A 72,089-nucleotide genomic window follows, 5' to 3' on the forward strand; every position below is an offset into this window, starting at 1 on the left:
ACACAGTTTTTTTTGTTTTGTTTTTTTGTTTTGTTTTTTTTATTTTTATTTTAACTGTATAATACACACAGTTTGAATCCAAACATTGAATCAAATTATGGCTTATTTTAGGAAGATAGTTAAAAATTATATTTTTAATTTTTTTTAAAAAATGTATAAAAAATATAAGAAATGATGTTACCTAAAATAAGTTAAAAATTATTTTTTTTTTCTTTTAACTGACTTTTCAAAAGAGGCCATATATTTGCCCTATTTGGTAGGGCTTATTTCTAGCTTATTTTAGCTTTTAGCTTAATTTAAGCTATTTTGATATGTTTGGTTCAACTTAACAATACAATTTATAATTTTTTGTAAGTCAAAAATCAACTTATTCTTTGAGTGGGGCAGGAGAAGTTTAATTTATAAATAAAAAATCAGCTTATATTCACAACTATAAGTTATAAACTGTTAAGTTATAAGTTATAATTACTTTCCCACGACTCTATCAAACAGGACCACGACTCTATCAAACAGGACCATTATTACGTCAACTAATTTTTGAAAAATGTTAAGTTATTGAACATTTTGATGCGTGCCAATACTGATGTGCATGTAGATAATTTTTATATTTGTTTGGAATTTCGTTATTTCATTTGAAAACTTATTCGTATTAGTTATATGCTACGTTTAATTTTTATTATAATTATAATTTAATAGGTTTTTTTATAATATGATGCATTGTTTATTAATAATAATAATAAAAAAATCAGACATTTTCTAGGTAAGACAAAACTTATTCATAATAGTAACAATCATTTTGAGATTTTGTATCAATCTGATCCAATTGATAATGTTGGTAGTGTTTTTGACGAAAAATTATTACTGAATTGGTTAAGATTAACATACTAAGTTGAGTAATTTAATATTTTGGGTGGGGAGAGGAAGTAATTAAATATACAACTCATAAATTTATATTTAATTTTTTTTACTTATGAGTAGTAAAATGAAAAAAATATTAACTATAAATAATATGTATTTTATTAAAAAAATAATATATTATTTTATCTCGCGCGCGTGCGTTGTACGAGTTAGACCTATGTCAATACAATCGCAAGTAGGAAGGTATTAATTTAGTTGTTTTGGTAACATGAAAAACAAAAATAACAAAAACACAACAAAATGCAACGTTTTATTATTATTATTATTTATTTATTTTATAGCAAAGATAAGAACATTTATAGAGAAAGAATCAAACCTAAAAAACTTGGTGTTGTGTACTAATCATAAAGCTAACTACCAGTGACCCTTGAGATAATCAAACTCAAGACCTTAAATCATATTTAAAAATCTTACATAATTGGTTAAATTACCCGTTTAATTTCTCTGCAATGTTATTTCTATTTTTCAATTTTTTTGCCTAATTTCATATTGTCATGGAAGTTGGGTTTTATAATTTATAAGTTTAATTTTTTTTTTTGAAATATCTTTGGGTCAGATATAAATCTGATGAAAAAATTTGAATTAGAGTCAAACTCTCTGATAGAGAAATTTAAATTAGAATCAAACTCATCTTTTATCTTTAAATATTTTGAAAATCTCTTATTCATATGATAACATATATATATATATATATATATATCCATATCTTAAGTAATTAAAAAGTGAAATAAAAAATATAAAAGAGAAAAAAAAATAGAAAAATAGAATCAGAGAAGAATGGATGTGCCACCAGGTAAAAAAAAGAGTTTCATCAGATGTTAGAATTGAGAGTTTAGAGTTTTTTAATAATGTGTTTGGTTGAAAGATTTGGGGAGAAATTTAGAAATAGAAAAGAAAAAAATGTGTGAAACTAAGTGAAATGTTGGTATATTTTATTCATATTTCATCTAACTTTTCTCTTTCCCTTTCCAAATCATTCCTTAAATCTCCCAACCAAAAGACCACTACATTTACTTATATATATATATATATATATATAGTATAGATTCATTTTACATGACCAAATATAGATTCATTTTACATGACCAAACAATCTAAAACGGTTCTGTTTTTAACTTCAAAAAAAATATACATATATATATATATATATAATGGAATGAAATATGGTATGATGTTGTGCGTTGGAAACAAGTTAAATGAATGAAAGACAGAGATAGATATGGATGTTTTTGATGGGTAGGTATGTCGTTGCTTCAAAGGTTTGCTAAACATGATTGCAACATAGAACTTAAATTGCACTCAAAGTTGTCTTCTATCCTACTTGACTCAGAGTGCAGTGGTGCATTTCTTTCTTCACCTTCCGTTCCCTCCTTATATGTGAGTGTGCCCGTGTGTGTGTAGAGAGAGAGAGAGATGGCAGGAGGAATGGCTTGCTTTGAGAGGGCATCCCCAGCACTGAAGCAGATTCTGCTCAAATTGTATAGGTGAGAATTACTACTCTCCTATTAATATGTTTTTGGATTAATTACACTTTGAATCCTATACTTTTAACTTAAATTTCACTTTAATCTCTATAATTTTAATTTAATAATTTAATCCACACTTTAAATCTAGTTTCAATTCCTACGTGTACACCTTAAGATATTGACAAATACCCCAACAATCGTTGATTTTAATCTCCAACTTGAATGGAAGGTGGACCAAACTGAAACTAAATTTGAAGTGTAAGAATCAAATTGTTCAATTTAAAACTATAGGGATCAAAGTTAAATTTAAACTATAATGGTGAACAATGTAATTTATCCTTCTCTCTCTCTCTCTCTCTCTTTCTATTATCATTGGAGTATATTGAAGTGCTTGGGCTACTTTTGGTTGCTGGATAAAACCTAAATAAGGATAGGACTATTCCAGAATAAAACGTTTTCACTATGTGACTTAGAGGATAGTATGTTTCGACGATTAGATGACAATAAAATGCAACTGGTATTCACATTCACAATGGAAACAATCATCAAGAAGCGCAAAAGAAAAATTATTCCAATGTCCTATATGCAAATTTGCGCATAGTAGGGCTATATTCTGTAACAAAACCACTTCAAACATAATGCAGAACTAGGTTTCAAGTGGAGAACCCTTTGATGGTAATATGTTGTTCAATTCATGTGTGAAAAGGGTGGAGGTAATTTCTCTGTAGAGGGAGCTCTCGCACGTTGGCTGTTTGGCAGACAGGAAAATGTGTTTTCCAGGTAGATTTCCAATGATGGGTCTTGCAATGATCTAGCGGTGTAGTGAAATGCAAACCTCAAGTATCTTTGTGGCAATTTTTATTTTTATTTTTTTATATCAAATATGGGTTGAGCTGTCCACTCACCAAACACGGCATGTTACGTTAGAAATGGAGAGTAATGTAGACATTTCCTTGACGAAAATAAAAGGTTAATGAATAGAATATCCCTGCATGTGCAATGAAATAAGTCATTAAAAATGGTAACGAGACAAACCGATATCTTTGTGATAGTTTTTGAGAGGATAATTTGTATAGCTAGATTGGGCCAAGCTAGGAAGCATTGTTTCTGAATATTGTGTCGCGTTGTGGGCCAAGTTATGAGCTGAGGATAGCTCGGTGTGGGAACAATGGTTGACAGGTTGATCGGTGAGCTCCAGATGCGGTCAATGGGCGAGCCGAAACCGAGCTAGAGGTAGCCCGGCGAGAGGATTCAAAGCAATTGGTGATCGTGGCCCAGTCAAAGTATTTGCACCAGATAGCTCGGTTAGGCATAGTGAGCTGAGCAAGGTGATAACTATCTCACTTAGTTGGTAGTGAGTAGGGTGTTATCAGGATAGGCACTATCCTTGGGAATGTGATTCCTAGGAGGATTTTGTTAAGAAGAGTTAAAGTCCTATTAAGATTGTGCTAGGCGGAATTTATAAAAACTCATAGCAAGACTTATGCACAAGTATTACAATTCTTACTCTCAAATACGCAGAGCTTATTGTCTATTGTCTACTTACTTACTTAGGCATCAGAGGGGTTTCTTCTGGCACACATCCGCCGGCTAGCTCTCGTGTGTTTTGAGGTAGAAAAGCGACAATGTTTGGATGAGTGCAAACTTAATCAACAGGATTATACGAGAAGATTATTTCGTGCTCGTACAATTAGCGTCGTCTGTGGAAACTATCACAGAGAACAAACCTTTCGATTGAGATTTATTTCAACTAAGTTCAATGACGTACAACGAAGACTTGCCTAATTCTGCTATTGATGGACAAACTCCAGAGGGGAACATGAGGCGCAAAGATTTTCCTTTAGTCTTGCCCATTACAGATGTGGATCCCTAACGGCAAAACCCACGGAGAGGCGCGTGAGAAAAATAGGGTTCAAGTCCTCGTCGCTCTCAAAGCCCAGATAGACAGAGACGGAGAATGGATTCTTAGGTTCTAGAGGATCGCGTAAAGGAGCAAGACAGATTGATAAGGAGAATGGCGACTGACATGGAGATCATGAAGTGCCAGTTGAAACGCAAAAGAATAGAAGGGAAAGAGATCTACGATGGCAGAACGTGTTCTCGCCACTCAGGGGATGGCGACAGGCGAGTCACACCATCGCAATCTAAAAGCATAAGCCTTAGGACATGCGATACATAATCAAGAACCTCTAGGACTCATTACTCCAGATCTGAAAGAACGAGGATTGAAAGGTCTGACACGGAGGGAAGCAATTATCGACCCTTACACACACATTAAACCACTTCTTAGCACATCGAGTTGCCTAGGTTGGCGGAATTGCGGACCGTGCTAGAAGAAAGGGCTCGAAGGAGAGAAGACGCCCAGGCACGCGACCCCTAAAGGGTCTCTACTCTACAGCAACTGGCTCCTTGGACACATGCAAGTGTCGAGGTTGGAATGCCAATATTGCGCCTTGCTTACCAACTAGCAGACAAAGAGTTAGCAAGCTTGCAAAGCTCGCCGTTCGTTCCGGCGATAAAGAACACAACATTACCCTTAGGCTTTCACCAGCCTAAGTTCACAACTTATGAGGGGAAGTCAGACCCCTACATGCACTTTTGCCACTTTCACCAGGTTATGGCCATGCATCGACGGATCAAGGCTCTAATGTGTATCTTATTTCCATCAAGCTTAGGCGACTTGGGCTTGACTTGGTTTGAGAGGTTACCAGAAGGTAGCATCGCTTCATGAGCGCAACTAGCGGAGGCATTTGTTACCAGGTTTAAGACAAACACCAAAACTCTAGTCGATATAGACCAGCTGCTCGACATTGACACGAGCCAGAAAGAAACGTTGAAATCTTACAATAACAAGTATTCGGAGATCTTCAACCAGATAAACGATTGTCTTACCGACCTAGCTATTGCACAATACAAGCAGGGTTTACTAGTGGGTCATAAGATAAGGGATTCAATGACAATGACGTTGCCTTTTACTATGGAAGCCCTGATGGAGATAGTGCACCAACACATTCGAGTAGAGAAAGATGGGGCGCGCGCCAAGGTAGAGTCCGGCACAACAGCGATGCCGAACAAAAAGCCTTCAGTTAGAGTTAACATGGTCAACAATCGACGGCGCAAAAATCTTTGCCCAACAGGGGGCAAAGGGAGTTGGCAGGTTTGACCAACTCTTTCTAACAAATCTTTACCTAGCAAAAGGCAAAAGGGGTTGGCAAGTTTAACCAACAATTTTTTGCACTCTTTGATCGGGATAACAGTTACCTTAGCCAAAGCAAGTTGGCAGGTTTGACCAACAAATTTTTGCACTCTTTGACCAGAATGATAGTTATATCGGCCAAAGCAGGTTGGCAGATTTAACCAAGAAATTTTTGCACTCTTTGACTGGGATGACAGTTATCTCGGCCAAAGCAGATTGACAAATTTGGCCAATAAATTTTTGCCCTTTTTGACTGAGATGACAGTTATCTCGGCCAAAGTAGGTTGGCAGGTTTGACCAACAAAATTTTTGCACTCTTTGACTAGGATGATAGTTATCTCGGCCAAAGCAGGTTGGCAGGTTTGATTAACAATTTTTGCACTCTTTGACCGATATGACAGTTATCTCGGCCAAAACAGGTTGGTACGTTTGACTAACAATTTTTTTTTTTTTTTCACTCTTTGACTGAGATGATAGTGCCAAAGCAAATTGACAGGTTTGACTAACAAATTTTTGCACTCTTTGACTAGGATGACAATTATCTCGGCCAAAGCAGGTTGGTAGGTTTGACCAACAATTTTTGCACTCTTTGACCGAGATGACAATTATTTTGGCCAAAGCAAGTTGGCAGGTTTGGCCAATAAAATTTTTGCACTCTTTGACTGAGATGACAATTATCTCGACTAAAGCAAGTTCGCAAGTTTGACCAACAATTTTTGCACTCTTTGACCGAGATGACAGTTATCTTGGCCAAAGCAGGTTGGCAGGTTTGACCAATAAAATTTTTGCACTCTTTCATTGAGATAACAATTATCTCGGCTAAAGCAAGTTCGCAAGTTTGACCAACAAATTTTTGCACTCTTTGACGGAATGACAGTTATCTCGGCCAAAGCAAGTTGGCAGCTTTGACCAACAAATTTTTACACTCTTTGACCGGGATAACAGTTATCTCGGCCAAAGTAAGTTGACAGATTTGACCAACAAATTTTGGTACTCTTTGATCGGGATGACATTTATCTCGGCCAAAACAGGTGGGCAGGTTCAACCAACAAGTTTTTGAACTCTTTAAGTAGGATTGTAGTTATCTCAACCAAAGCAGATTGGTAGGGTTAGTGTAAACTGAGTTATTCTGCTCGGCGAAACACAGAAAGAACGACTCGTCGTATGATTGCAAACTCGAAGGATTTATACGTTGAAGGAAAAAAGGCAGGTTGTTCCAATTTTTGGAAGGTACATGACAGTTGTAACAGGAGAACAGGGCTAATAGGGGCACGCCACGTGTCCTAGGAATGACATCGTGTCAGATATGCCGGCGTAGTGGAAGGACATGTTGAGTAACATAAGACATGTTGGGACTGAACGAGTTGTGAAATCGAACAACTTCTCTAGCTTGGTAGAGTTGAGCGTTTTTAGCTCGACTGGAGGAAAGTAATTCTAATCATGCTTCGCATATAGAATTAAGGGGCAATTGAGAGGGTAATTTGTATAGCCAAATTGGGCCATGCTAGGAAGCATTGTTTCTAAATATTGGGCCGCATTGTGGGCCAAGTTACGAGCTCAGGATAGCTCGGTGTGGGAACAATGGTTGACAGGCTAGTCGGTGAGCTCCAGATGCGGTCAGTGGGCGAACTGAAGTGCTATGTCGGCCACATAAAGGAAGCCAAGCTAGAGGTAGCCCGATGAGAGGATTCAAAACAATTGGTGATCGTGCGGCCCGATCAAAGTATTTGCACCAGATAGCTCGGTTAGGCGTAGTGAGCCAAGCAAGGTGATAAGCATCTCACTTGGTTGGCAGTGAGTAGGGTGTTATCAGGATATGCATTATCCTTGGGAATGTGATTCCTAGGAGGACTTTGCTAAGAAGAGTTAGAGTTCTCCTAGTTTTTAGTACTAAGATAGGCATTATCTTTGAGAATGTGATTTCTCGGAGAACTCTACTAAGGAGAGTTAGAGTGCTACTAGGATTGTGCTAGGCGAAATCTATAAAAGCTCATGGCAGAACCTATGCACAGGTATTACAATTCTTACTCTCAAATGTAGGACAATCTTCACTGTATTTAAAAAGATTTAATTCTGTTGTGTACAAAACAACAACCAGAATATAAAGAAATAAAGAAAAGGAGAGAATATGTTTGATTACAAAAATCAAACTCGAAATAAAAAATAAATAAATAAAAACAGATTTTATTTTGTTACAAAAACAAAATTAAAATCTGAATAAATAAACAAATAAAAACAACACTGAAAGTAATTAAATAACTTACTTGATTTAATTTCTTCGAATTATATTTCTGATCAAGTCCAGTGTTTAACACTGTGTCCTTAAGACAGATTCGTCCTCTCCACGGTGCTTTCAGAATTCGGACGTCTATCTCCCAGGATGAAATGATCTACCACAAACAATAGCAGCACTACTAATTGTTTGCCTTACGAACACACTAAGTGTTTACACTCTTTCTTTTGAAAATAAAATGCAGCAAGATGAAGAATAGAAAACAGAAGTGAAATACGAAATTTCTGAATGCAAACATCAAATGAGGGTGGTCCTATTTATAGATGTGAAGGTGGCTCTTCATTTTGAATTAAACAGGTATGTAGCTCTTGGTTTTGAATTGAACAGGTATCATACCTGTTGGGTTTTGAATTCAAACAGATTTGAATTAATTCAAACAGATAGTAAAACGGGAAGGGCCCTGTTTGGGTGTGCATTAATTCCAAAACAGTTTATTTCTGTTTGAAACCGGGAAGGGCCCTGTTTGGATGAACAAAAAATCCAAACTAATTTAATTTGAATTCTGGATTTTATTTTAATAAAAAATAAAATTAAATTCAAATGTTTTTTGCCCAAAAAAGATTAGAAGCCCAACCCAACCACGCACCCGCGCCCAGCCCGTCCGACCGGACGGCGGCGGCGCGCGCGTGTGTGGTGATTTTTGGGTCCAATGGGTCTAGCCCATTTTGCCCATAACCTCTCCCTCTAAAACACTTGGGTACCCCTTGGGGCACACCCCAAGTATCTCACCCTAAGCCTTATAAACCCTTTCAAAACCTCCCACCAAATCAATGTGGGACAAGCCAATTTACAACCTTAAGGAATTTCCACCAAAACTCCATTTCCATGGAGCACACTTTGGCTTCAATTTCCCATTCACTCGGTAATGGTTTTGAGCAACCAAATATACCACGTGAATCACAACGCGGCATAGAACGCGTTACCACTTTGACCCGAGTAAATTGACACTCGGGGCCCACCTAAAAAATAGACCAAACTTTGAGGAAAAAATAACCATAATCCCCCACATGAATGGAATTTGATGACAACGGAAATGCAACAATATGCAGACTTAACGAAAGAGTATAAGTCGAAAATATCTTGCATCAGGATAGGTAGTTTTCGGCTTTGAACCTGCCCTAGTGATAACCTATCGGACTTACTGGCTAACCAATGGACGCGATGCCTTGAATTGTTCAGCTGTTTGTGTAAGCCAAGACAATAGATTTCACACAAAATATCTTCTAACACATCGTGGTTCTCACTGTTGTGTTCATTTTGGCCTTGAACGCGCCTGGTTTTCATAAGTGTTTCTAGAGAATTTAGCCTTTGCATTCTCATAGAACCGGCCCCAGTTCAACACTCATATACCACGTGAATCACAACGCGGCATAGAACGCGTTACCACTTTGACCCGAGTAAATTGACACTCGGGGCCCACCTAAAAAATAGACCAAACTTTGAGGAAAAAATAACCATTTCCAACATCAAATACGCTGAGCTTACTGTCTATTGTTTACTTGTTGATTTAGGCATCGGAGGGATTTCTGGCATACACCCGCTGACTATCTCTCGTGTGTTTTCAAGTAGCAAAACGACGACGTTTGGAGGAGTGCAAACTTGATCAACAGGATTATATGAGAAGATTATTTCGTGCTCGTATAGTTTTTTTTAATCAAATATGGGTTCAGCTCTTCAACAACCAATCATGGCATGGTACATTAGATATGGAGAGTGTAGCCATTTTCCTAAAAAGAATAAAAACACAGACACAAAAATTAGGCTAATGAATAGAATATACTTGCATTGCATGTGCAATGAAATTAAGTCATTAACATAGTAATGAAACAAACAGAAAACCTAAAAAAAATTTGCACATCTGACTTGATTCACTCATTAACAATCCGTTTTGAATGGATGATTTAGAGAAACAAGAAGTGAAACCCCCCAATTAACTGTTTCAATTACTAATGTTGTGCGAAATTGGATAGAAGGACAAAAAAAACGAAGAGAAAAACACCTATCTTAAAACCCACTTTTTAAATCTCCTCTAAAGGTGGAGAGATTTGGAGAAAAAATAAACCAGCTGAATGCTAACATTTTAGAATACCAATAAGTGTATTTGATTTAAATTTTTTGGATTAAGTTTTTTAAAAATTGAGTTTTTTGATTTTCGTGCTTTTTTGTTTTTAATGAATATTTTTAAAATTTTAAACATTTTTTTTTTACTTTTTTAGATACACCTTACTTAGATGTATCTAAAAAGTAAAAAAAAATGTGAAAAAATATTTTAAAAAATTAAGAAATACATAAAAATACAAAAGATGTACTAAATTCTTGTAATTTTTTTTATATTTTTGGTATTTAGTGAATTTTTAAAAGATTTTTTTTACAATTTTTTTTACATTTTAGGTGTATTTATGTTAGGTGTGTCTAAAAGGTAAAAAAATTGCGTAAAATATTAAAAAAATTCAGTAAAAACAAAAAAACACAAAAAATAAGAAGGTAGAATTTTCTGAAAACTGTTTTTAAAAATATGAAACCAAACATTGTGAATATTCTTCATCTAAATACAAAAAATAAAAAGAAATGACATTGACAAAGTTTATTTTGGTAAAGCAACATAACGAACTCTATTTCTTTTCTCTTATGTGGTCTAATCAAACAAAATAGGAAAACACCAATTTTCTTTTTTCCATCTCCAAACTTAAGTAATCCTTTATTTTCTTGTCCCCCCTAGATTCCCAAACAAGAGTAAGTTTGATCTCTCATAGTAGGACTTTATCCATCACTTTCATCAATGTGTTAGATACAATTTATAAATACCATTACCAATGCTTCACATTGGATTAAATTGCTTTCACTATTTTACCATATATCTTGTATTTTAATCACAAAAACTTTGGTTTCTCATAAAAAATATAAATTTAAAAAAGAAAAAAGAAAAGAAAAAAAAAAAAAAGGAAATCTGGAACCATACTGACTAGAGAAATTACACAAAATATATCTATCTATCCTATTTGTCACCATCACTTTTGGATCAACCACATCGGATCTACAGAAAACTTCACAAATCTTCAACAAAGTTAAAACCAATTTCATGATCAGCATTCTTTCTTTTGTGCAGTGCTGAAAAGCCTATGGAGCTTGATCATCACTTGCATGAATTTGGGTCCGTGGAATATCACATTCAGGTAAAAGTTTGGGAAATCCTAGCCTAGTGAAACTCACCAGTATTTTGATCAATCTTTGCATTCTAAATTCTATCCTTTTGCTGTTTGATTTGAACGGAACAAATGATCTCTTACCATATCCTTGTATCACATGAATCACAGTGACTATCCTATTATGCATCATATAATCAGATAATAGAAATATGAAAAGTTTTAGAAATGTTCATTCTGAGTGTTATTCCCATATTGTTTAACAGTCTTCAGCATCAGATCCATATAATACTTACTTGTCGATATCAACACCACTGCTCTCCCACGGAATCCTGCTTTCAAATGGGCTTCCACATTCTACTATAGAGATGGTAAAGGGAATTTCTTCTGATGTTGTAGAGATTGTTGAACCTGCAAGAGAAGGATATCAGCTTACTCTGAAACTTGACTTTGCTAGAATTCCAAATGGCAAAGGTTCATTATTTTTCATACGATTTCATTTTTTATTTTTTCACTTGTACTAGATTATTGCTTGAATTATCTCTTACCATTTATAGTTACTACTGTTCATTATTATGGGTATAATTGAAACTTTGCTTATAACTGTAATCAGAAATATATATAGCGGTGTCACTTTTGGAGGTTTATTTAAAAATAAAATAATTATTCATTTTATTGCTGAGAAACAGAGAAGAAGAAAGATGGTAATTTCCCACTGTTGGGAATTAGAATGACAGTTAAAGGTTCAAACAAATATTTCTTTTCGAGCACATGCTAGTGGTGCAGTGGAAAAGCACCAGATCTCTTGGGGTCAACCAACTCACGGGGTCCAGCCCTGGGATCCCCTTCCCCCATCCCTTGACCAAAAAAAACAAAACTTGTACTTCTTCTACACAAGTCTATCCAGCAACCACAAGAAGCATATATAAGCATTACATAAGCTGATTTTAAACATGCTAACCACCCACAAATATCAAAATTAATGCAAGTTAACTTTAAGTAAAAATATTTTAAATTCTTCATATACACGGTTTTATATGTATATACATATATACAATTTAGTTATGTATTGATATTTATTTCTCTTTTAAACACTATGTATGTAGTTTTATTTGTATAAACATATATAAAACTATACATTATGCCAAATAAAGTGAATCTTATGATTCATGATTCACTATTTTGGCAAAAGGATTCATGATTTGATGATAATACTCCCAACCATTAGATCATTCCTCAAGATTCCTACATGATCTAATGGTTGGAACTTGGAAGTACTTTGAGACAGATGACAGGACCTGGGCCATTTTGAAACCGACCACCAAAATAGAAAACTAACATGAAATTAGTGTGGAAGAAAATGATGTTTCTACAAGTACTTATGCAAAATAAGGAAACTATTACGAAATGCTTACTTCATTGTGTCAGTATGTGTTTTCTTCCAGAATCCATGAAGATAATCACAGAAATCTCCACAGTGCAATCAGTAATACTGAGCTCTCAGCTGAAAGAAATTTTGAGGAATATTAGTTCTCAGGATGCACCTCAATGGATCTACAGACCAATCAAGCTCGTGTATCACCCAAGAGAGCCTTTCTTTGTAATCAAACAGGTACGTCTATGCTTTGGGAATAAATGAAATGTCAACAGAAGCAAACGAGACGGTTAAAGACACAATGAATAAACAAGCTAGCAATTGTTCGTTAAGACAAACACAGAGATATGAAATCTTCAACTTGATAAAAACTTTAAGTCGGAATCAAATTTAAGAACTTAAATTTGCAAACATAATTACTTCTTGAAAATTTGACTATTCTTGAGAGCTAAATCATGTTTTTGAGAGCTAAATCAATATATATATATATATATATTTAAAAAAATAGAGAATGCAAGGAAATAGAAAACACATAATTATGGACCTCAACAATTCTCCTATGAAGTAAAAATATTAGTCTTAATTTTTTTTTTTTTTTGATGGAAGAATAGCATATTTTTCTAGTTCAAGTAGCCTTTTAATGCTTCAAGGTATGTAAAATAGGTCCCGAAGTTGAATTCCAAGCTCTTTGAAATTTTCAATCCCATGATTTTTTTTTCCCAGCTGCTGTTTTTTATTTTTTATTTTTTAATATAAACTCTTTAACCACTCAATATAAATCTGATAGTTTATTACACCAAAACTATATAAATAGACAGATTGTTCTATTATCTTCTTCGATTTTTCAAAGTTGGAATTTATGGCCCTAATAACATATCTAACTGGATAAACATCCAAACTGTTAACGATTGGCAACCAAAGCTGTTCCACTTTCAATATGTACAAATAATTCTACGCATGGTTTAGTGTTGTTTTAACTGCCATAATGAAAATCAGCCTGTTTGTTTGACAGCCAGCAAAAATTACTGTAGTATTCCCAATGCGCTTCAAAGAAAATACGGATGTGATAATTGCGACAGCCTTCTTTCAGGTTTGTAGCAAATAATCATGAGATGAAAAGATTTCTTATGTGCCAAACATTGAAACAAAAAGGTCTTAATATTCATGAAATAATAGAATAATTTTGGCAGGAACTGATGGATGTGGGAAGTTCAAAACAATGGGCTAAAGCACCTCCTTGCACCTGGTCCCCCATTCCACCCCCTGAGTTAAGAGGAGAGCACTTGGAAGACTTAAGCACCAATGGAGGGTTTGCCACTTTTGGTATTGACTAAAGTTGCCATATCAATGTTTACATAGACTCCTCTAAACATATGAAGTACCCATATTGGACATGCAACACTTGAAGAGTATGGGATATTGTCTGCATGTGCACTAGTGGCATTCACCTAGCAAGAAGATTTAATAATTTGAGTTTACCATAAAACAATGCATACAACCCCATATTACGCATGCAGTGCTCCATGGTCCCTTCTAAATACTATTTTACATTAAAAAACAAAATAAGTATATTAGGAACTATGAATATTTTTCCGAGTCCCTGTGACCATGAACATAGAAATTAGATGAATTGGACACATACCAACACTATATCAAAACATTGTGTCATGCAGCTATGAACCATATTCAAATTATTTCAGGAAAAAAAGAATATACATAAAATATCATAAGAAAGGACCCAAATACTCAAAACATGAACTACTAATGCAAAACATGTAAGCAAGAGATCCATCTTCAGTCGTGTTTAGTAACATTGCGTAAAATTTTAAAAACAGACTTGTCTTAAGATACATTCACAGGGCAGAAGTTGAATTGGCTACATCTAATGCACTTTTTTTATGACATATTAACAGATATTTCTTCACGTCATGTTGAAGGCAAAAAGCTAGACAAGACCGTGTGGAGCCTACTGAACTTCTATGCCTTTGTAAAAAATCATGTAAAGGTAAAATATTTAACTATTTGTAAATCATTAAGCATTGATTTTCTTATCTTAAAGCTGATGAGATTCTTAAACAGTGCACCAGAAGTTTTATACAGAGAAGGATGAGAAACCGTTTGGAAAGTCTAGTTGAGGTAATAGGACTTATGCCTTAAAATTAGCATCATGGTTTGTAGAAATTTAATGTATAAAGAGAAATAGAGAATTGTATTATTGATTGATGTTTATATTGATATCTATTACAATGATTCATGATTCCTATATATAGAAGAGGGTGAGTGTGTAGTAGGTAAGGAGTAGGTGAAGTGGAGGTGGTAGTGGTGTAGTGGGTTAGGTTTAGTGGAGTAGGTGAGGTGGTAGTGGTGTAGTGGGTTAGGTTTAGTGGAGTAGGTGAGGTGGTAGTGGTGTAGTGGGTTAGGTTTAGTGGAGTAGGTTTAAGTGGGTGAAGTAGGTGGAGAGTAGGTGGATTTTAACAGCCCCCCGCAAACTCAAGGGGGATAGGAACTAACCAACTTGAGTTTGGAGAGAGTAACAAAACAAGAAAATACATAAAAATAAAAGAGGATAAGAGACACTGAATGGTCGTGTCAGACCATTGGTGAAGACACTGGATGGTGGTGTCATAACGTTGTAGAGGACACTGTATGGGGGTGTCATAACCATGTAGAAGACAGTTTATGGGATCATGTCGGACCGTTGTAGCAGACAATGTGGTGACAGTTGTTGTGACAGTTTACGGAGTCTTGCTGGACCCTTGTAGAAACTAACCGGAATCAATGTCGGGACAGTTTACAGAGTCTTGTCGGACCCTTGGAAAAGCTAACCGGAATCAAATGTCGGGACAGTTTACAGAGTCTTGTCGGACCCATATAGAAACTAACCGGAATCAATGTCGGGACAGTTTACAGAGTCTTGTCGGACCCATGTAGAAACTAACCGGAATCAATGTCGGGACAGTTTACAGAGTCTTGTCGGACCCTTAAAAAGTCGCACCCTCAAAAGGTGTGCCCAATCTTTCAAAAGGCGTGCCCAATCCATAAAAAGGCGTGCCATCAAAAGGCGTGCTATCAAAAGGCGCGCCCACTTCATCAAAAGACGTGCCCGACAGAAAGCGTCGAGCCATCAAAAGGGGCGCCTGACACGCGGCGATGCACGTGATTGACAGAGCGCGTGTCGGCCTCGTCGTCTCTGTCTTTATAAACCAAAGCGAAGTCTGAGGCTTGGAAGCATAACAAACCAGTTGAAACCTCTTCGTTCTCTGTAACATTCTGTAACCAACCCTTCTCTGAAACACTCAGCAACCCAAAAACATGGCTTCTTCTTCCCGTTTAGTTACCCAGAACATAGCCTCTTCTTCCCGTGGTCTGCTCACTCTCTTTCCCGACCTCAACGAGTCAACAAGAGAGATAACTGGTGCGGTGGCTTGTGAACCTCAACCAAACACCTCTGGTTTTGCTCCGTTGAACTTTCCGATGCGGTCGGTGGAGCAAAAAATGGCAGTGCAAACGGATATTGAAGCTAATCAGTATACATTGAAGTCCTGTGTTGAAACTATGACTGCGGTCACAAACTTGTCGCACCGGCTGCAGAGTAGGACAAATGAGGTGCAGCAGTTAAACGCCCAACTGGCTCTGCTCCAACGCATGTATAAGGATGCGCGAGCAGAGATAAGTGTGCTAAAGGCGGAAAATAAGGAGCTGAAGCGGAAGGCCACCGTTATGTTCCGATTTGGAGGTCCGCCATATGCTGTAGTGGAGGAGCAGGGTGGAGTGATCGTGCCCAGTGGAGTGGGAAACACGGAGGCAACACCGTCAAGGGCCGCCCAGGACGGAGGCAAGAAGAAAAGACCGGCGGAATAGGCGAAAAAGTGAGGTCGGTGGGTGGCCGTCTGCAGAAAAGAAAACAAATCTTGTGGTGTTGTGGTTTGTGTTGTTGTGGTTGCTTTTTTTTTTTTCTTTTTTTCTTTTTTTTTTTTTTTTTTTTTTGTTAAAATTGTGATCGGGGTTGATCTCTGAGATGAATAAAAGATGGTTTGGTGTGCAAAGCTATATGGTATGAATGGAATTTGAAAAAGATTAAAAAATAATGTGAAAGAAAAATAAAGAAAGAAATAATAAAAATATATTTGAAATCAAAATGAAAGATGGGGGAAATAAGGAAAGTGGTTTGGAGAAAATAAATAAAAATAATGGATTTTGAAATCAAACGAAGGAGAGAGAGGGGACAAGCCCATGTGAGAGAAAGAGGGGAAAAATGATAGCCGATGCACCCAAAAATAATCTAGCTGATATCCACAGGCGCTTAGGGGAAGGAAATGGTAGCAAGAGACGGCCAACACCATATATGGCTATAGCAAAGAAATGGAGTATCAAGCTCAATGGGCTAGGATTTAGACCAGAGAGTAAAGCCACTGGTCCTGTTGAACACACACCTCCAAGGCTCAAATAATCAAAACATGCTTCACGCATTTCCTTCCTTGCTTGATCAGGAGATGCACAAAACACCTTATACAGGGCTCCAGTCATTCCTCCACCAGTTAAAGGATGACGCATGTTGAAAGCATCACCTATTAATAGTGCTCCAAGAGTAGGGTAAGGAGCAGCTGGCATACTTCTATTGGGCATTGTTCTAATACTTCCCTTATCAATTGCAGCTATAAATGAATCATGCAGCTCAGGTGGAACCTGGGGAGCCACCAGAGGGAAGCAAAGCCGAAGGCTGCTGCAAAGCCGAAGGCTGTAAAAGCGAAAAAGGAAAAGAAGGCTCCGGCTAAGACAAAAGCTGCTGCGCCAAAAGCTAAAGCCGAAGGCGAAGGATCCTAACAAGAGGCAAATGAGCATGGAGGAGAAGCATAGATTGAGTGTTGGGTTGCAGAGTTTGCCCCAGGAAAAGATGCCACAGTTAGTGCAGATTATGAAGAAGAGGAATTCACATTGGCCTCAAGAGAGAGGATTTAGGCAGTGATGGGAAGGTATGTGTAGAAAATAAGCGGAATAGGTTGAGGTCCGGCGGGCGGCCAAGGCGAGGTTGCCGCCCGCCGGTAAAACGAAAAATACTAAGTGCTTAACCTTGCTCTGATACCATGTAGAAATTTAATGTATAAAGAGAAATAGAGAATTGTATTATTGATTGATGTTTATATTGATATCTATTACAATGATTCATGATTCCTATATATAGAAGAGGGTGAGTGTGTAGTAGGTAAGGAGTAGGTGAAGTGGAGGTGGTAGTGGTGTAGTGGGTTAGGTTTAGTGGAGTAGGTGAGATGGTAGTGGTGTAGTGGGTTAGGTTTAGTGGAGTAGGTGAGGTGGTAGTGGTGTAGTGGGTTAGGTTTAGTGGAGTAGGTTTAAGTGGGTGAAGTAGGTGGAGAGTAGGTGGATTTTAACATGGTTGATTCAAGTCCGATATCATGTGGGTGAACAAAACTCTTTACTCTTATTGTTTAAAAGAGTGGATTCCATTTCCTTAAGTGGACTTCGCCTCACTAATTTAACCAATGAGGATTTAGTCGATTCTTTTTTTTTTTTTTGAAGAATAAATTTAGTCGATTCTTTTGCTTTCACACAAGCACAATTAAATTGAGTTGCTGCTAGATCCTATCAAGGGAAAGTTCAAATTGGTACTTTATTTATATTTTTGCAACTTCCAGGTCCTGCGTAAGGGAACCAGAGAGGAAGATCAACATATAAAGAAGGTTCAAGGTATGCCTTCAGCATATAGGATGACAAATAGAAAGTATAATATTTAAAAATAAAAATTACACTTTTCACCCTCCAACTTTCATTTGAATTTTATTTTGGTTCCTTATCTTCTCATTGAAACAATTAAATCCTAAAACTTCAACAATTAAGTCCTCTTGTTAGTAACCTCTAAAATTTTTCAAGCGAAGTGTTCACATGAGGGCCACATGAACAAGTTTTATAGCCATTAGAAGAAAAAATGATTAGGCAAATTATACTTCGATCTTCCAACTTTCACTTAAATTCCACGGTGGGGTGATGGGAGGGCCAAGCTGAAACACAAATTGAAGTTGAGGACTTATTGTTTGCAATTAGGAAAGTGATAGACTAAAGTGAAATTCAGGTGAAAGTTGGAGGGTAAAAAGTGTAATTTATTGTCTTTAAAAAGAAAAACAGACGGGAGCAGGTTTTCAAAGTAATTTAGCCAAACCCACCACCCAAACCATACAATCAAAGGAAATTGTGGTATTTGACAGGGGTATTTGCAGTATACTTCAATTGACATACTCTTTTCTTCATCCTTTCCAGCAGAAACAAAGTACAGATAAAACTAATGAATGTCATAATGGTGCTTAAGCTGTTGGTTTCAAAATCTCTAAACTAGACTACTTTTCATTAATGTTTTAATCACAGAAAAATGGTTTGATGCAGGATGTAGGTGTATAAGAAAACTAGTAAGTTTCTCCAAATCCAAAACAATAAGGCGAAGATGTGCTTTCACCAACAAGATCAAGAGAATCCGCTCCAGAATTAAAATTCATGCGTTCAGTCGTTTTCGTCGACGATGGCTCTCAATTCCCAAGTTTTCTTCTGTAAAAAAATACAAAAAACTAGACTAAAAAAGGGTGACTCAGTGCACAAGACTCCCACTAAAGCAAGGTCCAAGGAGGGCAATACATACACAACCATATCCGCATTTCTGGTTACATAAAACTAGACTAGTTTATTTTATCCCTAATGAACATATGACACAAGTTTATTGCAGTAATAACTTCGCTAACAACATAGCATGGAGTATGGACATCTATTATTCATTTGGCTGTAACAGTACAATATCAAAATAGTTGAATATTTGAAATTGAAAAATCTAGTTCAAGTAATTTCACCTTAATTTTTTTTTATCAAAATTGAAAAGACTAATTTTGCTTACAGGCTCTTTCACATCACAACTAGGCAAAAGACTAAAAGCATGTAGTATCAAACTCAATGTCTATTCTGTCAAAGTTGAAGCATAATATTATTAGACGTTACAATGCCAATAAACCAATATTTTGATATATTCATTCATCTATTGTGTGAACCAAATTAATTATAGGTGTGGCCTACAACAACATATACCTCATTTTCGGGATGCATAACATTTCCGATTTCTTAAAAATGCAAGAAACTACATATTCGGTACTTACCCCTCCCACTAAAATTTCAAAAAAGAAAATATGCAACGGGCTGCGCAGTGCAACTTTTGTTGAGCAAAAATTCATAATCTCTAGCTAAAAGCATATCATTTTCCAGTTTTTATATAAGCTTTTTTTAGCTTATTGAAGTTATTTCTCTTAACTAAATGCATAAGAGCATCTCCAACGGTTACTCAGATTTTTCACCAAATTTGAGTCAAAAATGACTCATTTTACCAATTTGATACCACTCGCTCCAACGGTGCATTTCATCAAATTTGTGCCAGGGACAACCGGTTGGTCAACCGGCCGGTCGACCGGTCGGTCGACCGGTTAAGCGAAAAATTTTTTTTTTTTTTTTTTTTGATTTTTTTTTTTTTTTTTTTTTGAACTTTTTGAACCTTTTAGTGGTCGACCGGCTGGTCGACCGGTTAGGCAAAAAAATTTTTTTTTTTTTTTTTTTTTTACTGTTTGAACCTTTTTTTCGAACCGTTTGAACCTTTAGGCGGTCAACCGGTTGGTCAACCGGCCGGGCAACCGGCTGGTTGACCGGTTGGTCTCTCCCAACGGTTAGGAACAGTAATTTGGTAAAATGCTTCGCCTGTTTTCATTTTGGTACAAGATTTGCTGAATTGTGGATTTGATATCAATTTGGTGAAACGGTTGGAGCTCAAAAAAGTGACTTTTTCATCAAATTTTGAATTTGATATCACGTTTGCTGAAGCGTTGGAGATGGTCTAAGTTGTACCAAACAATCTTTTTTTTTAAAAAAAAAAAAAAAGAGTAATAAGAAGCTACAGTAAGTTACACCATATTGCATTAAGTCACACCATTTCAAAGTAGCAGTTTAATCCAAGTCCATGAACTAAAAGGGAATGAGAAATAAGAATAAAGAGTTGTTTTGGGTACACTACAAAATGCACTTATTTATCTTTTTATTTTTTTAGGCACATTATTTTTCTATTTTTTTACGCATCATATTTTTAAAAGATCAAAAAATAATTATTTAGATTATTTCAAACACCCCTAAGTCGATAGGTCAATTTTCATGTACACAATAGGAGTTTTCTTTGATTCTAGTCACAATCATAACAAGTTTTGAAAAAAATAAAAAACTCAAATAAAAGAGAATCAAAGTGATCTGAAAAAGAATTACCTCAAAGATCCTTCAGCTTCCGGTAGAGCATTTGGAAACTCTCATATATCTGAGTCCCTCAACGATTTCTTCAAACCCTAGAATTGGAATGTAAGTAGCGTCAACGCCGTCGAAGAATTGATGATAATGAAACTCAATGAATTTTTGATAAATCTCATATTATTTTACATCAAAAATGTTAGAGATCAAAAGTTTAATCAAAATTTTTATTGGAAGGGACCTATATGATGTGTGCCTCAATTTTATATGAGATATTTTGATAAAAATTTTAGTAAAATTTTTGGATTTGTAGCATTATTTCGCACAGAAAATATTATAGATCCTAAATTTTTAATCAAATAAATGATTAAATGTTTCACAAGAATATACCTCACATTTGATCATTTATTTGATAGAAAATTTGAAACTATTTTTCGTCTGAGATTATAGCTGAAAAGAAAAATGATGGGAAGAAAGAAATTAAGAGTAACTTGGTGAGTGGTTGTGTAAATAACTTAATCAATTAATTTTTAACCATTTAAAAAAAATAAACTTTATCAAATAGGGTTGTTTCTTATATATATATATATTATTCATTTTTTTTACATGATAATATGTTAATGAATTTTGATTATTTTGAGCAATTTTAAAAATAAAATCTCATTTATATAGTTAAGAAACTTTTTTTTTCAAAAATTCACAAGGGGTCAAAAATCTTTTAAAAATAAAATTGTCGAATGTAGTTTTACATTATTACATTGCTTAACCAAGTTAGGCTTAGGCAACCAAGCAGGATATGTAGTCAGGTGGCCGGTCTATTTAGCACGACATAGTTCACACTCGGAATAGGCTAAAAGATTGTTTAGAATGAGCTAAATAAATGTATTTTTTATTTTTTTATGAAAAAATATATAGAAAAATAGAGAGGTAATGTGATGAAAAAAAGATAAAAATATGAATTATTTTACAACAATGATTTAGACCACTAAAAAATACATCATAATAGCACTAATGCATTGGGAATGGTAAAAAAAAAAAAAAAAAATAAGGCATAGAAAGTGGGCGGGGCACACTGCCACATCATTAGTGCTCTTTTTAGTACTCTATTTTTAGTGCTTCCAAGTATTTTTCATTATTTTAAGGATGCCAAACTTGACTTAAGTCAATGATAAGTCTACATTTGATATGATATTGCTTACCACTCTTAAAAAAAATTGTTGAATAGTAGAGCAGCATGGGTAAGTGGTTGCCCAATATTCTCAATGGTAAAATGAGTGAAACCCCAATTTTGGAGATTTTCATGACCTCTAAAATAATTTGGACCGTTTATATGTGTTGTTTTTTTATTTTTTAGTTTTTTCTCTCTCACATGAATGGTTAGATCCTTTTAAAAGTTATGGAGATTTTTAAATTTAAGAGTATCAATCATTGTTCAATGTGAAGGGATCCCTTAATCCTCAAATGAAGGTAAACAATCATTAGAGTTAATACTTACATTATACTAATAGTTGACTTAAACACAAGAGTGCCCCCAACTGATCACCATGGTCAATAAGGACTTGCATGTTTGTTGTTGCAGGTCATTAGAGAGTTCACTGGCATTAATGTAAACTATGCTTATCGTTTGTTCTAGTGTAATTCAACTTTTTCTTCACACAAAAATGATAAAAATAAAGATCAATTTTTAGATATATATGTATATATATTTTTCCCTATTACAAAGATAATCAATGAATCACAATCTTAATCAATCCAATATTACCAACCAAAAAAAAAAATCTCAAGTTGAATAAAGTAACTCAAATAAATATAGAGTATGATCATGCAAATAAGAAAAGTCCAATTCAGATCCCTAGAGCTGTAAGGGTTCTGGTCAATGTTGCAAACATTACATTAACCTTCTTTCGATATGGACATTAGTGGTTGAAAACACACGGTTTCTCATGAGGTTGTCACAGTCCACCAGAGCAACCATCTCCAAACATGAGGTTCATTCACATGACATGTATGCGGTGTAGGAATTAGGAAGAAGCTATATTATGGCACATTCTTTGACCATAGAGAGAGAGCCTCATTTGCACTTTCTTTGTTCATCAATGTTTTTTACACCATCTAAAATTCAAGCAAACTTTTCCCAAAAGTACTCAAATTCAACGGCTGTGATCTTCTGATCTATTGTCAGGGAAAATATGTGATTTCTCACAAGTAAATCAATCAATGGGAATAAAAACTAATGCGGAAAAATTAAATAAAAAACAATACAAGAATTTTACGTGATTTCCTCAATGTGAAGTACGTCCACGAGATCGAAATCCAATTTCACTATCAACCAAATAAGTTTCCAAACGATTACAAACGAGATACAAATGGTCTCACAAAATCACCCTTAGGTGAATTTCAAATAATCACAAATAAATAAGAGAAAAGATCTCACCAAATAGATAAACAAAATCTTTAGAACCAGAGTTTAAGAAGATCCAAAATAACGAACCAAATCAACTTCAGAACAAAGGCAACATAAACATAAACAAATCAACCACCTTGACAAATCTTCACCAATTTTAAATCTTCGGCACTGTTACCGAACCAAGGCACTAGTATGGCAGCCGCACACTTTTTGGTAAAAAACCAATCTCACTATCTCAAATATTGAATAATATATATATATATATATATAATTGGGTATTGGGTTTTGTAATCAAACCCTAATTATTATCAAATTGAATTAGGTCTATAAAAAATTAGATATAATATATATAAAATATATTATACCCAAACCAAACCAAATTAAAATTCTTTAACCAAAACCAATTGGGTCCCACACTCCAATAAGGAGGTATATCCAACAATTCTCTCCATACCGACTTAGGTGGAGACATCAACCATACCCGCCAAAGTTCGACATTTCAAATGTTTGTCCCGCGACAAAGTCTTTGTCAACATATCCGAAATACTATTGTCTGTGTGAACCTTTTCGAGTTGTAACAATTTCGAATCTAACACATCACGAATCCAATGGTATCTCACATCAATGTGTTTCGATTTCGAATGAAAAGTTGAATTTTTACTCAAGTGAATAGCACTTTGACTATCACAATAAAGCACATACTTCTTGCTTCAAACCCAACTCTTGCAAAAATTTCTTCAACCGTAATTCTTCTTTGCAAGCTTCTGTAATGGCAATAAATTCAGTTTCGATAGGTGAGAGAGCAACACATTTTTGTAATTTAGATTGTCATGCCACAGCTCCCCCTGCAAAAGTCATCAAATACCCCGAAGTAGATTTCCTAGAATCAACATCACTGGCCATGTCAGAGTCTGTGAACCCATCAAGCATCGGTTTACCATCCCCAAAATACAAACACACATTCGAAGTCCCTCGAAGATACCTTAGAATCCATTTTACCGCTGCCCAATGTTCTTTACTCGGATTAGAGAGAAAACGACTCACCACACCAACGGCGTGAGCAATATCCGGCCTTGTACAAACCATGGCGTTCATCAAAGAACCAACTGCTAAAGCATAAGAAACTTTCAGCATCTCTTCTTTGTCTTTCTCACTTGTAGGACATTGATTCGAACTAAGTTTGAAGTGACCCGCAAGTGGACAACCAACCGGCTTTGCTTTATTCATGTTGAACCTCTCAAGAACTTTCTCAATGTAGCTTTCTTGAGACAACCAAATCAGTCCCTCTTTGCGATCACGAACAATTTTCATACCAAGTATTTGCTTTGTCGGCCCCAAATCTTTCATAGCAAAAGACTTGCTCAACTCCAATTTCAAACTGTTAATCATGGTAGAATCTTGACCAACAATTAACATGTCATCAACATAAAGCAAAAGAATAATAAATTTGCCATCCGGAAAATTTTTCACAAACACACAATGGTCCGAAGTGGTTTTAGAAAAATCATTATTCATCATGAAAGTGTAAAATTTTTTGTACCATTGTCGCGAGGCTTACTTGAGACCAAACAAGCTTTTCTTCAATTTGCAAACAAATTTCTCTTTCCCTTTTTCACAAAACCTTCCGGTTGCTCCATGTAAATTTCTTCTTCAAGATGACCACGAAGAAATGCGGTCTTCATATCAAGTTGCTCAACTTCAAGGTTCGTACTTGTAGCCATGCCAAGTATAACCCGAATAGAAGACATCTTTACAACCGGTGAGAAAATCTCGTCAAAGTCAATACCTTTCTTTTGCCCAAAGCCTTTCACAACAAGATGTGCCTTGTACCTCAGATTCTTGCCATCATTCTTCAATTTGAAAACCCATTTATTTTTCAGAATTTTCCTCCCCTTAGGCAACTTCACTAAGTCATAGGTGTGATTTTCAAGTAAGGAGTTCATCTCCTTTTCCATGGCCTTTTTCCAATCACTTTTCTTTGTATGCTCAATTGCTTCTTGGTAGCTCTCTGGCTCCCCTTGATCAGAAATCAACACAAATTCATTGGGAAAATACTTTCTTGAAGGTTGTCGGTCTCTTGTAGATTTCCTCAACTCAAGTTGTGGTGGCGGTTCTTGAGTTGGATGTTCTTCCTCAATTTCTGGCTCAACTTCATTAGAATTAGCATCATCCTCTACATCTTCAATAGGTGGCTGCACATCTCTCCCATTTTCATCATCAACTGAAGATGAAGGAGATGGATCCATGTCAATGAGATCACTAGTTTTTGGCTCCGGTTAATCACCTTTGCCAAAGTCTTCAATTATTTGGTCTTCAAGAAACACAACATCACGGCTTCGAATAACTTTCTTGTCGACCGGATCCCACAATCTATAACCAAACTCGTCACGCCCATAGCCAAGAAAAATACATTGTCTTGACTTACTATCAAGCTTGGACCTCTCATCCTTTGGAATGTGAACAAAGGCTCGACAACCAAACACTCTCAAGTGCTCATAAGATACATCTTTGCCGGTCCAAACTCTTTCTGGAACATCACCATTCAAAGGATAGGAAGGAGACAAATTGATCACGTCAACCGTTGTCCTCAATGCCTCATCCTAAAAGGATCTTGGCAATTTAGCTTGTGAAAGCAAACACCCTGTTCTTTCCACAATGGTGCGGTTCATCCTCTCGGCAACGCTATTTTGTTGAGGAGTCTTCTTAACTGTCTTTTGGTGCCGAATACCTTGGCTGCGACAATACTCATCAAATGGCCCAATGTATTCACCATCATTGTCTGATTGGATGCACTTCAATTTCTACCCCGTTTCTCTTTCAACCATGGCCTGAAAAAGTTTAAATACTTCTAGAACTTGATCTTTAGTTTTTAGTAGAAAAGCCCAAACTTTCCTTGAATAATTATCAATGAAAGTAACAAAATAAAGTGCACCACTATGTGTTCTAACTTTTAAAGCACCACAAACATCCGAATGAATCAAGTTCAACACATTTTCTTTTCTAGAAGCAATATTTTTCTAAAAAGAAACTCTATATTGTTTACCTGCCCAACAATGAACACAAGTTTTAAGATGTATACCTTTCAAACCGGGTAGAAGCTCTTTCTTGAACAAAACTTGTAGCCCCTTTTCACTCATGTGCCCAAGTCGCTTGTGCCACAATTCAGTAGAAGTATTATCTTCAAGTGCATTGACAACACCTTTACAAATTTTTCCTTGCATCGAATAAAGTGTATGAGTCTTCTTGCACTTAGCCACCACCAAAGAACCCTTTGTGAGCTTCCATATTCCATCACCAAATTTGTTGTTGAAGCTTTCATCATCTAGCTTCCTAGTAGAGATCAAATTGAGGCGAATGTCGGGAACATGCCTCACATCTTCAAGCAACAACTTGCAGCCGAAATTTGTTTCCAAGCAAACATCACCCATGCCAATAATCTTGGACAAACCTTCATTATCCATTCGAACAGGACCATAATCTCCTTTGGTGTAGGTAGTAAAGAAATCAACTCGAGAAGTCACATGAAAAGAAGCATCGGAATCAATCACCCAATTGCTCTCTTGACCCATAAAATTGATACAATCATCTTTACAAACAACCATGAGATCATCGGTAATAACTACCATTGTGTCTTCTTGCTTCTTATCCACACTTTTGTCATGCCTTTTCTTCTTGTTCTTGAGCTTTCGGCATTCTCGCTTCATGTGCCCTTTCTCATGGCAATAATAGCACTCAATGTCTTTCTTTGAAAAAGAACTATCTTTTGATTTGTCACGGCTTTGATCACGACCATGAGGAGTCTTACTCCTCCCTCTTGTTTTGCTTCGGCCTCTCACAACAAATACTTCTGAATGAGAAAAACTCGCTGATTTTCTTCTAGTTTCTTCATTCAACAGGCTACTAGTGACTTGGCCCATTGTGACAACTCCATCGGGTGCCGAATTACTAACGGTCACAACCAAGGTCTCCCAATTTTCGGGCAAGAACTAAGTAGCATCAAAGCCTGTAACTCATCATCAAAAACAATTTTCATAGAAGCAAGTTGGTTAACAATACTCTTTATTTCATTCAGATGTTCCGGAATAGGGCTGTCCTCTTTATATTTTGAATTAACCAACTTACGAAACAAAAAGGCTTTATTTGTGATTGATTTCCTATCATAAAGGCCCTTTAATTTTTTTTCCATAAATCATGTGCTGAAGTTTCAGTAGCAACATAATGAAACACACTGTCATCAATCCATTGACGGATAACACCAACGACTTTTCGATTAAGCCTATTCCATTCATCATCTTTCATACTCTCGGGTTTGCCACTATCACCCTCAATGGGTCCATACAAATCTTTATAAAATAATAGGTCCTCCATTTTAGTTTTTCAAGTTACCCAATTGCTTCCATTGAAGCTAGACATACGACCCACATTCTCCTCCATTGATTTACACAAATAAATAAATCCAAATAAACCGTAAGCTCTAATACCAGTTGTTAGGAAAAATATGTGATTTCTCACAAGTAAATCAATCAATGGGAATAAAAACTAATGCAGAAAAATTAAATCAAAAGTAACACAAGAATTTTACGTAGTTCCCTTAATGTGAGGTACGTCCACGGGATTGAAATCCGATTCCACTATCAACCAAATAAGTTTCCAAACGATTACAAATGAGACACAAATGGTTTCACAAAACCACCTTTAAGTGAATTCCAAATAATCACAAATAAATAAGAGGAAAAACCTCACCAAATAGATGAACAAAATTTTCAAAACTAGAGTTAAAAAAGACCCAAAATAACGAACCAAATCGACTTCAGAACGAAGGCAACATAAGCATAAACAAATCAAGCACCTTGACAAATCTTTACCAATTTTAAATCTTCGGCACTGTTACCCAACCAAGACACTGTTACCGAACCAAGGCACTAAGTATGGCAGCCGCACACTTTTTTGATGAAAAACAAATCTCACTATCTCAAATATTGAACAATATATATATATATATATATATAAAATTGGATATTGAGTTTTGTAATTAAATTCTAATTATTATTAAATTGAATTAGATTTTTTAAAAATTTGATATAATATATATAAAATATATTATACTCAAATCAAACTAAATTAAAATTTTTTAACCAAAACTAATTAAATCCTACACTCAAATAAAAAGATATACCCAATATCTATGATCACAATGACATGGCGGCAGGCCCAAACAAGCGGAGAGAACAGCTGGTCTACTAGAAAGGTAGATTCAGTTCCTCTCTCAATGAAAATATAAATTGAGAAATAAGAATTTTTATTTTCTTCTTTTACACGTATGTTTAGGCCTCGTCAAGAAATATTTTTCCTCAAATAATTTCCGGGGAAAAAAAAATTATAGGATTCAAATTATTTTTGAATAACAAAATTTATTGTAAACTAAACGACTAGAGAAAAGTAAGGCCCCGTTTGGAGACTTACCTTTGTAGTTAAAAAGTCAAAAAGTTATCTTTTTAGTCAAAAAGTTAAAGATTCTCTTTTTTCTCTACTTTTTGCACATCTTTTCGTAATTAGCTAAAAATTCATCCCAAACATATAAGTTTTTTTTACCTACTTTTTTAGCTAAATAGCCAAAAAAGTTACTAAATTAGTCTGTTCCCAAACGAGGCCTAAGACTGTGTTTGGTAAGGTTTTCAAAAATTAATTTCCCCTTTATGTTCAAATAATATGTTTGGTAAGAGTTTTTAAATTGTAATTCTAAATCAATTTCAAAATATGTTTTGAAAACAAGTTTGATAAGAGTTTTAATTTTTGAATTTTGGGTCTACCCGGTCATCTGTCTAAACGTCCAGCCGATTGACTGGAACAGTGTAAATTTTTTTTTTTTTTTTTCCCAATTGTCAATCGCCACCTGTTGTTTGGGGAAAAAAAAAAGTTATATTTGTTTTTGATATTTTTTAAATATAGAAATTATTTTTTTAGACTAAAATGACAAATTATTTTTTTGAATTAAATTTTAAAAAGAGTTTAGTTATAAATTTTGAATAGAGTTTTCAGTTGTATATTTGGTCATAAGTTATATTTTAAGTTTTTGAATTAAGTTTTGAAATTTTTTTTCAGAATTCATAACCAAACAAATTTTCTCATTTCATATGTCACATCAAAAATTTCAAAACTCAACTCAAAACTTATAACCAAACAAATTTTTTCTTTGCAAATTATAATTTCAAAACTCACAAACTCAAAATACAACTTCATTATCAAATATAATTCTAAAACTCTACCTACGGGATAAATTTTGAATAGAGTTTTCAGTTGTATATTTGGTCATAAGTTATATTTTAAGTTTTTGAATTAAGTTTTGAAATTTTTTTTCAGAATTCATAACCAAACAAATTTTCTCATTTCATATGTCACACCAAAAATTTCAAAACTCAACTCAAAACTTATAACCAAACAAATTTTTTCTTTGCAAATTATAATTTCAAAACTCACAAACTCAAAATACAACTTCATTATCAAATATAATTCTAAAACTCTACCTACGGGCATGTTTGGTAACTATTTCGTTTTCAGTTTATATTTACAAAAATTTTAAAAATTGTCACAAAAACTTGTTTGATAATTTTTTTGATTTATAAATGGTTGTCTCAGTTTATATATTTGAAGAAAAAACGTAAACTCAAAAAATGAGTTTACGTTGATTTTTAAACAAAAATTTAAAAATTTAACTAACAAATTTTTTTTCAATTAATTTTTTTCCCAAATAATTTCTTTTTCAATTAATTTTTTTTTCAAATAATTTTTTTTTAATTAATTTTTTTTTCAATTATAATGAGTATGATTTCATTCTCATAAAATAATAAAAAATAAATATAAATATTTAGGTTTGAACAAACTTTTTTTTTAATTTATGTTTTTAAAATATTTCAAACATTTTGTTCAAACCAAACGCGTTTATAGTTTATATTTTTTTAAAATAAACAAAAATTGGTTTATAAAATTTTTGTAAATATAAACAAAAAATATAAACGTTACCAAACACTACCTACCTAAATATTTTTTTTATTTTACTTTAATTCATTTTTGACATGTCTAATTGGTTGTGTTTTTTTATTTTTATACTTTTGAGTAAAATTCGAAAAGTTATTTTAACTTTATTTTCTCACAAAAATAAAAATAATACAAAAACAATGAGAATTTTCGAACAATTTATTATCTTTGTTAACAAATCAAAAACAAAACAAAGAAAAAAAAAATACAGCCAATCCAAGGATCTTGAATTTCCTTCTGTTTAATTCATATTTTCATTCTTTTTTTTTGGGTACAACATTGTTGACAATTGAAGGGAGAAGAAACTATTCAAGTAAAATAAACCTGTAAGGAAAACCACCCAACAAAAATCCAAGCCACCAAGATGTGTGGCTCTCATTGCACCATTGAAATCTCTCACACAACACCAACCAAATAAAAACCCAAGGCCCTCAACATTCCAACAATACACCCCCATATCTCCACATAACAAAACCAAATAAAAACAACCAAAACATCTCTGACAACCTTTCTAAACAACTAAACAAGATTCAAGAACTACAAGAAAAGCCACCTTCACCTTTCAAATTTTTTTTTTCCAGCTAACTAGCTCTTCAAATGGCCACTTCAATTTGTGCAACTGGGTTTAAAGGAGGTTTGTGTTCATCATTCCATGGAAGTTGGGGAACTTCAATGGTAGGTGAGGACTACAACAACACCATGTTAGCCAAATCAGTCCCAACCCATATCTGGGTCGGAAAACCGGTGCGATCGCGGCCAATGATGAAAAACGTGAATGAAGGGAAGGGTGTCTTTGCTCCGATCGTCGTCGTCACGCGAAACATCATCGGAAAGAAGCGGTTCAATCAGCTCAGAGGCAAAGCCATTGCTTTACACTCTCAGGTAAAAAACTCTTCCTTGCATGGGTACAAAATTGACATATCCCCAATATTTGTGAGTCTGTTAAAATTTGTCAATTCGAATTAAATTTGATTTTAAGTGTTAACAAAGGTTTTTACATCACAAAATTCTACTGTTAATGTTGGGGCATTCGAATTAAATTTGATTTTAAGTGTTAACAAAGTTTTTACGTCTCAAAATTCTAAAATTTAGAACAAATTATGTCGGAGGTCTTATATTTTGATCGTTTATCGTTTTGGTTCTTAGAATTGTGATGGGTTCAATCTTAATTGATAAATTTATTGTTATAAATTTATTCATTAATATTTACTATCCTTACTCATATTCATTCACTCACTTATAAGAATCTACCATCATCTTTCACGTACACAAAGAACAAGAGAAATTGATAAATTTATCACTAAATAATAAATCTGAATTTGAAACAAAGGAGGCAGTGGTGATATGGTAGCTATGTAAATCGGCGATGGTGGAGTGTAGATCTACGATGGTGAAATATAGATCGACGGCGGTAGAGTGTAGATCTGTGACTAGAGGTGGACATTTGTCGGGTCAGGCTGACACGATATAGTATGGGACTTTGTGTTTGTCCAAGCCTGCCTGGCCCTAACCATGTGCCTCTACATTTGCCCAAATCTAGTCCAAAAAATAATTATAAATCCCAAGCCTACCGAGCTATATATTAAAAAAAATATTCTGTAATTAAATTCAATCACACTTTATATTTTTTAAATAAATATACTAACATGATTATAAATTGAAGGATTTTGTGTATAAATTGAAAGATTTTCTTAAATAAATTCAATCACACATCACTTGAGTTTTAATAAAATCAGCAAAGATAAAGTATAGATCCTAACAAATAAATAAAAAATTAATATATTATAATTAATTAATTAATTTAATATAGCGGCCGAACTAGGTTGGAAGTATAAATCCCAAACTCAGCCCATTAATATATTGGATTAAAAATGTTAGCCCGGCCTTATGGGTTAAAACAACTTTTCCAAACCCTAAAAAAATAAGACTGGTTAGACGGACTGGATAGGCCAACGAGCCAATGTCCACCCCTATCTACGACGATGGTAAAGATAGTTGGTAAATGGTCGCGGCATTCGAATAATGATGGTGGTGATGGTGGGGTGGGTAGAGAGTGACAGCGGGGCAGTTGGGCTGGTGGATGGCAACGCTGGCGATAGTGGTAGACAACGGTGACGTGAAACTTTGGAAAAATAAGAGAGAGAGAGAGAGAGAGAGAGAGAGAGAGAGAGAGAGAGAGAGAGAGAGAGAGAGAAAAGATGATAAGTGGACGATGACGGTGAGGAGTAGATGACGACAGCGGTGGTCTTACGTGGATAGTGACGACAGCGGTGGTGGTAGACAATGGTGGTGTGAATCTTTTGAAAAAAATGGTGGAGATAGAGGGGGAGAGACGAGAGAAAATAAGATGGAGGAACTTCATAGGTATATGTATTGTAGAATTATTGGTGCATTGAAGAAGTCAATAGGACATAATGATATTTAAGTCTAAGGTGTCGTTTGGGAAGTGAGTTGACTTTTTGACTTTTTGATTTTTTTAACTATTTTAGCCTGAGCTAAAAAACGTGGTTTAGGAATGATTTTTTTACTTTTTGGCTTTTTTGACTTTTTTTGTGAGAGAAGAGTGTAATGATTAGGATGTGATGTTTTATTTTTTGTGGCTAAAATAGCATATTTTGTCTTTTGTGGCTAAAATAGCAAAAAAAAACCCCAAATAGCTCTTCCCAAACGGAGCCAATTGGTAATTATTCCTATTTTTATTTAGGGTTAATTAAACCTTTAATCTTGTACTTTGACCTAAAATTCACTTTGATCCCTTATAATTTTAAATTCAACAATTTGATCTCTGCACTTTAAATACAATTTTAATTTGGTCATTTCATAAATTTTTTATTACCTTTTCTCATTTAATTTAAAATGAACTAAAGCAAAATTTGAATCAAATTATAAGAGTAAAAAGTATAATTTACCCTAATATTAATGTTTCTTTTTGTATGATATAACTGTGAAATTTTCAGGTGATTACTGAATTCTGCAAATCAATAGGGGCAGATGCAAAACAAAGACAAGGCCTGATTCGTCTAGCAAAGAAGAATGGAGAAAGGCTTGGATTTCTTGCTTGATGAAAAAATAACATGTATGAGAAGTGTCTTTTTAGATTTTAGTTTTGAGCACTGTGAGGCAAATATAATTTGTTAATTGAAATTTAGACTAGGTGTATCCCTTATTCTTCTTATGCACTTTACATTTATCAAATCTAATGGGTAATATACAATGAAAATAGGGAAAATTAGGTCGTTAATTTTTTTTTCTTTCTTTTTATTATTATTATTTTTATTGTGTAATTTTAATTTGTTCAATTATGATCATAAATTTTTTATCGTCTCAATTTTGTCAAATTGATTATAACTGTTAACATTTTTTTACGAAAAATATGTACATTGAATAAATAAAATTATAAATTTATCAAACTCAGTGAGCTAACCTCAACATGTATCGATCGTTTTTTGGCAAAATTCTAACAATATTATCAATTAAACTGAATTGACATAAAATCTAAAATTTCACTACAAGAATTAACACTTTTGCCGACCAAAAAATTGGTCGCTAAAAGCCCATTTTTGGTCGGCAAAAATTATCCGCGACTAATTTTTTTGGTCGCTACTTTGGTCGCCAATTGAGGGTCGGCAAAAGTAATTCGCGACCAAAATTTTGGTTGGTCGGGAAAAGTCGAATTTGCCGACTAAATTTTTGGTCGCGAAATATATCATTACCGCGACTAATTCATTTAGTCGCTGAAACACTTTGGTCGCAAAAAGTGATATTTTCCTGACCAAAAAGTTTGGTCGCCAATTGTGACATTCTGCGACCAAAAAAATTTTGGTTGCCAATCGTGACATTCCGCGACCAAAAGGTTTGGTCGCCATTTGTTACTTTTCGCGACCAAAACTTTTGGTCGGCAAAAGTGAGTTTCCACGACCAAGAGCTGTTTTGGTCGGCAATAAATGTATTTTTTGCGACCAAAACTCTTGGTCGGCAATTGTCATTTTTTGCGAAAAAAAATTATTTATTTGTCGCGACTAATAAATTGGTCGCCAAAGCAGGAAAACAATACACGTGCAATTCCTAATAATTCATTCAATCCATAATAAACCTATAATTTTAAAGCATCATTCAAATTAACTGAATCATTAACATTCGACACAATACATAATTCATTAACATTCGACACAATACAATTATTCTAAGTTTTCATTCACAAGTCACATCTAGCATAATAATTTGAAACATAACTATTTCTCGAGATGAATAGCAGCAAGCCAAGCATCTAAAGTAGTCAGAGTGCTTTCTCTCATATGTTTGTTATTGTCACCAAGGCATTTCAAAACATCTGACAGTATACCTTGCAACAAACAACTTCCCAATATTAAAGTCAAATTTAAAGGACAATAGAATACAAAGTTAGAAGGAAATTTAGGTTTAGAGCAAACAACCTTGCTAGACTTCTCAACTGCAAGTCCCATTGCAGATGTAACAACACCAATAGTAGAGAGAGTTGCCATTATCAAATTTTTGTTGCTATCATATAGGCGCCCTCTAAGAGCACCAAATAACTCCACTGAAAGTCAATATCAAAACAAAAATCAAAGGGAATGGCAACACAACAACCAATAGATTGAAGTAAAACAACAATGCCAATGAGTTTAGAGTTTGATACCAATTAGAGCTATAAACAACCCCAAAATAAGAAACAACCAGGAACAAAATAGTAGAACATCCAGAAACAGGGTTGTTAATCCTGGAAATCTATGTTAATCCAGAAACAGGGTTGTTAATCCTGGAGCGAGGGGCCTATAGAGGAGTTTTAAGGTTAAGAGTGAGCGTGGTGGTGTTAACAAGCTTCTAGAGGAAGGAGTGAGGCCCCCATAGGAGTTTATGCTACTAAGGTCGAATTTAGCAATTGTTTTTTTAGTTGCTTATTTGTTTTTCTAGAACCTTAAAAAGCTGATGCGGCTGGTAATTACAAAAAAATATTCTTTTTTGTTAGTAGAAATGTTGGATTTTTTACCTTTTTTTAATTACTTTTTTAAGTTCAAGACAGACTTTTTTTGTCTTTTGGTTTATTTAGCCAAAAAGTAGCTTTTTTTAGCCCATGCCAAACATCCCCTAAGAGTCTAACACAAGTGGTAGATAGAAGCAGTAACAGAAACTTCCAGAACATACTTAAAATGCTAAGCAACTAACTAAAACAGTTTTAGGTTATAAGCTTCTTAAGGGTTGGTTTGGGAAGTGACTTTTTTTAGAGTCTTTTTGGCTAAGATATGAGATAAAAAATTTTAAGTGTTTGGGAATGACTTTTTGGCTTTTTATAGAAAAAACATGCAAAAAGAAAAGAGAATACGAAAGAATCTTTTGACTTTTTGGCTTTTTTAGTGGCTTTTTAGCTAAATTAGCCTACTGCCAAATGAAGCCTAAAATTAATTATGCATTTCTTGGTTAGTGACTTGGTAGAAAAAACTAGGAGGAGAACATCACATCATGTTGCAAAACTACGTGCCATACTTCATTTCATAAAAGTGCTGCTACAACAGTTTGGGATCAAATCATCTTATGATATAGCAATGGTTTTTAACTGCAAGAAGAATGGATTTTAATATTGTTTGGGAGGGCTTTACATATGGTTCCTAGCACACCCGTTGTAGTGTAGAGGAGGCTCATGCTACTAAGAATCTCCCTTTGTTAGACAAACAATTTACTCTTTCACTGGCAAAATGCATGCCCTTATTTAGTGACAAATAACAAATATTGGCACATGTATCGCTAAAAAAATCCAAATTTCAACATTTTTCTACATACAAATATATTTTTATGTTGCCTACCAATTTGATGAAGAATAGACATCTTAGCCAAGTTGTCTTCAAGTATGCTTGTATCTCTGGAAACACTAGAACTGGATGGAAACCTCACTAAGTACTTTCACTTTAGCAGGAAGTAAATACCCCATCTAGCTAAAGTTCCTTGCTTATAAGCTAGGCCCAAAGTATGCAAGATTACCAAAGAATAAATATAGCCAAAAAAACACAAGTACATGCAATCATTAAATGACAAAAAAAAAAAAAATACTAGACTAAAGAGGTGAACCTTTTCAATAAGATCCAGGACATCTTGATTGTCAACAAATTCTATATAGCTCCAGTTGATCTCCTCTTTTGTGTACTTCTTGCTCCATCTTGAACACATGCTGAATGATACAACAATGCTTTGAGTGGAAGTCAAGGATGTGAATTACAAGATGTTATTAAATATGATGAGCATTATACCTGGTTGAAATGTTGCTGCAGCTTCTCATTTGTGAAATTAATACAAAAATCAGTATCAACTAAAATTGAAACATCCCTGCTAACTGTATATCATTCAAGTTAGGATATTGTCCAATTGAAACATTAATTGTATCAACTAACCTGTATATCACAAAAATCAGTCAGCTTTAGTATCACACGCTTAGTTAAAACAAAATCCAAAGACACAATCATGAAAGTGAAAACAATGATGCAAACTCCCATATCTTACCAGTCAAACAAACGGTAATATATTGTCTTAGCTAAACCATCCCTGCTAACTGTTGCTTGAACAGGATCAAGACTTCTCCTGATAACTTCTTCTGGGGTGATCATTACACGCTTTAGCAGTGCATCTTCCAATGCACCAAGATCACACCTGAAATAAGGATTAAATTAACTTATATAGATATCAACCATAAAAACAAAAATATCAAGGCTAGTCTCACATGAGAAGGTCTGCTGCCGTTTGAAGATGGAATTTGGATTTGTCATCTTTTAAAACAGAAGAATCAATTTCTTTCCCCTTAGTAAATTCAACATTACCAAGATGAAGAATTGCAGCCACAACTCTGAAAATTGTATCCTGACAGAAACAGAGAAGTTTTTCCAATTTTACTCTATTAAAAAAAATGTGGAAATATGGAAAACACATTTTCGGATACAAAGGCTATACTTGATCTTTCTAACTGATTCCGACAATATCCATAGCTCTCCTAGTGGCAAGATAATCATGAGCATCACTTATACCAACGAGGTCATAGCAATTTGATTGGTTAAGATAGTGAAATGATTTAGGATCTCCCAACTTGTATTTCGCAACTTCCTGTGAGATTTGAAGACTATTAAAAATAATGTTTTGACTATAAATTTAAGAGTTTTTCATCAAAGGGATGAGCAATATGAAAGAAGATCCAGTGAAAAACCTACCTCTGGTGGTGCTGCACAAAGAAGGTAAAAACAATGATAATTCCGTTCTGGCTCTGAAATTTGACAGACACGAGATCTCTCAAGAAGATAAGTTCTAATGGCTGCTCTTGAAATTCTTCCATGCTTATCAAATTGAATCTCGACAAATTTACCAAAACGGCTGTTCCAATAAATATGATTACATGATCAATCAATAAGAAAATGCCAACAAATTTTGGAAAATGCATTGTGTTTATGTATGTAAAATAATTAGAGAAGGTTCACAGAATGACTGAAACATCTCACCTGGAATTGTTATTTCAAACAGTTTTTGCATTGCCAAATGCTTCAAGAACTGGATTTGACTGCATTTAATTGATAAAACATGAGCTTCAGATAGGCAACAGTTAGAAAGCTAAATAGAATAAATCATAAAGGAGGATAAATATTCTGCAAATTATATGCATACAAACACAAAATCTCAATCTGGCAACTTCATATCCTGCATCATCTGCTTTCAAATAAATAACATGAACCAAAACCTTGAAAATGTTCAAATATTCAAGAACATGAGAAAGCTCCGCCACAGTGGGCTATATGATATTGACAAAACAAATTAATTCTGACCAGAGTCCTCCATCTAAGCCAGATTCTGAATTTGTCAATTATCTACTTACATGCTACCCTCCTTTTGTACAATTAGGATTTATTGGGTTGAGTTGAGTTTCATATTCTTATGAAAAAAAAATTTGAGCAGATTGAGGATGGAAAAAATTAAAGTAAATACATCGTGCAAGTTCATTCCTTGTTGCTTTTGCAGGGTACAGGATTTCTATTATTTCATGGAAAAGTCTCTTATGGCCACATAACAGTCCCGACCGACATGGGAAGAATTCTTCATATAAATTGAGCAAGGGACAATATGGCATACAGTTCGATTGCTGACACGGTGTCTGTTTGTTTAAAAGTTTTCATTTATGTATATCTTGTAGAGCTTGGACCTCAGAATTTGGAAATAGGCTTAGGACTATAATTTTGTTGGTCGGCAAAAGTGGTCGGCAATTGTGTAAATTCTTGTAGTGTAATAGGGTGGCGTTGTTAATCGCCCAAAGTGAGAAGCAAAAATATTCTCATAAAGATGTTTCTCAGTATATCATCATGACTATTGAAGTCATGTGTAGTAGCAATACCATACCAAATACGACCATTAGTGAGATCTTGGGCTAAGTCTTGACTAAACCTTAAAAATCTTAATGCCACAATGCCTTTCAAATCCTCTTAGCCATTTTCTTACTACAGTAATTCTTGCTAAGAAGAATGCACATGTTGTGGCAATTCCACCCAAAAAATATATAGTTACTCCTACAACACATCCATGTACGATGCTCGAGGATCTATGCTCTATAGCACGAGCAACTTCAAATTTATTATGAACCCAAATGATGGATTCAATAAGTTAATGCCAATAACAAAGTCTGCTAAATATAAAGTCTGCTAAATATAACAAAGCCCTAACCAATCACAAACATATCTAGGATAAAGTGTAATTTAACCTAATATTATTACTATCGAGTAAGTTTTAGATTCTATTATTCATTTACACCTTTTAAGAGATTGACTTATTTGACAATAATTAACAAATTATGTTCATAGAAACATTAATATTTTTGTTGTTCTTCACTTGTTCTTTTGTGTTAATGACTTTGATGCCCGTGTCGGACAAAAAGCTTATATTTCAGTAGTTTGACTAACCACACAAACCATGTTAAAACTATATGGACTTATAAACCCATGAATCATGAAGAACATCTGAAAATGTCCTAACTGCAATCATATGTACACAGAGATGGTTTTCTTGAGTACCTTTGCAACAGGTCACAATGGCAACACCCATGATCAGAGATATATACATTTAAGCTTTAAAAAACTAAACCATCATCAACAATTGGATCTAAGAAATAGGGTTACTATAGAGGGCACCTAAGGTTTAATGGCTCTGAGAACTGTATGATTTAAAAAACTAATACACAGTCACACTCAAATCCCAATTGCTTGAAGTTGGTTTTGGATACAAATGATTTTTGATTTTAAAAGGTAATAAATAAATAACCACCAACCACTGCATAGATGTGCCCTAAAATCCTTCCCACTTCAATTTAAACTCTATATATGGATAATACTCTATCCCAGCTATTCTACACACATTGCGAACTAACTAAATAAATCCATTTCAATTAGTATATTGTCATATGTCACACCACACCAGTATGCATGACAATTCTCTTGCAAAGTGCTAAAACATGAGGTGATCTTGAATATGTGCTTATGACCTTGAGGTGATCTTGAAAATTTAAACATCACCTCATTTAATTTAAAAAAAAAATGAGGTGATCTTGAATATGTGCTTATGATCAGATGCAGAATGAAGGGAATTCTTACAAAGATGTAATTTTCAATTTGTTGTAAAATTGGGAGAAGAATTATATACTATTTGTGAACAAAATTCAAGACTCTTTGTCATATAAATGAGCTGTGATTTGTCCTTTTCGTGCCTTCACAGAGAAAAAAACTAACAGCAATAACAATAATAGGATGGAAAAACATTGATTCGGGCAGCAGTTCATTTAGCCAAGATGCAGCCCTCAAAACTAGAAATGCATAGATAGCAACTGTATGACCTTCAGAGATTGGCCTTAAACTGATGTGGATATGGCTTCTCATTTTATAGAAATAAAAAATACAACGCATGACATGTAGGCCAAAAAAACAAAAGAAAACAAAGCAGGAAGAATTTGACAGCAAAACAAGAAAATTTCCAAACACAAAACATGCATTATAAGTACCTCTGTATGCACAACTACCAGTGTAGGTAGTAACTCTACAGCAGCATCTTGCACACCCTGCAAAGTATTAGCAATTTGACTAATTGTTGAGATAAAATAGTGTGCACCAGAGAAGGCGTAGAAAGAAGAAAAGAACCGATAATTTATTTATCACCTTAACCGATAATTGTTGAGATAATTTATTTATAACTCCTGAATCCAATAAATAGTTCATGGCTGCTGTTCTAATCAAATTTGCGAACCGAAAAAAAGGTAAGAATGCTGAGTTAGAAGAGGAATACTGAGCTGAAAGGCCCATATATTTAGGAAGGTCACAGTAACAAAGCCTGTCTCTGGTTTTCTGTAGGGCAGAACTCTGTAGAAGTAAACATCAAACAACAGAGAGGTTGCAAATGTGAATTCTTTGTGTAATAGTTCATTTCAAAAACAAACAAACAAAAAAAATCAAAGATCTACTCCTCAAAATCACCAATCCTTCTCTTGACAACCGACAGTGCTTCCTTTATAATTTTAAAACAGAGGTGGAGGCAAATTGTAAACTAAAAGGTAAAAAGGGATGAAAATATTAAATTTAAGAACTCTAATAGAAACTCAGTATTGAGGCAAGTAGCCTGACAGTTGATATCTTCCATCCAGTATACACCTATATACAACAATGGTAAGACAACTGGATAATTGTGCCATTACACTAAAGAGAAGCAAAAAATTTACGTACTTATCCAACATTCTCTCAACGATTGCCTCCAACCGAGGGTTCATTTTGTTTTCATCATTTGACTCTGCCACCTTTGACTTGAGACTGGCATATTCATCAATTGCTTTAGCTGAGTGAAGATAGAACATGGCCAGCAATAATTAGGAAGGCTACATTGAAAAAGTGTTAATTTCATCCATATAATTTCACAAGTTAATATCAACTATCAAAACCATGATGGACATTATACAATCAACATATATCAGGAGTTGATATCTAGCTTAGGCTTTCACAGACTGCATTTACATGTAACCAATTTGAGGGAAACCAATAATGAATAATAAGCAGATCTTAAAACCTCAAAGTAAACATGGAAGTCTGTTAAAAAAAAAAAAAAAGAGGAGTAAACATAGAAGTTTTTATGTTGGAAAAGAATGGATGCAAGGTTATTTATCAAAAAAAAAAAAAAAAAGGATGCAAGGTGAAAATTCTTACCAAGAAGGGTATGAATGTAATCTGAATCCTTAGAAACATCAAACAGAGGACCAGCTCCCAGCGCATACGATAAAGAGTCATTGAGTTCACCCATGTAATAAAAAACCTGCCAACAAAAACAAAAGAATTTGTGCAACGAAGATAATAGTTACTAAATTGTACATCTCAAGCAGTAACAAAAAAAGGCCTCAGGCCTCAAGAATGAGTCCTCAAGTTCATCCAAGTAATAAAAAGTTGTCAACAGAAACAAGGGAATTTATATAAAGAACATAGCAGTTCCTTAAATTATACATCTCAAACAGTAACAAGCAATAACCTCTGATTTCAAGTCTTATCTTCACATTTGAGTATTGCGTTGTAAGATTACTGATAATAACATAGAGTTCGTAGATATTTTATAATGGAAATTTGAAAATGACAGAACATATTGAATTATTATGAGTAAATCCTCACATTCAATTTGCCTCACCCTCATCAGAGAAGCACCCAGAGATATGCAGCAGATTCTTCTAGACTGTCACGCCCCACTTTTTATTACTCGAAGTCATTATCAAATTCATTAACTTAATTCAATTTCAAGGATGACATACGGAAATAAACTCATACATTCAATCCGTAGGAGTGATTAACAATACTCTCATTCGTATGCAAAGTAAATATTACATGAACATACTTAATAAATTGCCCTTGGGCTTACATCACTTAAGGTACAAGAAGAAGGGTGTAACCCTTTTACAATAATGGCATTCCGCCAACATAACTGAGGCCCCGTGGCCAGTAAACAAGTAGATCCCAATCTTGCAGTTCAACCTGCTTAATACCTGAAAAAGATTCAACAACGTGGGATGAACATATAGTCCAGTAGGGAACTCAACATGATCCTTAACAATAACAACTTACAGATAGCTATGATCATGAACACTCATTCTCATACTAGAATAGTAATGTGACAGTTTATACAAAATATATATGTATGAACTTTTCTCGAAAACAACCGTTTCATTCAACGCTACAAGTGGTTTGTCTTTCCTTTTTCCTTTCATTAACTCCCATTCCCAATCTTTCGTAACATTAACAAATACTTAGGAAGTAATCACACTAAGCCCGATACTCTCTTCCATTTCCTATACATACTCAGATGTACCTTTTCAAACATGTTTATCTTAAAAACATTCGTTTTCCTCCACACTTTCCAAAAGACAAAAATGACGTTTTGGTTCGTTTCCATTACTATCATAACTATACATGCATATCTGTGCAAAAATATAAATTTACAACCCACCAACATGTATACAATCAACCAATGGAGTAACTCGGTCCTCCGAACTGTAACCAATCAAATCCATGATATTTTCAGTTACAACGAAACAACAACAATCCCATTTCGCTCTACTAGCTATGTGCGTAGTAAGCCAACAATACACCCCACTCAACAACATTAACAACCAGCCAGTTTACCAGGTGTTAGCTGGAGGGGTATGGTACCCTTGATTATTAGCACAGCAAGCCAGTTTACCAGGCGCTAGCTGGAAGGGTATGGTACCTTCGATTATTAGCGCTGTCAGTTCTCCAGGCGCTAGCTGGAAGGGTATGATACCTTTGATTTTCAGTGCGGGGCATAACACCAACAATCACAGCACATCAAGGCATAACCAACAAGTATAATGCATATACATAAACTATCAAGACACCAGCAATGTGTTAAAGCATATGAACACATGACTATCTCCTTCCGAGCAAATATACATATATAAAATGTATCTAGCACTTCATCACATACGATGTTCGATTAATCAATGGCAAAATGCAAACCCGACAATTCTACACAACTGTGTCATCCTCCACCGATGACCAAGGACAAAACCTCTAGATGCATATAGTTAGTACATCTATTAAAAGACTCAAATTTCATGAATCACAAACCCAACAACAATATTAACGTGGTAGTTAAAGAAACAACTTCTACATGTGTGTTCAACACTCAAGACACAACAATCCAATTCTCAAACTTATTTCGAAAACACTTCCCTCATTTTCACAAAAACGATTCCAATTCCTTTTTGTTATCACAAAACCAACTCCACTAATCTTGTTTCCATAAAATCAACTCCAAAGCCATGGATAATCCCTTAGGCATTAACACCCTTACCACACTCATCTTTGACAAAAGAGATTTACACACAATGGTCTACAAACCCCCATTATAATTTACCCAATCAAAATATAGTTTAGGGCTTTTCTTTTATTAACTACAACATGCTAATCTATATTCTAATTAGCCAAGACAACAATCAATGAAGCCAAAACCATTCTCCACACAACCAACCCTAGGTTTATTTCATGATTTTCAAACAAATCCAACATGATACAATTTTCATGCAATACAAAAATTACCACATATCTATCTATAGAAGGAGTATTGAAAAAGAACAAGGAGAATCCCTACCTCAAATGGAGAACTCAAACGGAGAAGATGACCCGAAATCAAAGTGCTCCAAATCCCAAATTTCTTGGATCACAACGAAGCCCTCGACGATCAACACACTTCTTACAAAGACCCAAGGTGAGGAAAACACTCTAGCTAGATCAATCCTAAGAGAGAAGTTAGGTTTTAGAGTGAGGTGCTCTCCAATGGAGGTTTTGAAAAAGTAAGAGAGAGAAAGGAAACCAAAAAGTGAACAAAAAGGTCGGATCTCGGCTTTATATAAAAGTCGCCCCGCTCGAGCGTCGAACTCCCCGCTCGAGCGTCACTCACAGATCCCCGCTCAAGCGTCCAATCCCCCGCTCGAGCGGCAGATGCACGCTCCCAGAACTTTTGCAGAACAGGTCCCGCTCGAGCGTCCAATCCCCCGCTCGAGCGTCACACACAAACTCCCGCTCGAGCGTCAAACCTCACGCTCGAGCGTCCAACACTACAGAGGAAGTACTGGGATGGTGATTTTCCCGCTCGAGCGCCGAAACCCCCGCTCGAGCGGAGAGGCCAAAAACTGGGCAAAGATTCTAAGTTCTAAAACATAACCAACTTATTCCCAACAAGTCCAACACAACCCAAAACTCTAAGATAAAGAGTAAGGGATAGAAAAGAGGATAAGACAACCACAAATCTACGGAACCAAGTCCGGATTACAGTTCAATAATAACAGGGAATACCGGGATCGCTATACTATCACAGAGTAGCCAACCCTCAGATTACTTTTATGAATATTGGCATCTAGGCCCATGCAAACTGAAAAGGGGCAAAACATATATAGACTTTTTCTTCTTCTTTTTTTTTTTTTTTCCCGAATAGACCACACAAATCAATTTTCAAAAGTGAACTTGTCAAATCTATGCTCAAGAATTTGATGGAAGTACCAGAACTGTTCACCAATAAAAAAAATTAACCACTAGAACATTTTTTTTTTTTGGGGGGGGGGGGTGTGGTGTTTACAAAAAATTTGGAAATCAACTACAAAATTTATAAATTCCGGCATATAACCCTGGCAACCCAAATGGGCATAAAAACCAGGATTGCAGACAACTATTTTTCTTTATACAATAAAACTAATTATAAGATAGAAGAGAAACAACCGTAGGCTGAAGACACAATCGTAGTCCGATCCCAAGACGAAGACACAATCGTAGGCTGAAGATTATTAGGGCTAAATCAAACACAACTGACCCAATCGGAATGAGCATCACCATCCTGAATCGTGTACTTACACTCACCCAAAGTGTTCCACAGCTTGATCGAGCGGTCTCGGGAAGCAGAGACGATTTGGCGATTATCGAAGGAGAAAGCGACGGAGCGGACATCTTTGGAGTGGCCGACGAAGCGGCGAGCAGTGATGCCAGTGGAGAGGTCCCAAAGGCATAGAGTGGGCACCGATTGCGAGGAAGAACACAGAGAGAGAGAGGGTGGACCGAGAAACAAAGAGAGAGGGCACCGATTTGATTTGATTTGATTTTTTTTTTTTCTGATTTCATGGTACAAAACGACGTAGTTTTAAAATTAGCGACCAAATTTATTTGTCGCCAAAAAATTTCAATTCCCGCCCCATTAAAAATCAAATTTCCCTCCCAAACTTTTGGCGACAAAAAGACCATATTAGTCGCATAAAAGGTACATTCGCCGACAAACTTTTTTAGTCGCCAAATCTCAATCAACGGCGACTAAAATATTAGTCGCTAAAAGTACTAATTTGGCGACTAATTTTTTTTGGTTGCTGAAAATAAGTTTTTGGCGACCAAATTTTTGGTCGCCAAAAAATATGTGACCTTCCGCGACCAAATTTGTAGTTGGTCGGCAAAAGTATACCACTTTCTGCAACCAACTCATTTTTTGGTCGCCAAAATATAACCTTCTACGACCAATAATATTTGGTCGCCAAAAATAATGATCATTCGCGACTAATTAATATTTGGTCGCCAAATGTCATTTTTTTGCGACTAAAATTTTTTTGGTTGGCAAAAGTGATCGCAAAATGTGTAAATTCTTGTAGTGTTTAAAGTTAAAATTGAACCAAAGTGTACTAGAATCATACAAGAAGTAAAAAAATAAGGACTTACCAGTTTAACTTGTCAAAAAATATATACATATACAAAATGATATATCGATCATTTTTCAACAAAACTCTAACAATGTTATCAATTGAATCAAATTGACATAAAATCTAAATTATAAATTAAAATGGAGCCAATTTAAAATGTAAAAACCAAAATGATATAAGAGGCAAAATGTAAGGACAACCAGTGTAACTTGTCTAAAAAATATATACAAAATAATAGATTGAGTTGTAAGTCTATCAATTTAAAACTTAGAACTTATTGAAATATATTTTATTTACAAAACGACAACAACCATATCATTCTGATGAGTAATTTATGTACTGAAATTTTGGAACAATAGTATTTTCCTTGAAGTTTTAGTAGATTTACAATCAATAGACCATCACATCACTCAAATTGGATTATGTTGGCTGATAAGAATTCAATGACACTATTTGTAGCTACTAAAATGATAGGATAAGAGGATCATTTGTCGAGATCTTTCATGTCTCCTATACTCAAGACCTTTCTTCACGACACGATCAGGCCCAATTGTCATCTCAAGACCCCTCTTCGCCACACGATGAGGCCCATTGTGTAGAGCAAGGTTGGTTGGACAAAAGATTTAACCTAAAAAATGATCTACATTGCATCATGAGTTATCATAATAAGCCATTAGTAACTCAAGCATTCTAATTATAAAAGAAAAAAAATTTGCACACTTGTATTACGTTATTGAAAATTTTGCAGACCAGATCAATGAGCAACTCTAGCAATGAACAGAAGATTGCCAACTAAATCGAAAAAACATCTCCTAAGCAAATCACTCTACTTAATGTAGTGGCAAAATGAGCGCTAAAGCGGGGAAGGGGAATTATGCCATCTAAGTATTATTTGTCAAACTTGGCTACTAGAAGGAGAGATAGCTCAATGACCAACCAAGGCATAACGTGGAGAATTGACCCATCACTGTCGTTTCCCTTCTAGAATCATCTTATAAGAATCAGAGTAGTTAGAGATATAATGAGACACCATGGCACTTGAAAACTATTGGGAAATTAAGGGGTTGTTTGGGGTGTCCTAAATAAATGCACTTTTTGTCTTTTTGGACTAAAAAGTAGAGGGAAAAAATATGGATGTTTGAGTTAACTTTTTGACTTTTTACAAAAAATTGTGTATTAAAATATTGAATAAAATTGGCACAATATTGAAAGTGGCACAATGTTGGAAGTATACTCTGATACCAATGTTAAAAGTGGGAAAGGGGTGTAAATCCATGTATGATTCACAAAAAGGCACAATATTTAACGTGGTTTGGCCTCATTGTCTACGTTTACAGAAAAGTAACCATTTTCACTGTATAATGAAAATTATAAAGAGATTACAATGGAGGAGGACTCTTTTTCAGTCAACCCCAATGAACTCCCCCTCTCACACCGAAGGAGCTCCCCTCTCTGCCACTAAGGGTCAATCTCTCATTTAGCTCTCTAAATAGAGCAATTCTCTGTAACTCTCAAACTCTCTAAGAATCCAATCTCCCTGACTAGAGATGGCTTTGTATCTCCCACACTTGGAGATTACATTTTCTCCTACTCTATCTAAAATAATCAATATAACACAGAGAAATCTCTCTCATGATTTCTCTCTCGCATGGAGGAACTCACACTTCCTCTCATTTCCACATATGGTGAGAATCTCACACCTTCTCAGAAATCCTATAATTCTAATACAATCTTTATTTATAGATTTTAATCCGTGTACACAACTTCAAATCGTGTTTTTTCACTTTTGGGTTAACAATGGAGGTTTCCTCCTTCTCCTTCTTCCAGTAGCTTCTCTACTCTTCTTCTTTAATTTCTTCTATTCCTCAATCTCTTGTAGCTTCATCTTCTAGCTTCTTCTTCACTAATTCAAATTTAAATTGAGTTTGAATTTCTAACATCCCCCCTCAAACTCAATTTGCTGGATTCTCTACATGATGCCTCATATTTTCTGGTGGATCTCATCTTGACCTTTTGTCTGGTCTTTGTAGTCAATCATTTATTAACTTATATCTCTCTCGGAACAACCTCTTGTTGTTTGGTGCTATCAACCTCCTATTGATGTCTTCTCTCTTATAGATTAACCATATGTTGTTAGTTGCGTGGTATAATCACCTGTTGTCTACTATAGTCAATCACCTATTGACTTATGTCCCCTATCTTTGGACCATGTCTATCTCGTCCACGACTTCTTCCTCCACTGCTCTGTGGTGTTCTCCAGTGCTCTTGTTCGTTCCCTTTGAATGTCAAACTCGCATGAAGAGCTTGTTCTAAAGAACTTACGGAAGTCTTCTTGTTTATCATCTACTCGTGGATTTCCAATGTTGCTTGCAACTCTTCAACTGTTAAGTCATTGAAATCTTTCAATTCTTCTATGGCAACGACAACATTTTTTAACTTTGAATTTAGGGATTGAAGTATCTTCTCAATTACTCGAATATCTTCCATCTTATCTCCATATCATCTGATCTGGTTCACAATGGTCAGAGTCTTCACAAAATACTCTGAAATGGACTCATTATCCTCAATCTACAATAGTTTGAACTCTCCCCTTAATAACTGGAGTCAAATCCTCTTGGTTTTTTCAATTCATCGATGTGAATTTCTAAGAATATTCCATGCTTCTTTGGAAGTAGTTGCGGTTGAGATCTTCTCAAAACTCAACTCATCAATTCCATGATAAATCAGGTACATGACTTTCTGATATCTTTTTCTTGAGTTTCTTAACGTGGCCTTTTGTGTATCCTTTAGCCTTTTTTCATCTTCCGGGTTCGTTGGTTCATCATAACCTTGATCTACTAAGTCCCACACATCTTGTAAGGTATAACAACCCCGACCTATGATTAACTGATTAACCATGATTAATTATGCCTAATAAGTAATTATGAAGAAATCCTGAGTTAATTGCATGTGTTATGTGCTATATGAGTTTCTATCTGTCTATCGTAGGAATATATGTTTTTGTTTCTGTTTTGTACTGTGAATTGAAGGCCTTATCGGCACCCGATCACGAAATTGAATTGAATTACATGTTAGTTGGAATTTTGGAACTTTATGGTAGGTTTAATTAAAATTCAGTTTGGAACAATTAAATTAGAATAATTTAATGCTCATTAGATTAGTGGTAAGCTAATTAATTAATTTCTTTAATCAAACCTATTTAAGGCCACCTCAATATCCCTTATAGACTTTTGCACTCTCATTTCCTCTTGCTTGAACCCAAAAACATGTAGAGAGAGAGAGACTTAGGAAAAGTGACTTCAAACAAAGGAATTGCTTGAGAATTTGGAGATTTGGCTAGGAACTTCAATTGATTAACTCTAGAGAGCATAGTTGAGCATCTAAGGTAAGAAATCCAACCCTTAGTTGTGTAATTGAATTAGTTTTGTAAGAATTCTAGTGAAAAATGTGGAATGACATTAGAATGAAGCTAGGATTATAAAATTGTAACCCAAATCATTCATGCATGCATATATCATGGCATTTTGAGTAGATTTCTAAAGAATTGTCACATGCATGTGTTTATCTTGACTTGGTTTTTAGAATTCATCACATTTCTTACCATTTGACCTTAATTGATCATGTTTTGGAAAGCCTTAGTTCAGAGTAATTCATGCATGTCATGTTCATGGCATATTCATAAATTTCAAGTAATAGTTTTGATCAATTAGCATGCTTTTGGGCCTTGATTTAGTGAAATGATCTTCAAATCATGGTATTTTGCAAGTATCTAAAAGTTTTCTGGAGTCTTTACCCCAAAAGATAAGTTTTGAAGTGTGTAATTCGAGTTTGGAGCTTAGTAGTGCAATTTGGAAATTTCAGATTCTGCACTTCCGCTCGAGCGACCACTCTGTAATCTTACACTTCCAATCGAGTGACCAGAAGTCCGCTCGAGTGTGAAATGTGAACTCCCAAAAGTTTCATGTTTTTACAGACGGCTCGAGCGACAAGAGGTTTGCTTGAGAGAGGACTTGAGTCTTACGCTCGAGTGACCGTCAAGCGTTCGTCAAACGTGAAAATCACACAACCAGTACTTTTTCAAAGTTTGCAGATCGCTTGAGTGAAGGAAGTTGCGCTTGAGCGGTCCCTCACATGTTTGCATGTCCGCTCGAGCGAAGGAAGTTGCGCTCAAGCGAGACCCTTATTTTCAGCAAGTTTTGTTAAGGGTTTCAAAGTGTATTTTGGCATCCACATTGCATCCTAGGCATTCCTAGGCCATGATTAATACTCAATAAGAGGTTAAGACTTAGAAACACACTAAGAATAAAAACCAACCGAGTGTGTGTTTCATTATGTGTTTTTGCTATGTGTGTGTGTAGGTCACGCGCCACAAGTTATCTGATTTGTTTGCTTCGCAAGTGGAGCCATCTGTGAGTAATAACTTTGTAAAGCTATGTTTACGTCTAAGTAATTTCTTATATGATATGATATGAAAAGAAATGCTTTGTTTTATGAAATGTTATATTTTGTCCAATGAATGATTGTTCAATTTCTGGCAAGTATTCGTGGCATCCTTAGTACAAGACCCTTGCCTGGGGGGAATAATACCGTGGTCTCATGGCCCTTGCACGGGGGTAATAACACCGCGGCTCAAGTATATTACAAGTTCCCGATACCGGAGGTTCTTTATGAAACTGACAAGCATGATAACGCTATTGGATGTACCTTGTATAATGAAGCATGAACTTTAATTTTTGTATGAAGTTGAACAAGAAAATGACTATAAATCTGTTTTTGATATGAACTCTGGTTTCCGATTCTGTTATGGACATCATTCATTTAAACCCTTTACTCTGTTATTATTCACTGGGCTTTCGTTCTCTATTTATATTATGTATGTAGATGAGTAGGCGCATGACCAAACTATTTATATTATGTGTGTAGGTGAGTAGGAGCATGACCAGGCCTAAACTGCTTCCTGGAGTTTTGGGTCAGCCAGCCACTGTGCCTCTCGGGGAGGTTCCCTTTGAAATGTTTAGTTTTGTAACCTTGCTACAGATGTTTTTGTTTTGTTTTGCTTATCTGTACATTGGGCTAAGTTCCCTTTTGGCTTTTTCTGTGTAAATAGGTAGCGTATGACTAATGTATTTATGACGATACACACACACACACATATATATAAGTTGTTTTGAAGTTTTCTTTCTCATTTACATTAACATAGCTCTATAGACATTGTATATTTTCTATATTTGCTTCCGTAGCCCCTTATTATATGTCATTCTTTTAAGAGGTATTTGGTAATCCAAGGATTACTGGCCGGTTACGACGCTAAACCTATTAGTTCGGATTTGGGTAGTGACATAAGGTTAGTAATACTCGTATCTAGATGCTCCAGTTCTCATAATTCTCCTTGGTGAGCTTTGGAATAATGTATGGCATATTTAAACTTGTCATAATAAATCTGCAAATTATTGGTATGAAAATTGCACAATCTGACCGTACGAATGTGTCCCAAATACTCTAAATAATTGAAAAGCACTATTGAATCGTTAAAATCAAACCTCAAATGGCTTAGTTTTAGCGAAAATAGATTTGCTAGTTGAGACCAACTTGTTGTAACTCAACCGTGAAAGACAGAATAATCTCCCCTGATTTTTGTGCAAGTGACGTCACGATGACGTCAACGTGCATCAGTAGCTTGGAAACTCGCGGCTTTGGCGGCTCAGCTCGGCTTAGTGACCTGATGACTCAACTCATATTTGTTGAATTTGTGACCCGCGAAGCACCAAATAATTTCTTCTTAACTTCTCTGCAACTCAACAATTCAGGAAAGACAACGAGTGCTATGTATGCGTTCAACTTCTCGACAGTCGTATAAATTTATTCAAAGTTCGTTTAAGCCATTCTTTATACCATTGGAATCCACTCAATGAGTACTTCAATCTGGTATACTCAAAACTGAATTTCAATAACTTTGAAAAATTCAATTTCCAAATGTCTCAATTATCAACAAATTTCGTTTAATTCTTGTCTCTTCTGGTTGATGGGTCTAAACTCCTCCAATCGACACGAACCCATAGTATATTTAGATATTGATTTCGACACCTTCAAAATTTGGACAAATTTGAACCCGTACCCTGTTCTTCTCTGTTCTTCGAAAAATTGGCCCAAACTGGTTTTGAACTTCCTTCTTTGGATCGTTGTGGCTCTGATACCACTGTTGGGAAATTAGTTATTAACATTTCCTTGATAAGATCTGATACTACTGTTGGAAGTATGCTCTGTGACGTCTCAAATCTACACTAAGGGTTGTAGTCAAGGGAAAGTCACTAATGAGTCCTATGACCAATAACCAAGTAAGATCTTAGATCGCTGGAGGAGTCAAATTAGCGTCCCTTTTAAGTCTAGCTTTCTTAGGTACCGCATTACCCTTTTAATAGATCTTAAGAAGTATTGACACAAGGTCTCATAAGCAATGTACGAAATTATGTTGGTGTTGAAATATAAATACATAATAATAGATTATTTACAAATATCCTTAATTACAAAAGCTCATTCCATCAACATTACATCCAAAAGGAAATTTAAAATTTCATATGGACTTTACAAAAAAACAAAAGAAGTTCCTAACTTTTCTAGGATAGCCAAATGTCCTCGAAGGTTTTCGGTTCGTTGTCTTCTGCTGCAAGCTCCTCTTCGACACCTGGCATGATACACCATGAGCTTTGAATGCCCAATAAATGCACACACACTCCATCCATTTTTCCTAGTTCAATACACAACAGCTTTTACAAAAAAAAAAAAAAAAATAGAGGAAAGGATCATGGCATTTAAGTTCATAGCACAGATTATATGATTAGTTGTTAGTAGTCTAGAAATCCCCCAAAGAGATTTTGTCCTCCTAACTCCAAGATTTGGACGCAATTTATTCGTATGTCCCCTCTTTTGCTGCTTTGTAGCAGACCTTACCTCGAATGCCTACCAATGGTTATATATTGCGTAGCACCAACCGCAGGGCCTCAAAAGAGACAGTAATGATAGGCCTTGCCCGAATCCCTCCTTACACCGAACTACTTAGGATCCAAATACAACCGTTTCATTCAAAGGCTCTGAAACAACCACTTGTGCAAGATTTAACTTACCAAAGGGAACGCATTCCACTAATCAATAACTTCTTCTCATAATAATAATCGGGTGATCGAAACCCTATTGGCCACCCCATTAAGTTTTTCGTTAGATTAATTATTGTAATTAGTTAGTACAAGTAAGAAGGAAAATGAATTTGCATAAGTGTAAGCATCATCAAAAGACAAAAAAATACATAACCATGACATGTATAATATCATACCAAAACATGATTATGTATGAGTAAGCACATTCATAAAGTCAAGAGCACAAAACATCAATGTAAACATAATTTTCAGATTTAGAGTCACTTAAAGATCAAGATTAAAAGACCTATTTCAGATTTTTCCCAAATCCAACCTTCTCGTAGAGAATTTTATCTAGTTTTCATAACAATTTTTGGAAATGGAATAGCTTTTCCAGATTTTTAGTTATTTCAGAAATACTCCAGCTCTGTTCAGACCGTTACGAAAATTAGATTTTCTCGCAAACCGTTTACTTTTTTTCAATGAAACCAATTTCCTTGAAATCTAACTCTTTAAGGAATATTTTGACATAAAATTGAGGTCTAGAAGATTTTTCTACATGTTTCTAGAATTTTTGAAATTTGGCTGTAAAACAAATTTTTCTGGCACAGTTCTTAAAATAAGAAAGTTGGTGAGAAAAGAGGTTAACTAGGGAAAATTTTCCACTTCTCTCGTGATGAAAGCATGCTAAATAATCTATATTAAACTCAGAAATTTAAGGTGAAGGTGTGTCTTGGAAATTTTCAGAGATTGATATGGAAAAAGGTAGTCTTCTACCGATTAAGAAAAATACAAGAATGATAGAATCAAGGCTCAACTCCTTTCATTTTTAACACGAGAATACCATCAAAACACATCTGAAATGAATTTTTAAAACTTTTAAAAGCATGTCTTTGAAAGGAAAAATAAGAGAAAGTTGTGTTGTGGCTTACTTGAGGCTTGTTGGAATTGCTAACAAACTTCTCTTCCTCTCATATCTTCCACCAAGCTCACCCTCCTCACTCTCTTTCTCTCAGCCGAATATAGTGTGTGTGTATGTGTATTCTTGTATGTAAAATTCTAGGGGAGGGGGTTGCTTTTATAGAAAAATTGGTTTGAAAGGTCCAAAATGTCCTTTGGTTGGAATTGAATGGGATGTCTTGGATTTAGTTTGAATCCAATAGAATAGTGGAAGTTTAGAGGCCTTAATTAGGTTCCTAAATATGATCTAGTTAGGGTTTTCCTCCTAATCAAACCAACCTAGTTACATATATATATATATATATATATAAATTTCTACCAAGTCAAAGATATTTTTCATAATTTATGCAAACTTGTCTCAAAAAGTACATTCATCATATTTTTTAGGTGATGGCCGGCCATGTGAGGTAGATTTGAGGGACTTGTTTATATATATATATTGTTTGTACAATTGTTGGAAATTGTAAAATATAATGTTTAAAAAAAGATTTTAGGGTATAAGTGTATATATAAATATATAATGGTACTTGTTTGGGGTCTTTGTGTTATTTAATAAAAATGTGAGAGCTTTGGGTTTAATTTGTGAATTGGAATATTTATTTTAGTGTAGAATTAAATTAAATTAGGGTTAGAGAGTCTAATTCGGTCTGGATTATTGTTTTGAATAAAAGGGCTATCTGCCAACGAACATCATGGAAACCGAAAAATCTAGGATTTTCAAGTGGTAATTCCACATTTAGGGAGTCAGTTAATCAGTATTAGGGTATTAGAATTGATTCCTAAGTTGCCGAAATTGATTAGGGTTTGTGTGGTTTTAGTTGGTGCATGCATTTTGGTTCTAGGGTTAGGATTACAATTAATTAAGAAATTGAGGGACTTCAAAGAAATAATTTAAAAGTAAGGGACTTTTAAGAAAATAAAATTTTCAGGGGCCTCACATGCTCTGATACCACTGTTGAAAGTGAGAGAGGGGTATAAATCAATGTATGATTCAAAAAGAGACGCAATATTTAACGTAATTCGACCTTACTACCTATGTCTATGAGACAGTTGATCGGTGTCTAAATATTATACATTTGACTTACTGATATACATTTTATTAGTCTATTAAATTATATTATTTTATAATTTTTTTGTAATTTTGTGTGTTTGTATATATTTTAGGGTTTATACATAAATTAGTGTAAATAATATATTTTATATATTATATTATTCTATTATGGGTAAATTACAAATACACCCCCTGACGTTTGATTAAAATACGAATTGCCTCTTGTGGTTTTGGAAATTACATTCCACTCCTTGAGGTTTCTAATTTCATAACAAATCGTCCATTTTATTATAAATTATCAAGTCAATTAACAATTTTTAATGATGTTAGAAATATGTTTCAATTAATAATTTAGGTAATTTTATTATTATATAGGAGAGCAATTATGAATTTCATTTTTTCAGTTAATTCTGTTAAATAAAAAATTATGACAATGGGATATTCGTAATTTTTCAAATCACATAGAGCAATCTGTATTTTAAAGAAATCTCAGGGGGTGTATTTGTAATTTACCCTCTAATTATAATATATTTTAATATATATAAATTATATAATAATAAATGGTGGTTGTCTGTTAGTATTATTGAACACACACCACCATTCAACATCATCATATAAAATAATATCATCATATCTAACACCATCATTATCTCTTTTCTTTTTCTTTTATATTATTTTTATTGGTTTGCTTTGTAGGTTAAGAAGGAGGGCTCTGCAGAGCAAAAGAAAAGGAGACAGACAACAAGAGAGTTGGGAGTTCTAGGAAGAGAAGAAAAATTAGTGAAAGACTGTAGAGTGTTTCTTTTGTAAAGTGATGGTTCCACAATTATGTGGAACTAACTTCCTTATCATAGAGTTGAGATGAAACTCTAATCAAGTGATTGGGGTAGTTTGTATTTAGTTTGTAGACTTTTAATTGATTTGGGTACTGTTGTATAACTTATATTTTTATGCAAATATTGTTTTATCAAATTATGTGTTCACTGGTTATGAATACATGTTATACAAATGATTTTCATGCTTGTGTAATAAAATTATTAGACAAGTCATACTTAGTAAGACGGGTCGTGCATCAATCTTAGTTTAGTGGTGACAATCCATGCTAAGCGAAGATGATTCATGGTTTTCTAATTTTAAAGTACAAATCTTTTTAAGTGATGTGTCCCAACCAAAATACATCGTAGTACCCATTCCAATGATTTTCTACTAGCTAAATACAAACAACCCTAACTATAAGATTAGTAGTGGATTCTAAGCCCTAAGGTTTTCTTTTTATTATCTTCTATCCTCCAACCAGAAATGTGACACCCAAAATATTTAATTAATTCTAATATCTCGTTAATATCAACAATATATATATTTAATTTAATAGTTATATGTGCTAAAATGTAATTTAATTAGGGCGTCATTGTGTCCTATCAAAAAGATGGTATATAATTATTATATTAACTAGGGTCAATACATAATTAATCAAACAATTTTGTTGTAGATAAGCTCAAAACAAAAGAAAAAAAAATAAAGTCTAGAAACCACGTGGCCAATACCACGTGGCTAATGGCCATCAATCTGAATCCAATTGACTAGAGTGTGAGTCCTGATCAAGAACTCCTACAAATAGGAGATGTATTGAAAACACATACAGAAAACAAAGTAGAGAAGGGGGGCTTTAGAATGGAAAAGTAAAGATTAGGACTCGATATTAAGGTGAGAAATATTATACCTTGAGTCACTATAAAATATTTTACATATATCTTGAGTTACCACAAATTATTTTATGCAATTCATGTCTTCTAAATTATATTAATGTTTTAATTACGTTAATTATTTTATGAACCTTATTTGCTTAAATTAAAACCCAAGTATATGATTGTTTAAATTTTAGAAATTATTAAACAATGAGTATATAAATACTTATTTTTGTGAGAATCACCACAGGAGTCCCGCGCCTTGGGGATTTAAATAACCATTAGCCTTTGATTAGTCACTTTGTGGCCTTCTATTTGTCATGGATCCATTAACATCTGTTCTGATTTTCACTTCCTCCGTTCTGATTGTCATTCTGTACCATGGTTATGACTATTTTATTTATATTCTGAAATTCATTTATGTTATTTAAATTATTGATTAACTTTAATTAAATAATGTACAATGTTTTAGCCTAAATAATTATCCATGATGATTTTGTGCCCTATACTCTTGATATACTATTTCTCACTCTGCTATGTGCTTATAGCTATTATCCCTTTCAAGTGATGAAATGTAAGGTAAAGTGGTAACCTCGTGTAATGTGACTAGCATAGGACTTAATGCACACATTTGTTTTGTTTTGTTTTTTTTGTTTTTTTTTTTTTTTTTTTGTAATAATTGTCCGATCAACAATAAAATAAATAAAAATCCCAAGGAATTTTTTTATATAAAATTATTGAGTATTTCGATTATTTATTTACCTATTTAATGTCTTTACTACTTTATCTCGTCTCCGCCTGCGCTAGTTAATTTGTTAAAATTAGAATTAATTAGTTAGTTGTGAATCTAGCCCTTAGTATCCGGGAGTTGGGTCGTGACAAAGGTGATATCAGAGCCAAGGTAAAATATATATATATATATATATAAATTTGTATTTCTAGAATATTCTGACACATTAGTTACCCTATGCATAATCTTTTCTTTGCACCATAGTTAATTTTTATGTGATGTAAGGATGTCCGACCAAAATCTCAGTGAGTCATTCTGGTGTGAACTCTAGGCCATGAGTCTATAGGGATCTTAGAAGAGCACTACACCCTCGTCTTGCCAAAGGAAATAGGAGACTCCAAAAGTATAATTAGACAACTATACCAAGTCTTAGACCAATTGATGGATCAGCTGGTATACCTGCAAGTTGATCCTGACGATGTAGCATTCCTACATTGGAGACAGAGCTCCGGCCATACGCGAGGAAGATACCTTAGACCTATCCACATCGTTAGCATCGCTCCAAGGTTAGACAACCCCTACTTCATAGTTGCGCCTTTGCCCCTAGTGTTTTCCAAAAGGATATATTTCCCATTGACCACATATTCACCGACACCCCCAGCTCTCTAGATTGTAACAGAATCGGATAGTCGGTCAATGGAACAGAATCAATGGAAAGAATAATGGAAAGAGCAGCTACCAGCTTTTTGCAAGCCCTACAAAACAATATAAACAATGAAATGCCAGAGCGGCGAGAAAAGCAGGTTAAGTGAAGTAGTTTCAAGATTTGAAACCCACCACATTCACTGGTGGCTCAAACTCACTGATAGCAGAAGCCTGGGTCAAGGACAAGGAGAAATTTTTTTGCTCACCACTTTGTACGGAAAGAAAGAAGATAACATTCGCCACATTTACCTTCAAAGACGATGCACATAAATGGTGGCTTCTTACATTAGAGACTGAAGAAATCATAACTTGGGCAAGATTCTTTGAGGTATTCTACGAAAAATACTTCCCAAATTTGATTGGGAACAAAAGGCATCAAAATTCATACACCTAAAACTAGGAACGTTGTTAGTAGCTGAATATGAAAGCAAGTTAACCCAACTAGCTCGATTTGCAACATATGTCATTCCCACCAAAGCTCGAAAGGCCAGAAAGTTCAAAGTCGGCTTAGATGATGATATTAGAAACAAGATTAAGGTTCTGAAATTGCCAACTTACGCGGAAGTGGTGGATTAAAGCCTCTCGTTTTGGGGAAACAAGCCAAAAGAAACGATTTTGGGAAAGAGTCACTAGCGGATCTGGTGTTGCACCCCTAACGAAGGCAAATACGAGCTCAGCCAGTTCAGGCAACAAAAATCTAGCTACCCACAAAAGCAACGCTATTCCAAATTGTCCTACTTGTGGAGTGACTCATTGGGAACGATGCCGCCGAAACACGGGAGCATGATTTAGATGCGGTCAAGTTGGCCATTTATTGAGAGATTGTTCAAAGTTCACCAATCTAATAGGTCCCTCTGAATCATCCCAAAAGCCCAGAGTATCTGCAGGTGTGAAAAAAGACCAAAAACGCTAATGGAGAGCTTTTGACTTAGTGCCTGGAAACCCAGAGGTTACCAAGAATGTTGTGTTAGGTACACTTCCTATCTGTGAACATTTAGCCCATGTTCTCATTGACTCTGGCTCGATCTATTCTTTTATTGCACCACACTTTACTTCCAAATTAATATTGGCACCAGAGCCTTTGGGATATATACTTTCTGTGCTTTTTTCTTCTGGTAATTCTGTCCTTATTGCTGACTGTAGCTCGACTTTTCATGCTCTTTTCGGATACGAATCACCGTGTTTGGTTTGAGTTTTCTGAATTAAGTTTTTTGAAAACTGAGTTTTTTTATTTTCGTTTTTTTTTTTTGTTTTTAGTGAATATTTTTAAAATTTTAAATTTTTTTTTTTTACTTTTTTAGATGCACCTTACTTAGATGTGTCTAAAAAGTAATAAAATTGTGAAAAAATATTTTAAAAAATTAAGAAATACAAAAAATGTACTAAATTCTTGTATTTTTTTTGTATTTTTGGTATTTAGTGAATTTTTAAAAGATTTTTTTTACAATTTTTTTAATTTTTAGGTGTATTTATGTTAGGTGTATCTAAAAAGTAAAAAATTTGCATAAAATATTAAAAAAAATCAGTAAAAACAAAAAAACACGGAAAATAAGAGTGTAGAGTTTTCTGAAACTGTTTTTAAAACATGGGAACCAAGCAAAGTGATAGCCCTACAGTTCAAACTCCCGTGATTCTGAATCTGATCTCACAAGTGCAATGTGAAATAGATAAACACAAAATAGTTCAAATCTGGCAAATCTTTTGGAAAATCGATTTTGAATCAAATTGTCAAAAAATGAACTACTTTGCCAGATACAGAGTTGTCACCTAAATATTTTTGAGAAATTTAGGAAACCCATGACTCGTGCCAAAGGCCACGTGTTCGTCATCACCAAGATTGTCTTGGCTCAGGAACTTAGGTACGAGAGGGGAAGATCATGAATTGAGCACCACACTGGCCCGATCAAAGATCGACCTCTACTAATCATGATGTGATTCTTATTTACATTATATGATTTTGTTCCGATTATTAGACTAACTTTACAATGTGTTACACACAAGTATAGACTAATTTACAAAAATCGGAACACTTTGATTTCATGTTCGTTTTTTGAAAATTGTTTCGAATATGTACCACTTGAAAAAGTGATCTCATATACACATTTACTCAAATTATTCTAATTTAAGAAATTAGCCTTCATCCACAGGCATTCAAGCAGATATAACATTTAAGCACTTAGCCTCATGGTATTCATGTTTATCATGGCGACAATCACACGCAAGCAATATGCTAAAGCAATAAAGCTTACCCCAATTCCCAAGGTGAGACAAAAGAGAGAAAATAGTTAGAAAAATGCATGATCCTAACTATTGCAATATGCCTAATGCAACACATGTAAAAATGCAATTAATAGGCTCGGCCACTAATTATGACATGTGAATCAATTTGATAACATGCGGTTTAAACACGTTTTCAACGAAGTAATAAACAACAATGTTTGTTAGAATGATGAACCGAGCCTCGATGCATGTAAGAAAAATGGATACAAATCATGGAATATGCTAAACGAAATGTGATCTGCTACACTATCCGTCATAAGTGGATAAATAAAAGAGAGAAAGACATGGGGTTGGAAGACATACATATTATTACATATTTTGCCATCACGCAGGAGAGTCCGAATAAATGCCCTAGCTAATTAATACGAATTAACTAATCCATTATAACCCAAATGAAATAAATTAACTATACTAGCTAATTATTACAACACCACAAATTAACTAACTACTTTACCTAATTAATTAAGTACAACACAAAACTAACTAGCTATTCTAACTAATTTAACTAATTAGTTACAAGTCCGCTACTCTAAGTACAACATACTAATATCACAACATCATTTTAACGGATCCCGAGAATCGAGGGATGGTTCATGTATGGATGTGGATTTCCACCCGATAATGCTCTCCATTTTGCTACCAAAATACCTCTGTTGCACAGTTAGGAAATTGCACTGTTTTTCCACCTCAACATCTACTCTGCTCTGCTGGAAAAGGGATACTGCCTAGCTGAAAAAAAGTGACCGACAACCCAGAAGTAGTGGTCTGCCGCCCAATAAAAGTGGCCTGCCGCCCGCTAATGTTGGTTTTTTCCTACTACAACAGAGAACAAACAGAGCACAAACAAAGCATTCTCAAGGGATGTTTGTCCACCCTGCCTCTTCTTATCAGCAAACAACTCAAAGGAGAGGTAGGCTTGATTTGCTAGCCATCAATCGGCGCAATTTCATTACGTGATGACTTATGAACCAAGGGATACAATTTTGATAAATGGCAAGGAAAGACCAACAACACCTCTTCCCTATCATGGATTGATCAAGGGAAGTGGTTGACCTTGGAAACTTGAACCATTTCATCACTAACAAGTATGAAATGACTCAAGTCTCCATGTGTTTAATTAATGTCCGATTGAACACCAAATTATTTTATTATCTTGGTCCATTTTAACCTCAATTTTATTACTCCATTTTAATTACCTTCCATTCATTAGTCAATTAAGTCCAATAATGAGCTTTAATTCCACTAATGGAAAGAAGTGTCAAACAAAAGGTTGTTTTTGGCATGAGAGAGATGTCATGTCGTTGGTAATGAACCACCAAAGAGATTAAACCATTAAGCATAACGATCTCAATCTCAAGCTTAAACAATCAATCGGTTGAACTAACTCTCAAAACAAATAAAATGCCAAGAAAATGGAGAGGTTGCAAAGATGATTAGATGTGATCACAAGTATGGAAAGCTTGAAATAAATGCTATCAACTCAAATAGGTTGGTGTCTAATGCCTAAAACACCAAACCTATAAGGATAATTACACTACAAGCATACTATACAAAGCACAAATGAAACTAACAATAAAAACAGTCCTAAATGAAGCTAAAACAGTGCTGGAATTGAGGTAAAAGAAGCTAAAAGAGTAAGCCAAAATAATGCAGAATTTAAGCTAATAAACAAGCCAAAGAAGGGATGGCTAGCCCCTCTATTTTTGGGACTTCAAAACCACTTTTTTAGCCTCTAAAAATCAATGGTAAAAAGCTCAAAAAAAGTTGATGAAAAGATGGGAAACACAAGGGAAAAGGCCTAAGAAGTAAGGTTCAAAGAAGGGTGGTCAACCACTCTACTTGTAATGGTCTTAAACCACAACTTTCAGCCCATAAAAATAGTGTAAAAATAGTTCAAAATCAGCAAAAAAAGATAGAAAACAAGTAATGTAAAGATGCTCAAAATTATACCCCTTGAAGCAAGGCAACTCTTTTGTTAACAAACCCACAAGTTCTCACTCTCAAGGGCTGAAATTTGGACTCAATAATCTCAGCAGGGAGAGCTCCAATATTGGTTTAGGAAGTGTTTGGGTAAGGTGTGTGTGTTCCAAGATAGAGATAAAGAGAGAATTTCAAGAATTGGAGCCTTTGGAATTTTTTGTAACCTAAAAACATAAGGGTTAGCCTTGTGTATATAGAAAAACAACCTCTCAGGTCGGAAATATCTGTATAGGAACAACTGGAGCTTTGGGGGGACAGTTGGCAGCAAATATCTATATTTTTCACAAGTGGCCGGCAAGCCACTATTAGCGGGCGGCTGGCACAAATAGTGGGCGGCCGTCCACAAAAATCTGCTTCCAGGTCCGACTTCAAACGAGCATATCTTCCTCATCCGGACTCAGTTTTAGGTCATTATTGAGTCTAAATTAAAGCCCCATGAGTTTAATTTCCAATGAAAGTAGACTCACATCTAAATTCTAACTTTAAAAAGAGATATGCCTATTTTAGTGAAGGCTGCTCATTTTTATCTTAACCGAATTAATGTCTAAATTGAAGCCTCGGAAGTCCAGTTTCCAATGGTGGTGGCCTCACATCTAAAGTCTAAGTGTAAAAAAAGATATGCTTATTTTAGTGAAAGCAGCTCATTTCTATTCTAATGAATCGATGCCTAACTTCTTCCCCAACTAGTTTTCTTCTCTCTCCACCAATTTTTTTCAACTGCAAACCTATAAATGAGAAGTTTTTAAAGATTTTTCAAAGAGTTCACCTCTCTTCCATTTATCTCCACTTTGTCCTTACTCGGTTTACCGAAAAGTATAATATTTTATATGATTTGCGAGCCTCGGAACATCATAGAAACATTTGGAAAAATATTTTGAAAAAAAAGGTTTTAAGGTCTAAAATAGTTGTGGTCCAAAATAGAGTGTAAGGTTGGAATTTAGAAGCTCTTCTTGCTGAAGAAATCAAACGTTTGTATAGCATAACTTTCATCATCGAGTGATCAACGTAAGGCGCCCAAGTCTTAAGGGCACTCCAAAATGGTGTGTCTACACTAACGTATATAAATCTTGCACTATAGCCTTGAAAGATGAAATTTATACATGGATTTGATTCCCCTTTGTATTAGTAACTTTGATGTGATCCTAGGGATGAATTGACTTGCTGCCAACCATGCTTTTATTAATTGCACAACCAAAAAGGTTTCCCTCCGGTCACCAAACCAACGCAAGCTCGTCTTTCATGGAACTGGAGTCTCCATCTCTCTATGTGTTATATCATCCATGACAACCCAATGGCTTTTGAGGAAAGGTTGTTCTAGTTATACCAGTTATGTGATCGATACTCGACAAGTGGATGCTACACTTGATGTAATCCCTGTGGTTCGAGAATTCCCGAATGCCTTTTTTGAGAACTTACCTAGTTCCCCAATCGATCGAGAAATCGAGTTCACCATTGAAACTCAACCCGGTACACAATCGATATCAAAAACTCCTTACCATATGTCCAAGATGGAATTAAAAGAATTGAAGACTCAACTCTAGGAACTACTAGACAAAGGCTGCATTCAACCAAGTACCTCGCCATGGGGAGCTCCAGTACTGTTCATAAAGAAAACAGATGGTACGATGAGATTGTGTATCGATTATCGGGAATTGAATAAGGTCACCATCAAGAATTGGTACCCTTTGCCGCGGATCGATGACTTGTTCGATCAACTTCAAGGCACCCAAGTATTCTCAAAGATTGACTTCGTTCTGTTTATCATCAACTAAAAGTCAATATAGAATGCGTCAAAAAGACTGCCTTCAAAACACGTTACGGGCACCACGAGTTCATCGTCATGCCATTTGGCCCCACAAATGCTCCAATAGCCTTTATGGACCTCATGAATCGGGGCGTTCAAACATTATCTTGATGAGTTTGTTATTGTCTTCATTGATGACATTCTCATATACTCTAAATCACTAAAAGATCATGAACATCACTTGCGAAGAGTTCTACAGATACTACGTGATCACAAACTTTATGCCAAGTTGAAGAAATGCGAGTTCTGGATCACTAGTGTACAATTCCTCGGTCATGTCATAAACAAAGATGGCATCTCAGTCGACCCACAAAAGGTTACAACAATTGTAGATTGGCCACAGTCCACTAATGTGTCTGAAGTTCGGAGCTTCTTGGGATTGGTAGGCTATTATCGAAGCTTCGTTCAAGACTTCTCGAAGCTTACGTCACCCTTGACCCGATTAACCTAAAAAACACACCGTTCGAATGGACTGACGAACAAGAACATTGCTTCCAAAAGTTGAAAAATAAACTTGTGTTAGCCTTTATCCTAGCACTCTCTACGGGAACCAATGGGTTTGTAATTTATAGCGATGCCTCATACAATAGGTTGGGTTGTGTCCTTATGCAAGATGGAAAAGTCATTGCATATGCCTCATGTTAACTAAAGACTCATAAGAAGAATTACCCAACCCATAATCTAGAATTGGTTGTGGTGATCTTCGCCCTCAACATTTCGCGTCATGATCTCTACGGAGTAACCTGCGAGATTTATACTGATCATAAGAGTCTTAAATATCTGTTTACACAGAAAGAGTTGAATATGAGGCAATGAAGATGGCTAGAATTTATGAAAGACTACGATGTAGAGATCCATTACTATCTAGGCAAAGCTAACGTAGTAGCAGACACATTAAATCGAAAGACCACCATAAACTTGGCATGTACTCTCGTTCCCTCAAGATCAATGGATTGCTCGCCAATATAATCATGGAACCCATTTTGATTTTTATCACCTGAAAGTGGTTAACAACTATAACCACACTCACCTCAAAATTGATCATTTACTCTCATTTCTGACTTTGGTTCACTCTCTCATATACCCCTCACTTGTTATTCTTGTGATTTCATTATCATGCAACTCACCTATTTATAGATGAGAAGACCCTTACTATGCAACACACTATGTGATACCACATGGCACCACGCTTCCCGTGAGATTTCTTGAATCAATTATACACAAGTTCCTTATATTCTATTATGGCTTAAAAAATGTTGTAATTACATTTTTTTTCAAAGATTAAGTAAATATATTTTGAGGTGTCACACCATTTCTTTATTCAAACTTGTGAAATTGCTAGAGATTTTACAGCTTGATAATAATCTTGAAGTTCCTATGAACTAATAGATCATCAAGCAAATGAGAGATACAAATAATTATCACTACAAAGATCACTCTCGAAACAAATTTTCTCTTAAAGAAAAAACTCTCTCAAAATATGTTTTTGTCAAAAATAAATCTCACTCGTAAAAATAAACTCTCTCTAAGTTAATATGAGCTATACAATTCCAATTTCTCCATTGCTTCATGGTGCAACTTTGATCATGGAGGTTTCAAGGAAGCTACCTCTTCCTTCTTCAATCTTCTTGATTCTTCTACTCTTCTTAGAATTCAAATTGCATTCCTGATACCACTATTGTTGGTATCTGTTATCCTAGGCAGGCAACCCAAGAGAAGGGTGAATTGTGTTTAAAAAAAAATTACTATATTAAAATTAATAAACACAATATTTAAAATTTCAACAAATAAAAAACAAAACAATAATTATCAATATAAAAGTACGAGAGGTAGGGAGAGAAAATCAAACACTGAGATTTATAGTGGTTCAACACGCCAGGCCTACGTCCACTCCCCAAGGAACCTCCTTGAGAATTTATTTACTATCAAAATGAATCAATACACCACCAAGTCTTTACCAAGCTTGTGAATTTTGCACAGGTCGTACTTTTATCTATTGAGCCTCACTCAACAGTAAATGCCTTACCTTTACAAAAATCTCTCAAAAAATAATGAATAAAATAAAAGGTACTTAAACCCTCTTTTACAAAAATTCTCTCACAAAGAATAGATATGAAAATGTAAGAACAAAAGCTACGCTTAAATCTGAAAGTGAAATAGCAGAATACAATATACTCAAAAAAATTGGAGCACATAGATTTTTTTCTTCTCAAGTTCTTGATTTTTTTCTACACAAAACACTTCTATTTACATCCAAAAATCTACCCGTTGGGAGATGAGACGCTCCTCTTGACAGAACAGATGCTTCTGATACTCCTTGATTTCAAATAGACAATACAAGATACATAATGATTTAAAAAGATGATAAAAGTAAAACTAACTTTTTCCTTTTTTTAAAACATAGAGCCACTGTTTTCTCTTGTAGGCAATTTGACCAAAGTAATATAATACAATATTTACAACTTTAAATTCAAACATGCAAATGATTTGTTTCAACTTTTTCTTCTTGTTTTATTAAAATAATATAATACAATATTTACAACTTTGAATTCAAACAAGCAAATGATTTGCTCCATCCTTTTCTTGTTTTATTATTATATGCATTATATATAATATTCTAGTCAAATATTTGCATACACAATAAAATCTCTTTTAAGTAATATTTATGATAGATCTGAACATATATACCCTTTTTTAATTTCTATATATGTTGTAGAGATTTTAAAATAAATCTAACCTACCATTCCATGTGGATATACCACTTTTGTCAAAAGAAGATAACTCATTAATATCAAATTTATCAAAATAATACAACTAATCAATATCAAATTTGTCAAAAGATTAATAGTGATTAGTCTAAATTTTCAAAAAATGAATAGTAAAGTTTTCAAAAATATTTTTTATTTAAATAATATTTAACAAATGTATCATACAATATATATTTTAAACAGATAATGTATTGTGTCAAATAATATAAAATATGTATATTATTTATAAATTTTCAATTAATATTTTAGGCATCATCAAAATTAAACAACATGATTAACAGTATTAAAGCATACCACCATCAGTTATACCATGGAATGCTCTGATATCACTGGTGGTAACAAAGCATACCTGTCACGACCCACTCCTCGTACCCAAGGGTTAAGTATTGTGATGGCCAGTAACTGAAGTTACCTATGGCCAATTCTTGAACAAATAAATAAACGCGAATGGAAGTAATATTTAAATGAGAGTACCAAAAGAATCATCAGAGCTTCTATTTTTATAACACAATTTATTTACCAAAAAGGCTGATAACATATAAAAATATCATAAAGTGTTGTGTGTGTCTATTCCGCAGCCCCGCATCTAAGACTTTTCAAAAACTATTTATGAATTGCACTGTTTCCTGAAAATTGGTAAACAACTATAAGCACATGGCAGAGTGAGAAATATTGTACCAAGAGTATAAGGGACACGAAATAACCATGGATAGTTAGTTAGGCCAAAATATTTACATAACTCAGTTTGGTAAATAAATCATTGGTAAACAAATCATTTAAGTGGCAGAAACTGAAATATAGAAATCATGTAAATAAATAACCATAATCATGGTACAAAACAGAATAGAATAGAGGTCACAGAAGTGATAATCAGAACAGATGTACGGATTCAAGAGGTGGCTCGTACAGATTATAGAAGTGGCTCCGACAATAGTGCAGCACCTATCTCCGCACAGAACAGATATCAATGGATCCATGACAAACATAGGACCACAAGGTGGTCATACAGAGGCCAATGGTTATGTAAGTCCCCCAAGGCATGGGACTCCCGTGGTGGTACTTACAAAACGTAATTGTTTATAAGGTTATAGTCAAATATTCTTTAAATATAAATAAACATATCCATGGGTTTCTTTTTAAGCAAATAGGGTTCAGAAAATAATCCATAAAACTGAAATATTAATATAATTTATAAAACATAACTTGTACAAAATAAACTATGGTAAGTTAAAACATACGTAAAATATATTATGGTAACTCAAGTTATAATATAACTCACCTTAACTTTAATATCTCACTCTTTCTTTCCACTATCAAAGACCCTCTGAGCTTCCATTATTTTTTCATTCCTTCTCTCTTTTCTTTCTCCTTCCTTTCTCTCTTTCTTTCTTCTTTTCTTTTTCTTTCTAGGTGAACGCCTCCTTCCTATTTATAGGGAGGTGAGCACGTTCGCGGGCCAACACGTGGCTATGCGTATCTTTTCCCAAGAGTTGATTCATAATTATATAGATTTATACTTATCTTATATAAATATTTAAGATAATTACATTTTAGCCCAGTTTTCTAATATAATTATATAATTAAATTAATCCCTAATTAAATTACACTTTATCGTATACTAATAGAAAATTAATTATTTATTTTACTATTGCACCCATTATTATTATTATTATTTATTTATTCTTACTTTTATATTTATTTATTTATACTTTGACCCTTAAATTTTTTACTAATTATATTATTTTACAAAATTACACATAATAATACAAAATAAATTATATACTTTCCTAACTATGATTAAATAATATTAGTATAAATTTTATAGAATAATTAAAAATATGGATTGTTACAATACCACCCAACAGTGGTATGAAAGCATACCACCATCAGTGATACCGTGGAATGTTTTGATATCACTAGTGGTGTCAGAGCATACCACCCAACAATGATATCAAAGCATATCATCATCAGTGATATCGTGAAATGCTCTGACATCACTGGTGGTATCTGAGCATACCACCCAATAATGGTATCAAAGCATACCACTTTGTTGGTGGTATACTCTAATCCCACCAACAGTGTGGTATCAGAGCATACCACCTGTTAATATGTGTAGACACCCCATTTTGACTGGCCCTAAGACTTGGGCGCTTTCTTTTGATTATTCAATGATGACAATTAGAATGTGTTTCCCACAGAATCCTCAGTAAGAAAGATAAAATTTAAACTTTAATCCCAACCTTCACTACTATGGCCCAATTGTTTTAAACTACTAAATATTTTATTAGTTTAGTATTTTATAATTTTGCATAATTTTATGTGTTTGTTCATGTTTTTGGTGTTTTTATATAAATTGGTATAAATTATATATTTTATATATAAAAAAGAAATAATAAAACAAATTATATTATGTGTTTAATATTATTATATTATATGTTTAGTATTTTATATAAAGTTATATTATATAATATAATTTATATTATATGTGTTTAAGATTATAATTTATATAAAGTTATATTATATGTAGTGGGACCCCTTGTGTTTAAAACAGGGGGTCCCACTACAAGACTCATATAATCTTTTAAAAAGTATTTCTACGTGACTCTTTCAATTGTGCAAAACATTCGAGAACCCGCCTTGAAGCATCACTCCATGGGTCAGCAACAATAATTGGCTCTCCGTCAAAAGAAGACAAAATCCATAGAAGATAAAGATTCTCCTCAGATATCAAAAAAATGCACACCAAGAAAAGACAAAAAAGATTTTTGTAGATATTTTGTGAGTTTGTCAGTGATAAGGATTTTCCTTCACTCACTACTTAAATAAAGTGGATATCTCTTATCCTGCTTTATTAAAGAAAAGCTGTGAAAATCTTTATACGTGTCTTGTAATAAATTATAGTGTCAAAATTTTGTCAAAAAAGAAGGATTGAATGATATGCGATGGGGCCCAAAGTAGTACCCGATATCATTATCCTAATTTTTATTGATAAAATTTATCTATATCTAGAATAGTGATTTATGTTAAGCATATAATTGTATACATATATGTCTTGTCTTTATATGCATACAATTTTCCGTCAAAGTTTGCATATGTTTAGAAAAGTTTTCAAAAAGCCTAGAGTCTAGGCTTGTAGGTTAGTCATAGGACATAGATTAGGGTTTTTGTTTTTATCTTTCTTTTGAGTTGTATAAATTGGCTTGCATGCCAACGAAGAAAGCAGAATGAAAAACACCACTTCACTCTGCGTTGTAAATTTTCCAACCCCTCTTAAAAACCTCTAAGTGTATTAAGTTTTTCAGAGTTTCAGAGTCTGTAATATAATCTTTGTAAGTATATTTCTTATTAATATGAAGTGTGAGTAGTTTCTCTTTTTCCTTAAATATTTTGAAAGGGTAACTCTTCTATTCTAAAAATTTATTTTCTTTTTGGAAAAACTAAGTTTATGGAATGCTTGTTTGCTCATTAATATTACATGCTTTGAACCTTCGTAGTATCTTCAATTTTCTATTTTGTTACTGAGTGATCTTAGCTGAAGAGCCCGTGTGAGCCGTGGTTAGGCGTTGGAGGGCGAATTGTAGGCAGAAAGGGAAAAGTAAAGAATGGAAAATAAAAATATACTATGTTGAACGAGGCTTAGTCTCAAGGTGGGAGTACATGTAATGAAAACAAACATTTCCTAAAAATAGTTTTACCATAGAAAAGAATTTTAGAATAAAAGGAGAGCAACCCGAGTAGAAATATTAAGGAAATATTGTCCATATAAGAATTTCAAAAAATCAAAAATTTGTATGCCCTTAGACGTAGACCTTAGAAATAAAAATTAAATTTTAAAAAATCAAAAAAGTATATGCCCTTAGACGAAGACCTTAGGAATAAAATTAAAATTAGTACTGAACTAATACAAGAATTAGAAGATCAAAAATTTAGATATCAGTTTCTTTTATCATTAGCCTCTAACAGATCTCTAGAAAATTACAGTTTAAAAATTTCTCAGATAAATAGACAGCTAACTATAAAACAAGAAGCCTTAAAGTTAACCATACAACAGCTTGAAGATCTTTTAGCATAACTGTAGAATTAATTAGATAATTCTCAGCCCAATTCCAAATAGTGGTAGACCACTAACTCATCCCCCAAAAAAATTGGTATCAGAGCAGTGTTCGGTTTTAAGACAGTTTAAGTTAGTTTATGCATTTTGCTTATAGTAATAGAGTAGTTTTTATTCTTGGAGATTTTAGTTATAAATTTCATATTATAGTAGCCTGTAATAATTTTAAAGTAGGAGTTAATTTTGTGTATGAAAAAAGTAGAGTATCTAGATTTAGAACTCAGCAGCCATAACCGTCGCCTTAGCATAAATAAAAATAATTTCCGTTGTAATTTTGAAGAGACTTTTACACATCAGCTTCATAGTGAACATAATCCTCAGCTAAATAGTATCATAGATTATCAGATTAATTTTGCAGAAAATATTAAAAAGGACATAGATAAAATTAGTAATCTTTTTATTTCATCTATAGATCATCTTCGTAATAATCGTAGTATAATTAAAGATCAAGATAAAAAACTAGATTATATCCAAGATCAGTGTAGTTCTATCCTACAAAAAAGAATATATTTAAATTTAGAAAAATTTCCTACTAAGCTAGAAATAGAAACATTAATTTCAGCTACAAATCAAATAGCTAAACAAATAGAACAAATTAATCAAATTCAAGATAATTTAAAACAAAAATTAGAAATTTTAGAACAACTTGTAAGGTCTTAGTTTATGAGTAGTGATAAAAAAAAGCTAATAGAGATTACCAGACTATTTTAAAACAAGCAGAAGATTTTCATAATAACCCAGAAGGAATCAGTAGCTATCAGGGTGTAAGTCAATCAGATAAAATAACAGTAAGACAAAATAATATAGAGATTTTATTTTTAATAAGATTGTGTGAAAATTTTGAATACCTATCAGAACAACTACATAGCTTAGAAAATCGTCTAGCGTCTTTAGAAAAAATAGTACTTCAGAAAGGAAAAGGAATAGAAGGACAATCCAACAAACCTCAATCTCAAGTAAACGAGGAAGATATAGCTAGATATTTTGAAAAGCTTAAATTACCTAGGAAACCAGCGTGTAGAATTTACAGAAA

The 72,089-nt window shown here is 34.4% G+C and overlaps 3 protein-coding genes and 2 long non-coding RNA genes across 8 annotated transcripts; 3 read left to right on the forward strand and 2 right to left on the reverse strand.

The window, feature by feature from the left end:
• Positions 1 to 1,480: 1,480 nt before the first annotated feature.
• Positions 1,481 to 19,233, forward strand: ARPC2B (actin-related protein C2B). 2 transcript variants are annotated; one of them, XM_028210290.2, is made up of 10 exons: positions 1,481 to 2,402; positions 10,980 to 11,046; positions 11,283 to 11,490; positions 12,462 to 12,628; positions 13,404 to 13,481; positions 13,582 to 13,714; positions 14,305 to 14,396; positions 14,471 to 14,527; positions 18,043 to 18,094; positions 18,785 to 19,233. In XM_028210290.2, the coding sequence occupies exons 1-10, from the start codon at positions 2,332 to 2,334 to the stop codon at positions 18,970 to 18,972; spliced, it is 1,113 nt and encodes a 370-aa protein (XP_028066091.2). In that variant the 5' UTR covers positions 1,481 to 2,331; the 3' UTR covers positions 18,973 to 19,233. The 2 variants fall into 2 exon arrangements, with proteins under 2 accessions (XP_028066091.2, XP_028066092.2); XM_028210291.2 differs by lacking the exon at positions 14,471 to 14,527.
• LOC114269029 (uncharacterized) lies at positions 11,091 to 21,453 on the reverse strand. The gene is made up of 3 exons (XR_003631491.2): positions 20,684 to 21,453; positions 12,432 to 12,520; positions 11,091 to 11,427 (listed from the first exon to the last, which is right to left on the reverse strand). It is a non-coding gene; the product is annotated as an uncharacterized LOC114269029 (long non-coding RNA).
• On the forward strand, positions 14,645 to 14,953 carry LOC145795037 (uncharacterized). Its single transcript, XR_014335187.1, has 2 exons — positions 14,645 to 14,704; positions 14,747 to 14,953. It is a non-coding gene; the product is annotated as an uncharacterized LOC145795037 (long non-coding RNA).
• Positions 21,454 to 30,544: 9,091 nt separating the features above from the next.
• LOC114269030 (protein PROTON GRADIENT REGULATION 5, chloroplastic) lies at positions 30,545 to 33,432 on the forward strand. Its single transcript, XM_028210292.2, has 2 exons — positions 30,545 to 30,986; positions 33,062 to 33,432. Exons 1-2 carry the CDS (start codon positions 30,702 to 30,704, stop codon positions 33,164 to 33,166), a joined length of 390 nt encoding a protein of 129 aa, XP_028066093.2. The 5' UTR covers positions 30,545 to 30,701; the 3' UTR covers positions 33,167 to 33,432.
• A 768-nt stretch (positions 33,433 to 34,200) lies between these two features.
• LOC114268691 (uncharacterized) lies at positions 34,201 to 45,374 on the reverse strand. Of its 3 annotated transcripts, XR_014335189.1 has the most exons (11): positions 45,026 to 45,374; positions 41,324 to 41,429; positions 37,598 to 40,958; positions 37,313 to 37,472; positions 37,059 to 37,208; positions 36,832 to 36,968; positions 36,615 to 36,761; positions 36,365 to 36,505; positions 36,186 to 36,285; positions 34,538 to 34,662; positions 34,201 to 34,446 (listed from the first exon to the last, which is right to left on the reverse strand). XR_014335189.1 is itself a non-coding variant. In XM_082877750.1 (4 exons), exons 1-4 carry the CDS (start codon positions 45,287 to 45,289, stop codon positions 40,363 to 40,365), a joined length of 600 nt encoding a protein of 199 aa, XP_082733876.1. In that variant the 5' UTR covers positions 45,290 to 45,374; the 3' UTR covers positions 40,328 to 40,362. The 3 variants fall into 3 exon arrangements, 2 of the variants coding, with proteins under 2 accessions (XP_082733876.1, XP_082733875.1); XM_082877750.1 differs by lacking the exons at positions 34,201 to 34,446; positions 34,538 to 34,662; positions 36,186 to 36,285; ... (3 more) ...; positions 37,059 to 37,208; positions 37,313 to 37,472 and having other exon boundaries at positions 40,328 to 40,489; positions 40,850 to 40,958; positions 45,032 to 45,374; XM_082877749.1 differs by lacking the exons at positions 34,201 to 34,446; positions 34,538 to 34,662; positions 36,186 to 36,285; ... (3 more) ...; positions 37,059 to 37,208; positions 37,313 to 37,472 and having other exon boundaries at positions 40,328 to 40,489; positions 40,850 to 40,958.
• Between the last annotated feature and the right edge of the window lie 26,715 nt (positions 45,375 to 72,089).

Source organism: Camellia sinensis, chromosome 7 (genome assembly GCF_055761805.1).
Source record: "Camellia sinensis isolate YWXY chromosome 7, ASM5576180v1, whole genome shotgun sequence".
NCBI lineage: Eukaryota > Viridiplantae > Streptophyta > Magnoliopsida > Ericales > Theaceae > Camellia > Camellia sinensis.

Coding starts and splice junctions, on each gene's coding strand:
- ARPC2B (XM_028210290.2), top strand. CDS start 2,332: ATGGCAGGAGGAATGGCTTGCTTTGAGAGGGCATCCCCAGCACTGAAG. Junction 2,403..10,979: donor ATTCTGCTCAAATTGTATAG/GTGAGAATTACT, acceptor TCTTTTGTGCAG/TGCTGAAAAGCCTATGGAGC. Junction 18,095..18,784: donor ACATATAAAGAAGGTTCAAG/GTATGCCTTCAG, acceptor GGTTTGATGCAG/GATGTAGGTGTATAAGAAAA.
- LOC114269030 (XM_028210292.2), top strand. CDS start 30,702: ATGGCCACTTCAATTTGTGCAACTGGGTTTAAAGGAGGTTTGTGTTCA. Junction 30,987..33,061: donor CCATTGCTTTACACTCTCAG/GTAAAAAACTCT, acceptor TGAAATTTTCAG/GTGATTACTGAATTCTGCAA.
- LOC114268691 (XM_082877749.1), bottom strand. CDS start 45,289: ATGAAATCAGAAAAAAAAAAAATCAAATCAAATCAAATCGGTGCCCTC. Junction 40,959..41,323: donor TTACATTCATACCCTTCTTG/GTAAGAATTTTC, acceptor ATCTTCACTCAG/CTAAAGCAATTGATGAATAT. Junction 40,490..40,849: donor GTTGAGAGAATGTTGGATAA/GTACGTAAATTT, acceptor TTACTTCTACAG/AGTTCTGCCCTACAGAAAAC.